The 72,089-nt window shown below is 40.5% G+C and overlaps 1 protein-coding gene across 3 annotated transcripts; it reads right to left on the bottom strand.

Moving 5' to 3' along the window:
• Positions 1-15,031: 15,031 nt before the first annotated feature.
• Positions 15,032-43,256, bottom strand: LOC124281316 (sodium- and chloride-dependent creatine transporter 1-like). Of its 3 annotated transcripts, none has more exons than XM_046717338.1 (13): positions 42,640-43,243; positions 38,467-38,598; positions 37,662-37,920; positions 36,901-37,033; positions 34,547-34,681; positions 33,969-34,072; positions 33,249-33,373; positions 32,864-32,976; positions 29,255-29,395; positions 26,938-27,037; positions 16,441-16,541; positions 15,909-16,076; positions 15,032-15,636 (listed from the first exon to the last, which is right to left on the bottom strand). In XM_046717338.1, the coding sequence occupies exons 1-13, from the start codon at positions 42,938-42,940 to the stop codon at positions 15,490-15,492; spliced, it is 1,959 nt and encodes a 652-aa protein (XP_046573294.1). In that variant the 5' UTR covers positions 42,941-43,243; the 3' UTR covers positions 15,032-15,489. The 3 variants fall into 3 exon arrangements, with proteins under 3 accessions (XP_046573294.1, XP_046573296.1, XP_046573295.1); XM_046717340.1 differs by lacking the exon at positions 42,640-43,243 and adding an exon at positions 38,170-38,326 and having other exon boundaries at positions 38,467-38,540; XM_046717339.1 differs by lacking the exons at positions 15,032-15,636; positions 15,909-16,076; positions 16,441-16,541 and adding an exon at positions 26,193-26,638 and having other exon boundaries at positions 26,914-27,037; positions 42,640-43,256.
• Between the last annotated feature and the right edge of the window lie 28,833 nt (positions 43,257-72,089).

The following is a 72,089-nucleotide window of genomic DNA, read 5'->3' as shown; positions in this document are numbered from 1 at the left end:
TAGTTGGTTGCATTAGGCTTAATAAAGCTGTACCCATGAAAATAATGGTATGTGCTCGGATGAAAAAGACATTAGGTATTAACTATAGTTTTATCAATTCATTATTTTTGAAATAAGACATATTGCATCAACATATATGTACATCAACATATATTTGCCAGATCACATTTACTTGCGAATATTATCAAAAACAATAATTTATATACATGTATCTATCACACATATGAGACCAAGCACCATATTATTTTACATCACCTGTTTGTTAGTGTACAGTTAACAATTATTAGAAAGTCGCTTAAACATCATCATTTTCTCCTTTCACCTTGTTCTTGGCATACAGGTATTCATCTAGAAGGGTGATCGGAAATATGTCATGGAGAAAAAGTTATGGGAAAATTAGTCATGTGAAAAAATAACTATTATAAATCATCCTGTTCTCCAGTTATTTGCTAAAACTAATTCAACAACTGTTACACACACACACACACACACACACACACACACACACACACACACACACACACACACACACACACACACACACACACACACACACACACACACACGCACGCACGCACACACACACACACACACACACACACACACATATTACAGGTAAACAGAGAAGAAGACGTTTATGGGGTTACTGGATATGGATACTACTGACACGCCAAAAAAACCAACACCGAGTATCGTCCCACTTACACTACATGCATACAGATACAAGTAGATCCAAAGCGAGTGTCGTCCCACTTACACTACATGCACACAGATACAAGTAGATCCAAAGCGACTGAGGCTTAAAGTCCTCGACATGCAGATATTCCAAACTAGGTCATCAACAACACTGCAGCTCACCCATAAACGAGCATGGCATGAATAGCACAGTGTGCAGATGGGTACTGCTATGTAATGCGTTCGCAAGGTTAATGTATATGCAACAAAATGTAAACAGTACAACACAACGCAAACAGTCAAGGTGTTGGCTTAATTATTAATGCCACTATAACAATTGAATAAGTGGTGCTTTTCAAAGATTAATGCATATCGATGTTTGCAAAGTTCACTGAGGTCAGACAACAGGATATAAGGTGTTCGTTTGTGTGCTGCTCTAGACGGATAGTGATGTGGTCCATGGAGTTGTTCGCCCTCAGCCGTGTCTTTCTCAGGTGATCGCTTTCAACAAGCCCTGACTCGGCCGGAGTACGATATCTGGTTTACTCGTACTACTATACCTAGTTGGGTTATCCTCTCAAGTATTCAAAAGACGCATGAACGCACGCAAAGACACATATGCACGCAAACACACGCATACATCATTCACACATACACATGCACGCACACACGTACATACAAACGCACGTGCGTGCATACATACATACACACACATACACACCCACACACACACACATACATACATACATTGGGCACAATGTGTTAAGCCCATTTCTGGTGTCCCCCGCCGTGATATTGCTGGAATATTGCTAAAAGCGACGTAAAACTAAACTCAGGCAGGCAGGACATACATACATACACATACATACATACATACATACATACATACATACATACATACATACATACATACATACATACATACATACATACATACATACATACATACATACATACATACATACATACATACATACATACATACATACATTTGTATAGCGCCGATGTCCAGTACAACTGCTCAAAGGCGCTTTGTTTTCCCTCGATCATTGGATGTCCATCACAACGGCATATCGTATTTTCAATCTCAACTCCCTGGGGATCATACAACTTTTGCTGCCTACTAGGCGCACCCAGTTAATGTGGCTTTCCCATCCTTACGAGGTACCCATTCACAGCTGGGTGGACTGGGACACATAGTCACAGTATTTTGTCCAAGTTCACTGCACGTTGCTGTACCCGCAACTAGGTGTTTGCACGTATTCATGTGGCCACCATCTGGTCATCTACCAACGGATTCGTGGGTTCTTTTAAGTGCACAGGGTTGTGTACTGTACATTAGGGGTTGTGACAACACTGAAAGAGTGTGCACACAAAGTTGACTCCAAGTTATAAAAACGTCCTATTCTCCAGTTATTTATAATTGCGTGATCCTGAGTGTTTTCGTTATGAACTGGCCTCGAACATGTAAATAAGCTTATATATATGTTTATCTAATGATTATTCACCACTTAACTCTAAATTTGCCAAATTCTTAAAAACTGGACTTTGTTGTGATGTTTTAATATGTATCAATATGCTGTATGTTCTCTGTCACTATGTGTGATTTATGAGAATAAAATATCGGTTCTATTCTGGTCTGGTCAGTCAAAGGATAAGTAATATGTTACTATACTTTGTTGTGACTCTGGGTCAGCTCATTAATCAAATAGGGGTGGACAGCATGGCTCAGCTAGTTAGTGCACTCATTGAGTCTGTCTTATGGGTGGTCTGTCTTTTGGGAGGTCTGTCTTTTGGGAGTGAACCTATTATTGTTACTTCGACCACAACCTCGCTTCCGAGGAAGAAATCGTTATGTTACAAGTTGTATCATGGAAAATCTTTTTGGTCATCAATCATATACACATTTTACTACAACTAGTAAGTCGTTTTGATTCTTTAACTTCCGTGAAGCGATCTGAACACAAGTAAGATATCGTTTCAGGCTTCCACAACGCTCGCTTCGCACTCACAAACATAACCCATTTAGCACGAACTGCGGGGTCCTGTGGAAATCTGTGATTGGTGACACCATAGCCCGACCCCTAAGAGCAATTGACGACCACGCAACGATTCGGCATGTCTTCGTTGATGTCGAGAAATCATCAAAATGACGAGCTAGCTACACACTTTCTATACAACTAACTGACAATCCTTCCTTATATGACGTCACTGCAGTGCTCTGGCGACAGAGTTACGTAACCTGTCTGTGGTTTCGTTGGCGGGCGAGAGTGAAGCAGGCGACTTTTTGGCAACTTTTAATCGCTCGGTATTAATTAACCACAAGTTTTTTAAGAATGAATTTGGTGTTCCGCATAAGACTAACCACAAATCTTTCATATGTAATAGTTAAAAGAGGACAAAAAACAAAGTTTATTTGTTCTTTAATATTTTTTACTCTGGTGCTAGATATACATTTTTTTAGCTTGTACATACTGGGCCATTCGTAGAGATCTTTAAGTATGTGTATAGACCGCAACTGGAGAAGGGCTTCACACCTAAAAAGGTAGTAGAACTCGTCACCAACCGCCGGGGAATTACACAGATTGCACAAACGTTCCACTCTTGGTAAGTTGTGATTTGTTGTTCTAACTTTTAAGATTGGATAATAGACGTTTTTAGGTAGATAAAGGCATTTTTCGAAACAGGTTTTCTTTAAACATTTTATAGTACACACCTTTCGGGCTTTCAGCAATGGAACTATGCCAGTTCTGCAAGAACTAGTCTTTCAATATTTCTTCAACTTTTGAAGCTAACCACGATGAAGAACACATAAACGGATTGTCAAATATTTCTCCTAGTCCACAGTTATTTTATATTTTTTTAACAAACGTTGTCCAAAGTAGTTTTTCAGCAGTGCCAGTGAAATTACTGGTGATGAATCTGTAAAAAATATTTGTTAGTTTTGGAGTTTCATTATGACTTGCCATTATGTGCCAGAATAGAATAGCACGTATTCTATATTTTGATATAGAGGGGTTCCCTTCCAAGTTCTCCATAAATCATATATTTTGGTGTTGAATTTCGAAGACCTGTTGCCAATTTAAGACATTTTAAATGGAATCTTTCATTATTTTAATGTTTTCAAATGCCCAGATTACAGAACAGTACATTAGGATCGGTGCAATCAAAGTTTCAAATGCCGATATTAAATGGTAGATTAATTCTTCGTGCTTTTTTAAATATTAAGAACATCTCTTTTGTTGCATTTTCTGTTAAGACTTTAATGGCTTCTACAAATCTCCCGTTTCTATGTAACTTTATTCCAAGGTAGGTACAAGTATCAACAATTTCTATAGCTTGATAGCCGAACGTGAATCTATATTTCAGTTTGATTTGATTATGTAACATGACAGTGGAATTTATATTCTGATACATGTTCTTCACCAAGTTAAGAAATCTACCAGATATTCCACAGTTTAGCAGTTTATACCACAGACCAGCTCTCCACACAGTGTCGAAAGCTTTTGTGAAATCAACAAAGACGCAAGAAAGTTTTCGTTTTGCTTGTTTTAAAATTTCCCTAATAGCATGTAGGGCATATACATTGTCGTTTTTGGAGAAACCTCTTCTGAATCCTGCTTGAGCTGGAGTTAAAATATTATTTACTTCGACAAACTTAGTGAGCCTCGCATTAAGTATACTTGTGAATAGTTTACCGAAACAACTGAGAATTGTTATAGGTCTATATGAGTTTGGATCTAGGTGTTCGCCCTTTTTCTTATATATCGGTCTAATTATACCCTTTAGCCAACAGTCTGGTACAAATCCGGAACAAAGTATCAAGTTAAAGAAATGGGTTAGGAGTGGTATTAAATGTGTGGAAGCATCAATAAAATAATCATTTTCAACAAAGTCCAGTCCAGTGGCTTTATTTCTTTTAAAATTTTTGATTGCCGAAAGGATTTCCTCACCCGTTATAACCTTATTTAAGACATCAGTGTCATATTGTTGATCATCTACAACATCATCTGATATATCCTCATTAGATTGGGATTCATTAATGTCTTTATAGAACTCAAAGAATGCTTCAATATCAGGTGTATTATCAGATTCAGTGACACCACCTTTACTCAGTAGCTTCCAGTATTCTTTGGGCGAGTATTTCTTAAGGTCACTGTTCTGGAGAGAAAGTTAGTTTCTTTGGTTTTTTGTTATCTGATAGGTGAAAAAAACATAGCCAAAACACATCTTTACAAGAACCATGAACGTTGCATCAAAATGCAACCGTAACGCCTCGGGCAGTCACTTTCTGCATGTGCAGGGACGGGCACATTGGTTTCTGACGGCAAGGTGAATGGTTGAGAATTGTGATCAGTGACAGTCGTACTGGTCGTGAATTATACAAATAGTTTGCCATATTCGGGCATAATTGAGATACCAAACAATTTAGAATTATAGTTGTGTAACTTATCAGATAACTTGTTTAGTTAATGTAGTTTATAAAAGTATTATATTTAGTTCGGTGGTCTGAGTGGCAAGAAAAGCATCATATTTAGTTTGGTGGTCGGAGTGGCAAGAACTTTATTTAGTTAACATTTAGTTAAGCAAGTTTTTCACGTTCACAAAATTTTGTGTTAGTAATTCCACTGCGTAAACAGTTTACTTGTTTCATTTTGATATTGTCGCATACTTTTTTTGTCCATACATTTTTTATACGCTCTTGACGTTTGATAGTGCGTTCTATTTAAAGGAGTGTTACGTGACTTATATTTTTTCTTAGCTTTATGGAATGATTTTCGCATTTTCCTACACTCATTGTTAAACCACGGTTTATGATTTTGTCTTTCTATTCTGTTTGGGACGATTCGCGCGAACACTTCTGACGCCGAAGGTTTGGCGTACAGCGTCAACCAGCACGTGCACTATGTCAGTTGCAAGGTCGTTGACCAAATCTGCGTCAACACCACGTTCGCATGCGCATTGTGTACGGTCGGTGAGGCGTGCGATTTTTCAATATTTATATTACTGCTGTAGAGGTCGGATTTCCTATAGTAATGTTTTCTTCCACTGGATTTACCGAAGATGGACACTTTCACCGGTGATGTTTCTATTGGATTTTAAAACAAAGTGAACAGGGCAGTGGACATCTGAATATAATGGTGAGTAATCAATTATTTCAAAATTAACAAAAAAGACATAGACACGATGGTGAGGAAATAACATAGTCTACAACAGATTTGCCTTTACATGTGGCTTTGCCGATTGTTTTGTCTGAACCAACTCTACCATTACAGATAAAGATATTTACATTCCTACACAATTCTATCAATTTCAACCCAAAGTTGTTAGCCCTATCTTCATCTTGTGTGCACCTCTGGTGTGGTAGGCTCAGTTTGTCTAATATATACAAAGGGTTAATATCATTTTCAAGTCGTGGTACGTCCATTTCGAAATCATCAACAATGTGCTTATCAAATATAAGGTAATCACACATAGTGTTAGTTCTGGCATTAATATCCCCCATAAGGCTTACATAATCACTGATAGATAGTGTAATAGGGATTGTTCAATCTCATTAAATGCGTTACAATTCACATTCTTAGAACCTTCAGGTGGGAGACATACAGTACCAATATGCATATCCTGATCAATGTCAGGCCTAACAAACGGTGAACAAATCCTCAAACTGAACTCATATACACCAAAACAGACCAAACAGTGGGATACGATACGATGACGTATTAACGTTGAATGTGACGCTATGAATACTTTATTTAAACAGTAGCACGTAATGTTGACAACAAAGTACAAACCCTCTTTGGTCGAACTAGGGACCACGTTGTGCAGAATCGCAAGCCTTACACTGAGAAGTATGAACATAGGTTTGAAGCTTACTACAATAAGGATGCGCTACATCCCGGTATCAAATGTTCAAGAGTAGACTCATAGTGACGAAAAATGTTATCTACCAAAGACTGTTCGTCTCCCCTCGATGCAATTTTTGACGATTTTTATGCCGTTTCGGGATGCTATGATTGCCGTTTTGGGATGCTATCATTGCCGCTTTGTATGCTCAGCGACCGTTCTCGAGCGCTTCTGTTGCTGATACGCGAGTTTTGATTCCATTTTAAACGATTAGTTTTTCAATTACAGATGCGTTTGTTTCGGTTATAGAGGATATTGTTGCAGTTTTGAAAGTTTAGAAGAAGTACTTTCTTCTTCCAGACATGTGACTAAATCTTTTAAAGTATTTCTAACTGCAACACCAATGCCACCTGATTTTCATAAGGAACCAGACCAGTGATGAATATGTAATTCATATCCATCTAATCTTAGATCATCAAAGATGTCAGTTTTTGTTTCTTACACACCAATTATGTCATACATCTCAATAAACTCTGTAAATTCGGCATATTCAAGTCTCTTTCTTAAACCACACTAATTAAGATTTAATAAGCTTACCATTTGTTGATTATAATCGTTTGCAAAAGCATCATCTTTGTTATTAGCAATATCATCATCATCATCAGCATCCTTATCTTTGTCATCATAACCGTGATCATCAGCATCATTATCATCAAGATCACTGTCAACATCAACATTACCGTCCGCGGCAGCTGAAGAAACATGACCATTATTAACATTTCCCTTATCTATGACGTTTACAATTCCAAATGTTGCGTTGGTTGCACAATCAGTTATAATTTCATTATCTATGATATTCAGAAGAGTGTTATTTACAATTTGCATTGTGGAATTTACACAGTCAGATGCAATTTCTTCGTCTGTGATGTTCAAATAGGTGTCATGTGCGGATTCTAATGTGGATTTGTTCACATATTTAGATGCATTTTCTTTATCTGATGTATTCAGACTGTAATTACTTATATACTCTAATGCATGATTGTTTACACAGTTCGATGCAATTTCTTCATCTGTGATATTCAAATAGGTGTCATGTACAGATTCTATAGTGGGATGGTTTACACACATAGATACAGTTTCTTTATCCCTGTAATTCAGAGGCTTACTATTTACAGATTTCGTTGTATAATTCTTTCCGTAGTCAGATGCAATTTCATTATCTATGATCAAAAATTTATTGTTTACATATTCCAAAGAGGAATTTTTCACACAATGTCACTCATGTGCAATATGCAAACAGGGAGTATTTAAATATTCTAATGTGGACTTCAATCACACAATCAAATTCGGGTTTTGTACCTGTGACGTTCAAAGAGTTATTTACGGGTTTTAATGTGCTATTATTTTCACATTTAGAACAAGTTTATTATCAACAATATCTAGAGAGTTCTTGGCATTTTCTACTTTGTTAAAATAATTATCTTCACTGACATTGTGTACAGTTACTGTACAGACAGGTATTTCTCTTGTTCGTCAAATCCCTTCACTCGTGTCTCTGTACCACACAGGCTTGATTACAGCAACAACTCTTTGTTTGGATGCAAAAAACAACATTTTGGACAAGCTTCAGCGAACACAAAGCAGCTAGAGTACAAAGAAATACGGGCATATAAAACATCTGTACTCAAGGAATTACACTGGCTACCTATCAGAACGAGGATTGAATTCAAACTGCTAATGTTTGTCTTCAATGCAATAAATGACCTTACTCCAGATTGCATCAAGGAGCTCATCACCTTCTATCAGCCAAGAAGGACACTTTTATCTGTGTCAACTCTCTTAGTTACTGTCCCAGTCACACGTACTGTCACACACGGTGATAAACATTTTGCAAAGCAGGAGCTGTGTTGTGTTACAGCCTACTTACGTGACAATAACACATCACAACTTTCAGATCTGAACTGAACACCTTCATGCTCAAATGAATATACGACCGAGCTCCTATGAGCAGTTTTATTTATTAAGATTTAAAATATGCCCCATCTATTATTATTTACTTACATCTTTATAAATGTGTCTGGGGCGTATGAAATCGGCTAAACAAGTTGAGTATTTTGAAAGATAAACTATTTATACGTTTAAGAGCCAACATGCTAATGTCCATACCAACTGTATGCTGTGTGATGAATAAGTTAGTATTTGCTTGCCTAGTCAAATGTTAAGTGATCACTACTGAATAATGTTTACTAACCATGCTAATGATGACTAGTAAATCAAGACAAACCAAATCTAATCCATCACAAGCGTTCTGACCCACTTGGCTGAAAAGCAACTTACACGTACGTCACTAAAACGAATTTACATTTGCTTGATGATTTTATACCTGTCTACATACAAGTTTTTTGATTTTCTGGTCCGTTAAAAAGGAAAGCCTTAGGTTTTCGTTTTGTGCTCGGACAGACTTCTTCAGGACTGTCACATTGAAAGAAATAATCCCAACAAATGTTTCATGAAATGTTTTTACATTTATGGAATAGTACTATATCTGCCTAAACGGGGGTGTCCCGCCAGGCCGACATTTGAACCAAATGGACATGCAGATAGGTGCGCCACGCCGACTTGCAGGTGTCCTTCAATGTAATTAACACCAATTATCATTGTTTTGACAATAAAGGAATGATATATTTACCAAACATTTCGCAATCATGGCTCACGCACAGGTACATCTTAAGTTAATTTCGTCCCACCGTGGAGAAAGAATATTAGTTCATGAAGGATTTATGTTAAAGAGCTTTAACCAACAAGAAGAGACATTCCTGGCAGTCCTGGGAATGTATGTTGAAGACCTGTCCTGCAAGACTGTCAACAGTAAATGACATCTTGACCAAGCAATGAGCAGGCCATAACCATCAACATGTACACATTTATATATAGAGACTGGAAATTGTCGTTCCTGAACAGCTCTGTCAAACTGACAGTGGAGAGGACTTCCTCATCATCGACGACGGAGACCAAGATAGAATCCTTGGATTTGCGACGCTGGCAAACCTTCGCCATCCTTGTGAATAAAAGCATAACATTTGAATGAAATAAATGTATGATGGATTAAATGGAATGTCTGAATTTATTTAATAAATGTATGAAACGTGCTTGTGATCCTATATTGAAAGTGCATAAAATAAATGCATTTAATGTATATAAATTGCCCAAAATGTATAGGAAATGTATGAAGGTGCGTGTGAATTATAAACGGTATGAATAAATGAACGAACAAATGTATAAATACCTCTCAACGCTAGGGTGTGTCCCTTCTGTTCGGATAAAATAGAAAATGAAATCCATTTTCTTGCATAGACTGTGATACTGATATAAACGACGTCAATCATTATCTTAAATATTATAAACTACTTGTACTTAAGTTTTAAATGTATTAATATTCTACTCTTTCATTCATTAACACGATGAATGCGACCATGGTGTATGAATGTTAGGCAAACAATACGAATGAAACAATCTAGACGTAAAAACTTTTCCAAAACAATTGTTTGACATTTACCAGGTTTAAATTGTTTCGCTTATCCTTTCTAAATTGACAAAGGTAAAAGTTAAGCCCCGTATTTAACCGATTGTCTTGATCCCCGTATGGCATCTCAAAAGCATTTACAGCAAACACTTTGCTCAAAGTTAAGCCCGTTTTACCTTGATGTTAAGGAAAGATGGGGTCTTCCTACTTATCCATCAACAATCCATCAATACCTATCTGAGACACCTCCTTCATACCAGCCATCACCAGATGCGGCACCATTCGCTCGCGGCTTGTTGCTATGGGTGAACACACAATTGCGTGTTGTTGGGGAAAGACATTGCAGAACATACCCAGGGCTTGTAAAGGGATGACACCTTTCATATGTATTTGAAAGACACAACTTTCAAATAGAAATCGTATATTTACCTGGATTTATAATGGACTTGATGTCAGAGTTGAATTTCATTGTCTCATGTACTGTGTCCATAAATCGATTGGTTACGCATGATGTGACGTCACAATGATGTGCTCGTGCTTCCCGCCCTTGAGTCTGTTCCTACAATAGTTTACTGTTACTTTACCATCGTTAAACTTCATACGGAAAATCAAAACAAAATGATGATAGTTTGTTAAGTAGTAGTTATAAAACTTTTTATTTAGTTATAAAACTTTTTCCCAGAGTTAAACTGACGTTGTCATGACAAGCTGCGTTGAAATGACGGTTTGATCATGAACCGATTTGGAGTTGAGTAACGGAGTATATTTGTCACTCCGCAATACTCCAGCTATATGGCGGCGGTCTGTAAATAATCGTGTCTGGACCTGACAATCCAGTGATCAACACCATGAGCATCGATCTACGATGACATGTGCCCACCAAGTCAGGGAGACTGACCACCCGATCCCGTCAGTCGCCTCTTACAACAAGCATGGGTTGCTGAAGGCCAATTCTAACCCGGATCGTCACGGGGTTTTGTTTCATAAAAGAGGAAGTTGTGGTGCTTGTTAAAACAAGACCATTATCATGGAGCATTTTCTCAAAGCTTCCTAGAATATCAATCGAAATGAGTTCAATGATTCTTAATGTTTTCACTCTTGTTTGCCTTTCGAAAAGTGTATTGTGTCAGGGTGTTACATGACATCAAAACATCGTGACGTTAGGAATCGTGGCGGCATTTTATGTTAATTTACATTTATGCCTAGTATGGAAATGTTTGGAAATGTAGAAATGCATATTTACATCAATGTCCATACCAACATCAGTTAGTATTTAGTAATTGGTTTTTAAAAGATATGGAATCGATTAATACATTTTGATAACCGTATGTATTGTAAATAGTTGTTAAACATTTTTGTTTGGAAGAATGAATGAATAACTTTGATTGTTTTACTCTCCATCTACGACAGGTTTTTATCTTCAAAATGCATTAATCTTCAATGTATTTTCTCTCTCGTCATGATATGGCTGAAATATTCGTGATGTGACGCTAGATTAAAAAACATTGTTCCTAATCCTTTTTCTCTGTGAATATAATATGTTTAAAACGACGCTAGATATTAACTCACTCACACACGCACCACTCATACCAATATCCTGGCAGGTGTTTATGTCACGTCAGGACTTAACGACATCAAACAAAACAAAATACATTTCCATGTGTGCACATACCGTTAGAAATAAGTAGGTCAGCTTGCTCTGTAAAAAAGTGTTTCAAACGTTAGAAATTCAATATTTCCATTACATTATCAGATACATAAATCATTGGAAAACCGATGATCAGATGTGTATGGAATACTTAGCGAACACAAGCAGAATCAATGACTTGTGTGTCATTATATTCCTTTCAGTCTGACAGAGAGTCCATGCTCATTCAAACAATGTGAAATATAGTAGAAATATTAGGGCATTCAGCTAATTTTGTCTGTCTATCGACCCCTTATCCACGCAGAGTTTGTAAACGAAGTCACATCTCGCAAATAATGCTCAGTTCATAAATGTCATGTGGATGTTTGTGTTCTAGTCGCTTCGGGGAAGATAAACACTTTGCTTAATTACTTTCAGCTTTATCCCAGTGGATTATTTTCGAGAGAAACTGAAGGTCAAGCAACAATTGCAAAAGTTTTAAATCAACCAGGTACATACGTACTCGTCACACACACACCTGTCGGTTTACATTATAATTATTTAGCCTTTATCGTCACTGAAACGCATTCCATACGTATCATCTTACTTGATTACAGCTCATTAGCATATGTCACCATATTTTTTACCTGTGTGTTGTTGCTTGTTTCATGGTTTTCCTCGGTAGTAGTCCAGCTATACGTTTCGTACATCCTCACATCCCACTAAACAACCCCTAGCGAGAATCTGGGTTATAATGGAGACTAACAGGATTGGGTGGTCAATGTCGCTGGCTTGGTTGACACATGTCTGAAATTTCATGAACCTGCTGTATGCGACGTCGCAAGGCATTGTGGTGAATATAACAAAAGAAACAAACCAAAACAAATGCTGAATGTGTTTTGAAAACGTCAACGTCATTGTAAAATGGAAAGAAATGCGTACGTAACAATAATAGGAACGAAAAACAAACCCAGTGTAATCATGACTTCATCAATGACAATTAATAGCTTTCGGAATCTTGAAGAAAGGCAAAGACGTATGTCTCCTAAGAAATGTTGGTTCTTTTTTTTGTTTAACAAAGCACTCAGCAATATTCCAACTATATGGCGGCAGTCTGTATATATTCACGCCTGGACGAGACAATCCAGTGATTCCAACTGAATTAAATCATTTGGTTACAATTTTATACATGCCTAGTTTGGGTATGTTTTGAAATGTTATAGAAATACACTCATGTACATTAGTGCCAATCCGTTGATCCTATTTCAGGTTTTGTTTGCCCCTATATTTGATCCTGTCATGTAATAATGTGATTGATTGATGATTAGTAGCAACACCATTTGGAATACCTCACAAAGGTTCCCCTTGAGCATGTCCCGTGTCTGGGGTAAATACTCAGTCTTATAAATTCAGGTCTGATGTGGCAAATGCCTTTGATGCTGTGTAATATGGACGTGGAAGCACAGCAAGAACAATTATCAGTTGAGGTAAAAAAAACAACATCGATGAAGTGATTAACCGATCACATTTTGACTGATCACTTACTTTTATCTGGAACAGCGGATTTGTCAAATGTTTATGTTGGCAGATTTACTTGAACTGGTCTGAACTTTATTTACATTCCGGCTGCATTTTGCGGCTTTAGACGCATACTGAATACAAATGCCTCTCAGAGAAGTGAGAAGAATACAACAAAGTGTCCGTGTAAACACAACACCCTTTCTTCAAAGGATTAACCGCCAATAGGTAGACCGATTGCTCATTGTTATAAATATCTTGATTTTATTTTCATAAAACCATATTCCATACGCATGATGTTGCCTTGTTAGAGCTGATGCAATAAGAACATGTGATGTCATATCTCATTGCTCCATATGTGTGTGTTTAAATTTGCCTATTTATGACAACCTCTTGAAACCTCTGTGGTACAACATCAAATACAACAATACGTAGAAAAACTCTTTTTAACCATGATAAAATGTCCAATATTGTCGCAATGAAGTGAAATATTGCTCTTGCTATGTAAAACTTGAACGTACTTAATGCTAAGGAGTCGGAACGATTAGAAAATAATATACTATCCCAAAAAAGAAACGCATAGGCGTTTTGTATTTTAAAAAATCTATTTATTAACAATTGCGTTCAAAGATTCGTCAAAATATGTAACAAAAGTGTTGATAACATGATTTTATACTATTGCACAAGTGATAAATCGACTTTACCTGAAAATGTTGATTTTGATGAGATTTCTTACAAGAACTGAATAGGCATCGCCACAACGAAACAGAAATCACCTTCCAGTTGACATTGTGCAGCAAAGAGCATGCACTGTCTGCCTATAAAAATCCAGATTACTTTCGGAAATCGGCATTCGTTTTGAAGGAGTTTCAAGTTCAAATCACTAAGCCACGTCCTGACGCTGCGACACGGAACGTCGCCATTGAAAGAATGCACGCTGGAGATTACCAATTTTCTGTGGCTAGGCGTCTGAATATTAGTCTGAGCACGATATCACTGCTTCTAGCTCGTTACAACCAAGCAGGTATAACAAATGACCGTCCCCGTACAGGCAGATCTCTAGTCACCACTGCAGCCCAAGATCGGTACATCCGGGTACTACATTTGCGTGATCGTACCGCCACGGGTGAGGCACAGCAGCCAGGGTGCCTGGACTTTGGAGGATATCCGGTCAAACTGAACGGAACAGGTTGAGGGAGAATGGACTGAGAGCCAGGAGACCCGACGTCGGGACCATGCATCTCCGTTATCTAAAATTATCAATTTGGTTGTATAGACATTACCTTCTTCTAAACTGATGTAAAATTCATGAACTAAAGTCTGTTTGTGGACGAGTTAGACATGTTTGAAAATACATTTTTGCACCAGATTTCTGGGTTATGCGTTTCTTTTTTTGGAACTCCGAACTACAGAAACGTAATGCTAAGGCTTCAGTGGATAATTGAGCCAAAACTACATGCCCCAAAACAGTTAACGGATTTGGTTGAATGGATATAAGAAAGCTGCAGTTCTTCACGAAAATAAAACATGGCAAGTATTTGCTTCATGTTATGTATGCGGTCCTCGTTGTTAGTTCCTTCATTGTTCATTAGACATATAGGCGTTTGCTAAAAAATTAATTCATACACCTAGGAATCCGTAACAATGATATCTTATAGAAAGAGCTTGGTGTAAAATCCCCACTCTAAATAAACAAACAAAACCCACAAATACATCTACACGTTTCAAAGTAAATGTTGATATTTGTCTGATGATGCAAAGTACATACGCATGTTAAACCTGGATGCATTGTATAATTTGAACAGCGTCGATTTCAGTGTGTATGTGTTTTGTTTTTTTTAACAAATAAACATGTTGTGCATTTGTTTTGACACAGCGCTTGACATTTGTCACTCAAATTTTCCCTGAAGAGGAATAATAATGAGAAGTGAAAGCAAGAGTCGTGCCTGTTTTGCTGTGTTAAAGGAGTAGACTCTTAGGGCGACTGTGGGCATGTATCCTTCCAACATTGTCAACACTATATATTGCAGATACAGCGTCAGTGCAGGAGCGTCACTGAGCCATTTGGATAGTGAAATCATTTGCACCACTCTGAACTTTATGAGCTTTTTCAGGAGGGTCTCAGCAAATTGACAGTCATCCCCGCCGAGCCGTTTCAGTCATCAATGTTTGTACGTCTTTCCACGAATAGTCGATTCCAGATCAAATTTCTGGGTCTCCGCGATCTGCTGCTCCAGAAAGGCGTAGACAAATAAAAGTTGTCATTGCGTAAAAATGATGGGTCCGTTTAACAAATACATCACACAGGTTTCTCCCTTGTAAATATAAAACGTGCATTTTCAAGGACGGAAATTTTCTCTCCGATCCAAAGGTCATACTCTTCAGCCCTGATACATTGTGTGGAACGTTCCCATCCCGAATCAGGAGCTAATGACAGTTTCATTCTCTGTAAAAAAGAAACAGATATACCGCTGGTATACAAACTCTTACAACAATATTCTGGCTTTTTAGTTTTTTGCCATGTGCATGAATGAGAAACTGCTAAGAGCGTTATTTTAACAGTTTAAAAAATTTAGGAGTAAGATTGTTGAGGAAAGTAACACATTGCGGAGGTTGTATAAACTCACAAAACGGAACACATTTATTATTCACCGAATATATTTTTGATAAAAAACAACAACATGCATCACAGAACTCACTGAACTCTAACATGTTTACCTGACGGAATGAGCCTTGTCGTTTTGCGACCTGAATCACCATAGTAATTGGGATAGGCACCAATGAAACAACAGCGATGAACCAACCAATCAAGACGCAGAAAGGTGGGTACATGTAGTGCCCGTATGAAGGTGATTTAAAGGTGATCAGTGTTACAATAAGGGCAGTCTGTGGAGAGAGATGCATTAAAAAATAAATGGCACACAAGTGGAGCAACTGTAAAAAAATAGACAACATTTTCTTCGATGCATTATATATTATTAGTGAGTGAGTGAGTGAGTGAGTGCGTGAATTTAGTTTAACGCCGCACTCAGCAATATTCCAGCTTTATGACGGCGATCTGTAAATAATCGAGTCTGGACCAGGCAATCCAGTGATCAACAGCATGAGCATCGACCTACGCAATTGGGATACGATGACATGTGTCAGCCATGTCAGAGAGCCTGACCACCCGATCTCCTCAGTCGCCTTTTACGACAAGCATGGGTTGTTGAAGACCAATTCTAACCCGGACCTTCACGGGTGAACTTACCAGAAGGAGCGCAGGTGTAACGAAGCAGCAAAGTATTTTGTATATGACAGGTGGTTGCCTGCCAAGCATATATTCCACATCAACAGAAAAACGGCGAATTCCTTAAAAGAAGAACAATAAAAGTATTTGGGAATATCTGCACAAACATTGTAGATCAAATAGATAAAAGCATAATCATTATAATGTAAACCGACAGATGTGTGTGAAGAGTACTTTTGTACCTAGTTACATAAAGTGTACCCAATGTACCTTTTGTTGACAAAACTGACGTCAATAAGCCACACCTCTTCCGTCATTCTATGATTTACCATTTAGGTTATTTCAGTGCATTTATTGGGCGAACCACTTAGTGATCCTTGTATTTAAGATGAGTCACTATTTATAACAAAGGGTTTGCTTCTTTACTCCGAAGTCGTGTCTAAACAATATACTAGTAATCATCGATGCATCATGATTTGTGTGACATAACCTTGAGTCTGCCTCATTGTTTGTTGGGGAAAATGTATGTTTCTTTTGAAGATACCTAATCAGATTTGTGAAGCTCCTTTGGTGTCTCTTTTGTCCTGATTACAATGAAAACCAAATGCTTGAATGTGTCTCAGCATGGATGATAACACAGGTCTGAACAGGCTCATACCTCCAGGTGAGGTGGGGATAAGTGGTGTCACAGATATTAGCACAACCAGACTCATACGCACATCCATCTCTGTCTCCATTTCTCCCAATTTGACTGAATGTGTGTGTGAGTTGGTTGTGTGCGTGTTGATGTTTTTTTGTGTGTGTTTTTTTTGGTGTGTGTGTTGTGTGTGTGTGTGTGTGTGTGTGTGTGTTGTGTGTGTGTGTGAGCCGCAAAAAACGACCATCTTTCGATGTGAATCAGATTACTGTGTCTGAGTGGGGTATCCACGATGAACTACAGCATGGTTTAGGATGGTGTACCGGTGGTCTGAGTGTGCATGCATGATAAACTACACCACGGAATGGGATGGTATATCCGTAGTTTGAGTGGGGCATCCATGATAAACTACAGCATGGTATAGGATGGTATATCAGTAGTCTGAGTGGGGCATCCATGATAAACTACAGCATGGTATAGGATGGTATATCAGTGGTTTGAGTGGGGCATCCATGATAAACTACAGCATGGTATAGGATGGTATATCAGTGGTTTGAGTGGGGCATTCATGATAAACTACAGCATGGTATAGGATGGTATATCAGTGGTCTGAGTGGGGCATCCATGATAAACTACAGCATGGTATAGGATGGTATATCAGTGGTCTTAATGGGGCATCCATGATAAACTACAGCATGGTATAGGATGGTATATCAGTAGTCTGAATGGAGCATACATGATAAACTGCAGCATGGTATAGGATGGTATATCGGTAGTCTGAATGGAGCATACATGATAAACTACAGCATGGTATAGGATGGTATATCAGTGGTCTGTGGTGTGGCATTCATGATAAACTACATCATGGTATAGAATGGTATATCAGTGGTCTTAATGGGGCATCCATGATAAACTACAGCATGGTATAGGATGGTATATCAGTGGTCTTAGAAGGGCATCCATGATGAACTACAGCATGGGATAGGATGGTATATCAGTAGTCTGAGTGGGGCATCCATGATAAAAACTACAGCATGGATAAATAGAATAGGATGGTATATCAGTGGTCTGAGTGGGGCATCCATGATAAACTACAGCATGGTATAGGATGGTATATCAGTAGTCTGAGTGGGGCATCCATGATAAACTACAGCATGGTATAGGATGGTATATCAGTAGTCTGATGGGGCATCCATGATAAACTACAGCATGGTATAGGTATATCATGGTATCCATGATATCAGCAGTGGTGGTATATCAGTGGTCTGAGTGGCATCCATGATAAACTACAGCATGGTATAGGATGGTATATCAGTGGTCTGAATGGGGCATCCATGATAAACTACAGCATGGTATAGGATGGTATATCAGTGGTCTGAGTGGGGCATCCATGATAAACTACAGCATGGTATAGGATGGTATATCAGTGGTCTGAGTGGGGCATCCATGATAAACTACAGCATGGTATAGGATGGTATATCAGTGGTCTGAGTGGGGCATCCATGATAAACTACAGCATGGTATAGGATGGTATATCAGTGGTCTGAGTGGGGCATCCATGATAAACTACAGCATGGTATAGGATGGTATATCAGTGGTCTGAGTGGGGTATCCATGATAAACTACAGCATGGTATAGGATGGTATATCAGTGGTCTGAGTGGGGTATCCATGATAAACTACAGCATGGTATAGGATGGTATATCAGTGGTCTGAGTGGGGCATCCATGATAAACTACAGCATGGTATAGGATGGTATATCAGTGGTCTGAGTGGGGCATCCATGATAAACTACAGCATGGTATAGGATGGTATATATCAGTGGTCTGAGTGGGGCATCCATGATAAACTACAGCATGGTATAGGATGGTATATCAGTAGTCTGAGTGGGGCATCCATGATAAACTACAGCATGGTATAGGATGGTATATCAGTGGTCTGAGTGGGGCATCCATGATAAACTACAGCATGGTATAGGATGGTATATCAGTGGTCTGAGTGGGGTATCATCCATGATAAACTACAGCATGGTATAGGATGGTATATCAGTGGTCTGAGTGGGGCATCCATGATAAACTACAGCATGGTATAGGATGGTATATCAGTAGTCTGAGTGGGGTATCCATGATAAACTACAGCATGGTATAGGATGGTATATCAGTAGTCTGAGTGGGGCATCCATGATAAACAGCATGGTATAGGATGGTATATCAGTGGTCTATAGGATGGTATATAGGATGGTATATCAGTAGTGTCTGAGTGGGGCATCCATGATAAACTACAGCATGGTATAGGATGGTATATCAGTAGTCTAAGTGGGGCATCCATGATAAACTACAGCATGGTATAGGATGGTATATCAGTAGTCTGAGTGGGGTATGGGTATCCATGATAAACTACAGCATGGTATAGGATGGTATATAGAGATGGCATCCATGATACAGCATGGTATAGGGTATATCAGTGGTCTGAGTGGGGCATCCATGATAAACTACAGCATGGTATAGGATGGTATATCAGTGGTCTGATGGTGGGGCATCCATGATAAACTACAGCATGGTATAGGATGGTATATCAGTAGTCTGAGTGGGGCATCCATGATAAACTACAGCATGGTATAGGATGGTATATCAGTGGTCTATCAGTGAGTGGGGCATCCATGATAAACTACAGCATGGTATAGGATGGTATATCAGTGGTCTGAATGGGGCATCCATGATAAACTACAGCATGGTATAGGATGGTATATCAGTGGTCTGAGTGGGGCATCCATGATAAACTACAGCATGGTATAGGATGGTATATCAGTGGTCTGAGTGGGGCATCCATGATAAACTACAGCATGGTATAGGATGGTATATCAGTAGTCTGAGTGGGGCATCCATGATAAACTACAGCATGGTATAGGATGGTATATCAGTAGTCTGAGTGGGGCATCCATGATAAACTACAGCATGGTATAGGATGGTATATCAGTAGTCTGAGTGGGGCATCCATGATAAACTACAGCATGGTATAGGATGGTATATCAGTGGTCTGAGTGGGGCATCCATGATAAACTACAGCATGGTATAGGATGGTATATCAGTGGTCTGAGTGGGGCATCCATGATAAACTACAGCATGGTATAGGATGGTATATCAGTGGTCTGAGTGGGGCATCCATGATAAACTACAGCATGGTATAGGATGGTATATCAGTGGTCTGAGTGGGGCATCCATGATAAACTACAGCATGGTATAGGATGGTATATCAGTGGTTTGAGTGGGGCATCCATGATAAACTACAGCATGGTATAGGATGGTATATCAGTAGTCTGAGTGGGGGCATCCATGATAAACTACAGCATGGTATAGGATGGTATATCAGTAGTCTGAGTGGGGCATCCATGATAAACTACAGCATGGTATAGGATGGTATATCAGTGGTCTTAATGGGGCATCCATGATAAACTACAGCATGGTATAGGATGGTATATCAGTGGTCTGAGTGGGGCATCCATGATAAACTACAGCATGGTATAGGATGGTATATCAGTGGTCTGAGTGGGGCATCCATGATAAACTACAGCATGGTATAGGATGGTATATCAGTAGTCTGAGTGGGGCATCCATGATAAACTACAGCATGGTATAGGATGGTATATCAGTAGTCTGAGTGGGGCATCCATGATAAACTACAGCATGGTATAGGATGGTATATCAGTAGTCTGAGTGGGGCATCCATGATAAACTACAGCATGGTATAGGATGGTATATCAGTAGTCTGAGTGGGGCATCCATGATAAACTACAGCATGGTATAGGATGGTATATCAGTGGTCTGAGTGGGGCATCCATGATAACTACAGCACAGCATGGTATAGGATGGTATATCAGTGGTCTGAGTGGGGCATCCATGATAAACTACAGCATGGTATAGGATGGTATATCAGTGGTCTGAGTGGGGCATCCATGATAAACTACAGCATGGTATAGGATGGTATATCAGTGGTCTGAGTGGGGCATCCATGATAAACTACAGCATGGTATAGGATGGTATATCAGTGGTCTGAGTGGGGCATCCATGATAAACTACAGCATGGTATAGGATGGTATATCAGTGGTCTGTGTGGGCATTCATGATAAACTACAGCATGGTATAGGATGGTATATCAGTGGTCTGTGTGGGCATCCATGATAAACTACAGCATGGTATAGGATGGTATATCAGTAGTCTGTGTGGGGCATCCATGATAAACTACAGCATGGTATAGGATGGTATATCAGTGGTCTGAGTGGGGCATCCATGATAAACTACAGCATGGTATAGGATGGTATATCAGTGGTCTGAGTGGGGCATCCATGATAAACTACAGCATGGTATAGGATGGTATATCAGTAGTCTGAGTGGGGCATCCATGATAAACTACAGCATGGTATAGGATGGTATATCAGTGGTCTGTGTGTGGCATCCATGATAAACTACAGCATGGTATAGGATTGGTATATCAGTAGTCTGAGTGGGGCATCCATGATAAACTACAGCATGGTATAGGATGGTATATCAGTAGTCTGAGTGGGGCATCCATGATAAACTACAGCATGGTATAGGATGGTATATCAGTGGTTTGAGTGGGCATCCATGATAAACTACAGCATGGTATAGGATGGTATATCAGTGGTCTGTGTGTGGCATCCATGATAAACTACAGCATGGTATAGGATGGTATATCAGTGGTCTGAGTGGGGTATCCATGATAACTACAGCATGGTATAGGATGGTATATCAGTGGTCTGAGTGGGGCATTCATGATAAACTACAGCATGGTATAGGATGGTATATCAGTGGTTTGAGTGGGGCATCCATGATAACTAAAGGCATGGTATATGATGGTATATCAGTAGTCTGAGTGGGGCATCCATAGTAAACTACAGCATGGTATAGGATGGTATATCAGTGGTCTGTGTGTGGCATTCATGATAAACTACAGCATGGTATAGGATGGTATATCAGTAGTCTAAGTGGGGCATCCATGATAACTAAAGGCATGGTATAGGATGGTATATCAGTAGTCTGAGTGGGGCATCCATGATAAACTACAGCATGGTATAGGATGGTATATCAGTAGTCTGAGTGGGGCATCCATGATAAACTACAGCATGGTATAGGATGGTATATCAGTAGTCTGAGTGGGGCATCCATGATAAACTACAGCATGGTATAGGATGGTATATCAGTGGTTTGAGTGGGGCATCCATGATAAACTACAGCATGGTATAGGATGGTATATCAGTGGTCTGAGTGGGGCATCCATGATAAACTACAGCATGGTATAGGATGGTATATCAGTGGTCTGAGTGGGGCATCCATGATAAACTACAGCATGGTATAGGATGGTATATCAGTGGTCTGAGTGGGGCATCCATGATAAACTACAGCATGGTATAGGATGGTATATCAGTAGTCTGAGTGGGGCATCCATGATAAACTACAGCATGGTATAGGATGGTATATCAGTAGTCTGAGTGGGGCATCCATGATAAACTACAGCATGGTATAGGATGGTATATCAGTAGTCTGAGTGGGGCATCCATGATAAACTACAGATGGTATATGATGGTATATCAGTGGTCTTAATGGGGCATCCATGATAAACTACAGCATGGTATAGGATGGTATACCAGTGGTCTGAGAGTGGGCATACATGATAAACTACAGCATGGAATGGGATGGCATATCAGTGGTCTGAGTGGGGCATCCATGATAAACTACAGCATGATATAGGATGTTATATCAGTATTCTGAATGGGGCATCCATGATAAACATGGTACAGCATTGTATATGAGGGGATGGTGTACCGGATGGTCTGGAGAGGGGGCATCCATGATAAACTACAGCATGGTATAGGATGGTATATCAGTGGTCTGAGTGGGGTATCCATGATAAACTACAGCATGGTATAGGATGGTATATCAGTAGTCTGAGTGGGGCATCCATGATAAACTACAGCATGGTATAGGATGGTATATCAGTGGTCTGAGTGGGGCATCCATGATAAACTACAGCATGGTATAGGATGGTATATCAGTGGTCTGAGTGGGGCATCCATGATAAACTACAGCATGGTATAGGATGGTATATCAGTAGTCTGAGTGGGGCATCCATGATAAACTACAGCATGGTATAGGATGGTATATCAGTAGTCTAAGTAGTCTGATAAACTACAGCATGGTATAGGATGGTATATCAGTGGTCTGAGTGGGGGCATCCATGATAAACTACAGCATGGTATAGGATGGTATATCAGTGGTCTGAGTGGGGCATCCATGATAAACTACAGCATGGTATAGGATGGTATATCAGTAGTCTGAGTGGGGCATCCATGATAAACTACAGCATGGTATAGGATGGTATATCAGTAGTCTGAGTGGGGCATCCATGATAAACTACAGCATGGTATAGGATGGTATATCAGTGGTTTAAGTGGGGCATCCATGATAAACTACAGCATGGTATAGGATGGTATATCAGTAGTCTGAGTGGGGCATCCATGATAAACTACAGCATGGTATAGGATGGTATATCAGTAGTCTGAGTGGGGCATCCATGATAAACTACAGCATGGTATAGGATGGTATATCAGTGGTCTGAGTGGGGCATCCATGATAAACTACAGCATGGTATAGGATGGTATATCAGTGGTCTGAGTGGGGCATCCATGATAAACTACAGCATGGTATAGGATGGTATATCAGTAGTCTGAGTGGGGCATCCATGATAAACTACAGCATGGTATAGGATGGTATATCAGTGGTCTGAGTGGGGCATCCATGATAAAACTACAGCATGGTATAGGATGGTATATCAGTGGTCTTAAGTGGGGCATCCATGATAAACTACAGCATGGTATAGGATGGTATATCAGTAGTCTGAGTGTGGCATCCATGATAAACTACAGCATGGTATAGGATGGTATATCAGTGGTCTGAGTGGGGCATCCATGATAAACTACAGCATGGTATAGGATGGTATATCAGTAGTCTGAGTGGGGCATCCATGATAAACTACAGCATGGTATAGGATGGTATATCAGTAGTCTGAGTGGGGCATCCATGATAAACTACAGCATGGTATAGGATGGTATATCAGTGGTCTGAGTGGGGCATCCATGATAAACTACAGCATGGTATAGGATGGTATATCAGTGGTCTGAGTGGGGCATCCATGATAAACTACAGCATGGTATAGGATGGTATATCAGTAGTCTGAGTGGGGCATCCATGATAAACTACAGCATGGTATAGGATGGTATATCAGTAGTCTGAGTGGGGTATCCATGATAAACTACAGCATGGTATAGGATGGTATATCAGTGGTCTGAGTGGGGCATCCATGATAAACTACAGCATGGTATAGGATGGTATATCAGTAGTCTGAGTGGGGCATCCATGATAAACTACAGCATGGTATAGGATGGTATATCAGTAGTCTGAGTGGGGCATCCATGATAAACTACAGCATGGTATAGGATGGTATATCAGTGGTCTGAGTGGGGCATCCATGATAAACTACAGCATGGTATAGGATGGTATATCAGTGGTCTGAGTGGGGCATCCATGATAAACTACAGCATGGTATAGGATGGTATATCAGTGGTTTGAGTGGGGCATCCATGATAAACTACAGCATGGTATAGGATGGTATATCAGTGGTCTGAGTGGGGCATCCATGATAAACTACAGCATGGTATAGGATGGTATATCAGTAGTCTGAGTGTGGCATCCATGATAAACTACAGCATGGTATAGGATGGTATATCAGTGGTCTGAGTGGGGCATCCATGATAAACTACAGCATGGTATAGGATGGTATATCAGTAGTCTGAGTGGGGCATCCATGATAAACTACAGCATGGTATAGGATGGTATATCAGTGGTCTGAGTGGGGCATCCATGATAAACTACAGCATGGTATAGGATGGTATATCAGTAGTCTGAGTGGGGCATCCATGATAAACTACAGCATGGTATAGGATGGTATATCAGTAGTCTGAGTGGGGTATCCATGATAAACTACAGCATGGTATAGGATGGTATATCAGTGGTTTAAGTGGGGCATCCATGATAAACTACAGCATGGTATAGGATGGTATATCAGTGGTCTGAGGGGCATCCATGATAAACTACAGCATGGAATGGGATGGCATATCAGTGGTCTGAGTGGGGCATCCATGATAAACTACAGCATGATATAGGATGGTATATCAGTAGTCTGAATGGGGCATCCATGATAAACAACAGCATGGTATAGGATGGTATATCAGTGGTCTGAGTGGTGGGGCATCCATGATAAACTACAGCATGGTATAGGATGGTATATCAGTGGTCTGAGTGGGGCATCCATGATAAACTACAGCATGGTATAGGATGGTATATCAGTAGTCTGAGTGGGGCATCCATGATAAACTACAGCATAGGGAATAGGATGGTATATCAGTGGTCTGAGTGGGGCATCCATGATAAACTACAGCATGGTATATAGGATGGTATATCAGTGGTCTTAATGGGGCATCCATGATAAACTACAGCATGGTATAGGATGGTATATCAGTGGTCTGAGTGGGGCATCCATGATAAACTACAGCATGGTATAGGATGGTATATCAGTGGTCTGAGTGGGGCATCCATGATAAACTACAGCATGGTATAGGATGGTATATCAGTAGTCTGAGTGGGGCATCCATGATAAACTACAGCATGGTATAGGATGGTATATCAGTAGTCTGAGTGGGGCATCCATGATAAACTACAGCATGGTATAGGATGGTATATCAGTGGTTTGAGTGGGGCATCCATGATAAACTACAGCATGGTATAGGATGGTATATCAGTGGTCTGAGTGGGGTATCCATGATAAACTACAGCATGGTATAGGATGGTATATCAGTGGTCTGAGTGGGGCATCCATGATAACTACAGCATGGTATAGGATGGTATATCAGTAGTCTGAGTGGGGTATCCATGATAAACTACAGCATGGTATAGGATGGTATATCAGTAGTCTGAGTGGGGTATCCATGATAAACTACAGCATGGTATAGGATGGTATATCAGTAGTCTGAGTGGGGTATCCATGATAAACTACAGCATGGTATAGGATGGTATATCAGTGGTTTGAGTGGGGCATCCATGATGAACTACAGCATGGTATAGGATGGTATATCAGTGGTTTGAGTGGGGTGTCCATGATAAACTACTGCACGGAATGGGAGTGTAAACCAGTCGTCTAGCACTATATTAACGTAACTGATATAACAACATGCATCGTTCGTGTATACAGACACATTAATAGCTTAAACTGACACGCAGTCAGCGGATCATGTCGGAGGCTCCGCTGTTGCGAGAATAATTGCCCGAAGCATCATAAAAGCAAACCACCAAGAAGCTCTCTGAAACAGTGAATGAAGCAGTCATAAAATACTCTCATTTGATACCACAATATCGATCATCTGATCGTACTGATCTCCTGATTGACGTGGAGATCGATTCCTCGAAAATATGCTCTCCGGCTTTCACTAATCCTAGCTACAGTGTATAAGGTGCTTCTCCGTCACTTCTTCCTATAGCTAGTATGGTGATCTACCTTCAGTTGTTGGCGATCTATAGCCCGTTTTTATATTGTGTTGTCTTCGTAAATAAAATAGTTTTACATGTTCATGCTAGTTTTAGACTCCATCTGTGATACTCTAGTTATTTTACATTCCTTCGATGACTGATTATTTAGCAACTTTAATTTATTGTTTATGTAAAACATTTCTCGTCACTATATGGCTGAAATATTGCCGAGGTGACGTTAAATTCTAACTCACTCACTCACTCACTCCGTCACTTCAATACCTACCATAGAGCCAGGCAATGACGACACATTCAAGGAACCCAATGAGGAGTAAGGAGACCGCAGCCAAGTAAGAGTCTAGCAGCTGATATATGTACATCCCTCCCTGAAAGATTTATTCTTTCTGTCAGTCACATATTACCATTCACCAGTACATCTTAGCGCGGCGACTCTCACAACTATAATACAATATGGACTAGAGAAATCATGTAAATCTGTATATTCTCCTCGCATGAACATTCTACTTCCGGAATCAGAACTGTCTGAACTGGTCTTTGGCAAGCCTTGCTTGAGGCAACTTATGGAATCGAGGGGTCAGGTCAGGTTGATGCATGTTCTTGATCTCAATCACTGGATTATCTGGTGCAGATTGGATTATTTACACAAACCCTCCATACAACTGGAGCGTTGAGGGTTGCGTCAACGTACAAACAAATAAACGTCTGGAATCGAGTGACTCCTCGGACTTAAACCAGTTTATGGAAGTTTTGCTGTTCAGAATGCTAGTGAAATTCTGCCACACACTCAACTGCAGGAACAATAGAGTGATGCATAAGAAAGGCATTAAGGTTGTAGCGAGCGAGCGTTGACATGGCACAAGGGGACCTGACGCGGGTGTTTGGGATTTTCTTGGAATGGCTTTCAGTCATTTTGTCAGATTCAACGGCACTCTTTGTCGTTCAGACCGCCTCCGTGGTGTAGTGGTTAGAGCGTCCGCCCGGAGAGCGGAAGGTCGTGGGTTCGATCCCCGACCGCGTCATACCAAAAGACGTTAAAAAATGGTACTTGTTGGTCCCTGCCTGGCGCTCGGCATTAATGGGTACAACAAGTTCGGCTCGAAGTCAGTTTAATGTGTCAGCGTCACTGCGGCATGGTATGTCAGTGGGCTAGCACTATTAAACCAGCTAAGTCTGGGCTAGTACAAGCAGCCGCACATACATACACACACGCATGCACGTCGTCATATGAGCGAAATATTCTCAAGTACGACGTAAAACCCAATTTCACCTCACCTCACCTTTGTCGTTCAACACCTAAACAACAAAGTCGGCGAATCGATTAAGAGCGTTAAAGTGGAAGATTGTGGGTTGCGTGGCAACCGAATGTTTGCCCAGGTAACACTGAACCAGAGCATCATATTTCACAAGACTTGAGCAAAATCCGATGAGTCATTTCAGCAGATATTAGGGTGAATCAATGTCGGAACAGGGTGGAGTGTCGTCAATAGTATATGAGGGCATTGCAGCTCGTTGATTTCTGTCAAGCTGTGTACTTTTCGTCGCCAAACCATGGGCTCTTTCTTCAATGGTCACAAGATCTAAATCCTGATCTGTAAAACATGCGAATATAAAATGCGCTTGCTGGGATGCTTGTCTCTGATCGTGTTTGTGATTTGATATTATCCTAAAAGAAATACAGATTTCACATGTGTTATAGCACGGTATCAAGAATGTGAATAGATGACATGAACTGGGAAGTGGTGATACCTTAGTGAAGAGTTACAGTTTGTGCGTTTTATCTAACCACGAAATGTACAATGAATTTTCTGACTCTCCATCGTATGTTGCAAAATTGCTAAAGCGGTAGCAAGCCCCAACTGAGTGTTTAAGTCGCAGTCAGCAATATTCCAGTTGACCATGAAAACAAATTAATGAAAGTATGATCATCGATCCGGGACATCTGTGAACGGTGGCACAACATCGGGTAATCATTGTATCCGACCCTCTCTATTAACCGAGCACCATGCTCCTTTAGTCTGTTTGTTGGTTTGTTGTTTAACGCCGCAAAAAGCAATATTCCAGCGGTGTGTATAAAATCAAATCTGAACCAGACAATCTAGTGAACAGCAGCTTAAGCACCGATCTACGCAAATGGGATACGATGACATTAGTCAACCAAGTCAGCAAGCCTGACCACCCGATCCCGTTAGTCGCCCATTACGATAAGCATGGGTTACTGAAGATCAATTCTAACCCGGATCTTCACGGGTAGCTCCTTTAGTACCACAAAGATGAGTTATTACGGATCTGGATTGACACGGGAGCAGTAGTATGTTCTGAGATGGTAGCCCTCATGGTAATTCCGGGTGAGGATTGGACGACTATGCTCGTATAAGGTTAGCAAAAGGATACGACTCTATGGTTCGGTGACTGGGTTCATATCGTGTCGTCGGATCCAAATGACGTGCTGGTTTGGCTGGTAAAAACCCATTGTTTACATGCTGTCGTCATATAGCTGGAATATTGCTTCGCGTGGCATGAAAACAAATAAAACGCATACGCAAACGCACACGCTTACACACTCAAACAGACAATTGACCTACTCTGGTGGTGAGTGGTAGACCAAGGGCGAAGACAAGGATGACGTACAACACTGCCATGAGACCATGAAGATATTTGGTTCCGGGTAGAAATCGGGAAAACAATTCCTCCAGCGTCACGACAACTGTCTCCATAGTAACAAACTGTAAACAAATAACAACTACATGAATATTTTAATCGTTACGTGAAATTTCCGACTGCATTTCATTCTTCATATGTTTCCTTTTTGGACCAATGCGTTTCTTTCATGAACTATCGAATCATTTAACCTCACTATTACTTGCCAGTTGGGACATTGCTTCAAAAGGGGCCAGTAAATCCTTTTATACTGTCGTAACTGTTCACACACCGTTACATTACCATTGCGTCAGACCCACTTCTCCTATCTCAGTTGTTCATTCCACATAACATTGGCATTGGTTGTGTGATAGGACTGATTCAATAAATCAATACATCTCATACGTTGATACCCTTATCAACACCACCAGGCGAACATCACCACAATAGGCCGATACATGGCAGTGGAAATATTTGATGATACGTACAAGAATGAACAGGTAGCATCTGCATGCAGTGAGTGGCGGCAACAACATTTGGCGTGTCACCTCCAAGTGGGAAGAACTTGGTCACTTTGGTAAAAATAAAAGCGACAATAGCCTTTCCACATCCACAAGAACTGTCTGCTCACCGTAGGGTCAATTATACATTCCAGGCCATATCATGAGCTTGTTTATGACTCACTATCGCATACAGTCAAACCCGGTTGTGTCGAACTCGTCGGGACCAAGGGAAAAGTTCGACTAATCACAGTGTTCGACACATCCGTTACCAAGTACCAACAAGACCAAAGTACGTGATGCAAAGTGTTTGCGAACAGGTAAGCGCATGCTGCCCCACCTGTGGCACAAGTCATAAACACATGCAAAGGCTAGTCAATTATTCCCCTGAAAAATATCGGGAACACGTGGGGCATTCCAAACAGGGAGAAGCCCCGGATATCATGTTTGTCACTGATGCGTCACATTACGAAATTTCCTCCACATGTCTACCGTGAAAGATTGTGAAAGCTGTACTGGGGCAGTGAATGATATATTATGGATCAAACAAAACATGAAAATGAGTTTGGTGCTGTCAAACCGAAAATACCGAAGGGGCATATGAAAGCCCTTTCATTAAATGAATTCATATCTAGAGCCCAAAACATATATTTACAGGAATGGGACTCCTCGCTGTCTAATGGTTCAAAAACGTATTTATATTCTCAAATTAAATTTATTTTTGGTGTTGAACCATATCCCCATTGCCTTACTATCAAGAAATTTCGTACTGCCTTAGCAAAATTTAGGTGTAATTCACACCAACTGAATATAGAAACTGGTAGATATATAAATAAATAAAAAAGCTTAAGATTGTGTGAAATGTGTTCCTGTAACTATGTAGAAAATGAGTACCACGTTTTATTGACATGCATTGCTTATGATGATCTACGTAAACGTTTTATCTGGAATCTGTTTCAGCAGATAATCTTGATTCATAATATTTGAATGATGTATACGACATGTTGCTTCTTGTACCTGTAAAGAACCCAGTGGAAAGGTAGATGAAGGGATAATGAACACAGATGGTGCAATGCAATAAATATTGATGGATGTGGATATTATTAATTGAATACAAGCATATAGAGAAATATGTGTACAAAACAGCTTGTGGGCTCAGTGGAGAGATAGTACATTTAATATCAATATAAGTAATATGTTTTGGTTAAATAGTCATTATCCTTAACTAACTATCAACTTTTTTAATTGTTTTTTTTTCAAAGAGCAAGTGTAAATATACCTCTTAGCAGATATGATTATGTGATTCACTAATGGGTTCTTACCCATAAAGCCAAACCAGATCAAAGTTTTTGTCAAATTAAGAGCTTGGATAGTTTTCGTTATCCACTGTTCAAGTTTCTTCAGAAAGTTTTGGTTTCATCACATTACCAATATACATGGCATTGGGTCTCATCAGAAGCATTACAAAAAGAACATATTGTATCGTCAACAAGATTCATTATAGAAAGTTCTTTTTTTGGTATAAACAATTCCGTGCAGAAATGTATGTTGAAAACCTAACAGTTTCTCTTAAATCCTTTCTGCAAATATAAAAAATCATATGCCAATCAAAATCAATACAATCAAATAACGTTTCCCATTTTTGGCACATATGACGTTTTTATAAACTGTTTAAGTTCATTTAAGATTGCAATGACAGAAATATTTTGTTGGTGTTTCCCCTTCTTCATACCTTAAAATTCTGTTTCTGAGTTGAATTCCTCTGATCTCTTCTTCGTTAATTTGTTGTAGTTCTGATATTAATTTAGAAAGTTCAGATAGTAAGGCTTCATCCACGTTTTGAAAATCTTTTCTAATAGTATCTTCACAGACTCTTATTTTAATTTCTAATCGTTAGATTTGTACTTTGTTTTCTTTTTTAAGATAAGATGAAAAAGACATTGATTTACCTCTGACCTTCATCAGAAATGTTTCTAAGAATAAGCTGTCATCTATCTAAGTTTGATATCTGAGTCATTCACATTCCCAACATAAGAGTCAATATCTGAGTATTCTTTAGTCGTCTCCCTTAAGATTGATCTTGCTAAATCAGCATATTCGGTATGTAAAAGTAAAGAAGTGTAGTATTTCCAGTACCCCTTCCCTCTTTTTTGATTGATAGTGTTTGAAAAAGTAAAGCTAATAGCTGAATGATCTGTTTTATAGCCAGGTGTGATGTCAGAATCTAGTGAAAGATTAAACATGTCCTGTGAAATTAGAAAGAAGTCCAGTCTTGCTTGTTGTCCAGGGTTTTTTCCATCATGTATATTTTCTAAATCAGGATTTAGTTCCCGTCAGATACCAGTCAGATCTAAGGATTCAATTTTGTCTAAAACTATATCTCTCGCCTTGGGGTTGTTAATATTTTTGTAATTTTCCAAATCATTGGAAGGATCCAGAACCAGATTTCAGTCACCAACAATAGCTACGGATTCATTGTCAAAATTACAGATGTTTTCAAATATTTTAAAATAAAAACTGGGAGCACCAATATTAGGTCCACATAAATTGGTAAGGATAAACCGTTTATCATCTACGGTTACATCTATAATAATAGATAATTATAATATAATTACCGTTTTCATCCGCTAGTGTTCTATGTATAGTAAGATCAATGTCATTATTAAACTGTATAGCTACTCTAGAGTTAGATCTAATAGGTGCAATTATACTTTGCAATTCCCATTTATTTTTCACTCTGTTAATATCTTCTTTGGTCACATGGATGTCTTGTAAACAGATTTTATAATATGCTTTTTTCCTAAATAAATTGAAAAGGAAGGAAATAAATGATTAAAAAGAGTTAAAAAGGAAAAGGGTGGGCTTGTCCACCTCTCATCCAAACCCAGCCGTTATTCGTTGCTATTAACGAAAATACAATGCATATATATTTTCGATCAATCAATAAGGTAGAGAAGCTAAATGTGGAGATTAGTTTCACGGGCTAAGTCTAATGAGTATTGTTCATTACCATGGCCAGTGGCACTGAACTAACGTTTTTTCACTAACTCTTACCATTGAGTCGATTCCCAGTACAAGCAGCATAAGGAAGAACAGAACCGACCATAACTGTGGAACCGGAAGTAAAGACAGGGCTTCTGGGTACACGACGAATCCAATCCCTGGACCTGGAGATTAAATTAGAGATTAACGGCCTAAGAAAATCCCCAGATTAGAGATTAGTGATACAGGGGAGTGAGTGTCATGGAAGTGTGGGCATCGACTCGATTCTGAACGTATACTTTACACAAGGAAAGCACTTGTGATATAGGTACGTCAAAACTTCATGTGTCAAGTACATACAACATAGAACGCCCACTTTAATTGATGAAAGCAATTGTATTATACATACTTCTAACCTCATGTGCCAAGTACTTACAACATAGAACGCCCACTTTACCTGATGAAAGCACTTGTGATATAGGTACTTCAACTTCAAATGCCAAGAAGCCGAGGGCGGCAAACATCACAACGCCTGCAAGCATGCTGGTCCCAACTCCCACCAGGATTATTATGAATGCGTCCCTAAATGTAGAATGGAAGGGAATCTAATATGATAGCCCTGATATAGCACAGCCACTTTTACAACACACATTTGTTTAGCGGAGATACATTTGATAAATGGTGCTTAAAAAAACTTCGATCGTCGTGTAAACATTTTAGCTCACTGTTCGTTTCGTTTCGTTTTAGTGTTAACTCTTCACCAACTGTAAGGCATGTATGGGGGTAGGGGAGGGAGGGCCGAATGTTACATTTTATGACTTAGTTCGCTATTAGTACATACATTAGAAACTAAGATCCAAAGAGTAAACTTCTCGCTGAAACTTTAAGTTTACATGGTTTATATTTCACCGTCGAATATGTAAATGTCAACGGATATGTCACATCATCAAATGTGATTCAGACTATTTGGTCAGAGCGGTAGCACACAGATTCACAAGGACGTAAATGACATCATTTTACTTTTACTTCAAATGCAACCTAACAAAACGAAACAGGTGAAATTAAACTGACGCCTTCCAGACCAAAGGAACTATTAAACATGCCAGCCATGTAATTGTGTATGCTCCTATATCATTTCAGATATGAAAGGTCTTCCTGGATGACCAGCTGCACTTACCATGCAGCGTTACTGTGAGGAGGGTTATGGCTGGCCATGGCGAGAATGGCGCCCCATGCCGGTCCCACTGAGAAGAAGACTTGGACCAGTGCCTCGAGCCACACCTACAACGTGAAACACTCAGCTTGTGGATCTTTGTTTGTTGTTTATTGCACTCATCATCATCTACGCAATTGGAATACGATGATATGAGTCAGCCAAGTCGGCGAGCCTGACCGCCCGATCTCGTAAGTCGCCTTTTACGACAAGCATGGATTGTTGAGGACCAATTCTAACCCGGATCATCACGGGTATGAACGAAAATGTATGGTATCTGAATGTCTTATCATTTGCTATTAGTAAAGTGGTTTTCCCGTCGATGTGTCATATTCTGTAACTGTGTTTGTAAATGGGCCATTTCTGAAGGACGGTATGCCTAATTAATCATGTGTCCTAATTTATAAATACATTTCCCAATGATGTGTAATATCTGCAGGGAAATGTACATATTAATGCGCCATATTAATTGTACGGTGGACGTGTCGTATCTGAAGGAAAGTTAGCTGTGACTCTCATATCCGGAAGGAAGAGAACGTTACCTGTGGATTAGCTAGCTGAGTAAAATCCGGACTGATGTAGTAAAGAATCCCATCCACAGCACCGGGCATCATGCATGACCTCACCAGCATCACCAGCAACAGAAAATACGGCAACAGGGCCGTTAGATACACCACCTACAACCATAAAACACCTCATTTGAACGACCATAGACTATTAAGCAACAGCAAATTATTTTTCATCTATTAGTTGATTTGACTGTGCAAATGTTTGTAATGGGTGCAGCATATGGATCATGATACGCTTACTTTTTCGCGAACACCTTGCATCATCACTATTCGATAGTGAGTGAGTGAGTTTAGTTTTACGCCGCACTCAGCAATACTCCAGCTACAGTGGGGCGGTGGGGTAGCGCAGTGGTTAAAGCGTTGGCTCGTCACGCCGAAGACCCGGGTTCGATTCCCCACATGGGTACAATGTGTGAAGCCCATTTCTGGTGTTCCCCGCCGTGATGTTGCTGGAATATTGCTAAAAGCGGCGTAAAACCAAACTCAGTCAGTCAGTCAGTCCAGCTACAGTACAACCAGAAATTATTGAGAATTTAAAGATTGTAATTTTTTTTTTCACTCATTACTCACGTATTAAATGTGAATATTAGCAGACCATAACTCCAGATTCAAAGACAGGCAAAGACAGGTGAACAGTTAGTATTTTGTCAAGTCACCATGGGCAGCAATGCAGGCTTCAATGCGGCGGGGCATACTACTGATCAAAGAAGTTAGAAAGTCGTGGTCCATGCTGTCCCAATATTGGACCACCTCTTCTTTCATGTCAGCAATATTTGTCAGATTTTTCTTATTGACACTTTCCTTCATAAGTCCCCAAACATTTTCGATTGGATTTAGGTCAGGGCTATAGCTTGGCCAATCTAATAATGTCATATTTTGGGTCCGAAACCAGGCCTGTGAATGCTTTGAACGATGTTTTGGGTCGTTGTCCTGCTGGAAAATCCAAACATTTCCATAGAACACGCGAGCAGATGGAAGTAAATGACCCTCGAGAATATATGTGTACCGCTCACTGTTCATATTCCCTTCAAATACACAGAGGGGCGTTGCCCCTAACACAGATATGCCACCGCACACGTCAAATTTCGGACTGGACCTTGGGCGCTGATACAAAGGTTTTTAAGTTTATTAGGAAACAGCCACACAGAACTTTCATCTGAGAAAATCACATTGTCCCAGTTAAAATTTCTATGCTGTAAGCACCAGTTCAACCTTCGCTCCTTTTGTTCAGGTTTCATGATCGGTGATGGAATTCCTCGACCTTTCTGCCAACCCATTGCATGCAGCTCAGTTCTAATTGTCTCCTTACAGACAGCCACAGTTCCTCTATCAATCATATCCAGCCTTAAGTGTTCTAAACTCCTTTGTTTGTTTTTAGAAACAAGAATACCAAGCCGCCTCCTGTCACCGACAGTCAATTTTTTGGGCCTACCTGCGCCTCCCTGGTGCTCAATGCCATATCCATTTGCAATATTTTTCAAAACACGATAAACAGTGGACAAAGGCATGCCTGTTCTACTTGAAATCACTTTAGCTGATCTGATGTCCTTGTTATAATACTCTAAAATCAACCTCCTCTTCTCTAAATCATCCATACTGAGGATCACTGAAAATGTCGTCTGCTGGCAAGTAAACAGAGAGGGATAACTCTTCACAAACTAATGAAAGAGGATTAACGGAGTTGTCTCTCTTGAGTGAAACCAAGCACTTGATAGCTGGTCAATGTTGTTTATACTAGAAATCCAATTAAACATATTCCTAAAATTCGCAATAATTTCTGGTCATACTGTATATGGCGGCGCACTATTCGATAGGGATTCAAATATACCTGCTCATGATATAGTCGAAATTCGATCGAACGACTGACCCTTCTTTTTACAGCTATTTCTTATGAAAATGGACATTCTGTCTCCTTTTGTTTATAAAAAACATGGGATAGTACGTGCCCTTCGACATGTGCCATTCGATGTTAAAGCTCCGCGTTAATAGGTTGGACGACTATTATGGTCTAATGCTGATATTGATTTAAGATTACACTACACGAAATGATTGCATTCATAACGAGATTGACGATTAAGCAGAAAGAAAGCCTATTGTGAAGAAAGATATTACTTGTTAATTTGACAGTGGTGGAAAGAAACTGAGAAACTGCGAGTGCCAGAAAAGGGATTATGCATGCTCGTTTCAGAAGCACGCCGATGTGCATATTTCAATTAGGACATTGCTATTGTAGTTTCATATGTTTTTACGTCTATATACAATCAGAATCCTGAGTAATGCAATGTCATAGTACATGGGGTTATATACATTTACAATTCATGTCTGACCTTTCCAACAGATCGTATTCCTTTTATTACACACAAGAACATTATCAGACAAGTGGCCAACCAGGCCCCCGCTAGATGAAGTTGCATTGGTCCTATGTCCTGTAGCCCAGATGACAAACGAAGCACGTCTCTCCTGAAAAACACAACGAAATATACGTCTTTATATCTACATATACTACTCACAAGAAGTTAAGGAAACACGATTCTGCTAGTGCTCATTAACTTATCCTGCGTTAACGTCTTAAACTTCTTAAAGGTCCAAGCAGTAGTTACTGAAACACATATACAGAAATGTGAGTCAATAAGTCCAAGATAAGGTTCTTGAGACTGACTGACTGACTGAGTTTGGTTTTACGCCGCTTTTTAGCAATATTCCAGCAACATCACGGCGGGGGACACCAGAAATGGGCTTCACACATTGTACCCATGTGGGGATTCGAACCCGGGTCTTCGGCGTGACGAGCCAACGCTTTAACCATTAGGCTACCCCACCGCCCCAAGGTTCTTGAGAGGCATATAGAAGTTGGTATTCAAGTATAAGACAAAATATTATGGATGTCAACTTCTTTACTGAGCTTTTCCTTGCCCCTTCGTCGAGTGAATGAATGAAAAGCCCAGAAGCGTTGTATATGCAATCAAGAAGAAGTTGACATCCATAATATTTTGTTTTATAACTCCAAGATAAACAATGATTTCAATAATTGCTGTGTGATACATTAATGATTGCATGGAAATGGTTTCTCCAAATCAAATCCTCTTACTTCCAGAATTCTTCAGCTGCAGACTGGAATGTAACATTAACCGTCTCAGTATAGGTGAGATTGGAGTCCAGCAGGGCGGTGTCATTGGCCCCGGCGTCTTTGTGAACAACACACTGTAGTGTGTTCCATGAGTTGCCACAGGTCGTCCATGGCAGGATGGCGGAGAAGGAGCTGTACAGGTAGTAGAGGGACCAGGCAAACACCATGCTATAGTATGGGACGATCATGCCACACACAATCACTTGGGATATCCCAATTCCTGAAATTATCCAATCGCAAATGGTTTTTACATTGCTATACTCCAATCACATAAACGTTACTAACTGACTGGACATATGATATGGGAGATTGGGAGAAGGTGAGATCTTTAGCATTTTAGGGATGGATTAGTGGGGGTGGGTGGGTGTCAGCAAAATATAGTACATTCCTTAGACCAATCTCACCTGCCAATATACTACAGCCCTTTAATGTGATATGAGTGTTTATTGCCTCACAGAAATAAACAAACCATTGTTCTCCCGATGATCCATTGCATATTCTTACATACTATCCCCCAGGTTATAGGAATGATATCAGCAAAATATTCTTCCGCGTGCACATGGGATGATATCACTATTCAAGGCAGGTTAACATGCATGTTTATTCCTAAAACTCGCAAATTTCACCTGAAAAGAAAATATCCATGAGAAAGAACGTCAGTATGTACAGTTATAGGCCGTTATAGAAGTATTTACGCCATATTACGGACGTTAAGAGCAAACACGTAATCTCCCGGGCAATCAAACCAACCAGATGAATGACTTACCTTTCATAAGGGGACATAACCCCCATGCTCCTATGGGACCACGACGAGATAACTGAGCTATGATTACTTCGAGGAAGAATAGAGGCATTGCCACTGTCATCATGAACAGAAGGTATGGGATGAGGAAGGCAGCTGCCAGAAAAACAATTAGCATTACTGATAAATTCCACACAAAACATAATTATGGATAAAAGAAACATTTTCATTTCAAAAGCTGCGTGTGCGGCTTAAACAATAGATGCTATAGTGCTGTTCAACGCTGCGCGTGCCAATGTTTCAGTCATATAACGGCGGCCGTTGAATAATCGAGTCAAACCAGTGATTGATACCATGTTCAATGCCCCACGCCACGGTGACAACAAGCATCTATGATTTCGAGTCTGTCTACCCATTAGTCCCTTATTGTGAAAAGCATGAGCTGCTAGAGACTTAATCAAATGGGAATCTCCAAAGTGAGATATTGCCAGTGCTGTTTTGGTTCATTGTCGATAATTTACAAGGAACAGACTAAACACACCGTCGGTGTTCGATGTCAGACCCGATCAGGCCTACAGATGTTACTCCACTCTATATTTTCCCAACACAATTCCTTTGTAAGATATGTTATATTTGGGATTACACTTTCTTTGTAAAGTACAGATTCTAGTACTTTGTTGGGCCGAGTCCCATGCGGGATTCAAACCCACACCCTCAGAGTCAGGCACCTAATCGCCAGCACACAAAGTCAGCCGCCTAACCCGCTCAGTCACCACGACTGAAAATGGAAGTCGGACAACTAGTAGTCTAGACTGCGGACTTTGTGTACCCCTCTGATAAGTGTAAATTGGCACGGCTCCCACGGCCGAAACCTATCAATACACAATGCAATTTAGAAAGTGGTAAAATGTACAGATTCTAGTACTTGTGTAATCACAATTCCTTTGTTTGTACCAGAAGAAATAGTGATTGACAACATGATCATATGTTAGAAGCGATGACATGTCAACCACGTCAGTCTGACCCTCTAAACCTTTCATGAATAGTTACAGTGTAAGACGACTGACTTTTGGAATTCAGTTGAAAATGTGCAAACAGTGTTATGGCGTGACGCAAGAACATTAGACATAATATGAACTTGCAGGTGAACCGGTGATAGTTTTGGTAACATGTGACTTATAAAACTACAGAAACTGTTAGGAGGGGATTGCAACCATACGCTGTGACAATACTTGATTGATGTGGAAAATGATTCCGTTCACTATATATTATTTGCGCTGCACTTATAATGGGGTTCATGTGTAAGCCGGTTAATTATTTGATCAGCATTCTGGACGTTGGTGGGTCCAAATGAAGCACGCAACATTATGGATGACATCTACTTGTTCACACTTATAGGGCAAGTTTCGATGTAGATTCGTACACCTTTTCGGTTGATGACGGCGTTGGAAACTCATCGAAACGTCGCTGTGTGCAATAAATAAGATGTTGTCATCCATACATCTGTATGCTTCATTTGTTAGCCAGTTGTGCTGCTATTCGGGCTTCACTTGTTTGTAAGTGCGTTGTGCTGTTATATTTACATGTTTGTGCTGTAATGAAAATGGAGTTACACTATTATGTGATAGGGGTATTTAACTGACGACGGGGTTCCACATATGTGAGTGTGTTGTACTGACGATGGTGTTCCACTTATATGTAAGTGCGTTGTACTGACTATGGGGTTCCACTTATATGTAAGTGTGTTGTACTGACGATGGTGTTCCACTTATATGTGTGTTGTACTGACTATGGGGTTCCACTTATATGTAAGTGTGTTGTACTGACGATGGGGTTCCACTTATATGTAAGTGTGTTGTACTGACGATGGGGTTCCACTTACATGTAAGTGTGTTGTACTGACGATGGTGTTCCACTTATATGTAAGTGTGTTGTACTGACGATGGGGTTCCACTTACATGTAAGTGTGTTGTACTGACGATGGTGTTCCACTTATATGTCAGTGTGTTGTACTGACGATGGTGTTATACTTACATGTAAGTGTGTTGTACTGACGATGGTGTTCCACTTATATGTAAGTGTGTTGTACGATGGGGTTCCACTTATATGTAAGTGTGTTGTACTGACGATGGTGTTCCACTTATATGTAAGCGTGTTGTACTCACGATGGGGTTCCACTTATATGAAAGTGTGTTGTACGATGGTGTTCCCCTTATATGTAAATGTGTTGTACTCACGATGGGGTTCCACTTATATGTAAGTGTGTTGTACTCACGATGGGGTTCCACTTATATGTAAGTTTGTTGTACTCACGATGGGGTTCCACTTATATGTAAATGTGTTGTACTCACGATGGGATTCCACTTATATGTAAGTGTGTTGTACTCACGATGGGGTTACACTTATATGTAAGCGTGTTGTACTGACGATGGTGTTACACTTATATATTAAGTTTGTTGTACTGACGATGGTGTTACACTTATATGTAAGTGTGTTGTACTCATGATGGGGTTACACTTATGTCTAAGTGTGTTGTACTGACGATGGTGTTACACTTACATGTAAGTGTGTTGTACTGACGATGGGATTCCACTTATATGTAAGTGTGTTGTACGATGGTGTTACACTTATATGTAATTGTGTTGTACTGACGATGAGGTTCCACTTACATGTAAGTGTGTTGTACTGACGATGGTGTTCCACTTACATGTAAGTGTGTAGTACTGACGGTGGGGTTCCACTTATTTGTAAGTGTGTAGTACTCACGGTGGGGTCCACTTATGTGTAAGTGTGTAGTAGTGGTGATGTTGTTACACTTATATGTAAGTGTGTTCTGTTGACGATGTGGTTCCACGTAGATGTAAGTGTGCTATATTACTTATATTGGGGTCCGCTTATGTGTAAGTATGCTATGTTCATTCATACGTAAGAGTATACGATACGTTCGCTTTATGATAGCCTCGGACGGGTACTAAACCTGATTCAGTATGGGCAGTTAGTTATTCCTGTAAGAAAATATACATGCTTAGTTTTTAGACGAATCGTTGAATGCATATCTTCGTATAGAATTGGTTACTGGCGTGAATTGTATGACAATGTTATAGGTAAACAGTAAGTTTGTTCAAATTTCTGAAATTTTCGTAATAACTATTTGTACCTTATATTCACGCCCTATGTAAAGATATTTCGTACCGTGTGCTAAATATCCCTTAATCTAATATTTCATTCATAAAAATCAAAAACCCATCTGTACTTCTATTGTCATTGTTTGTGCTTATTATCAGTATGTATCAATGACAAACTATCGGAAGGTGTTACAGGGATATTAACATCGCATTGTTTTTTCCAATCAACATCATTAAATTTTACTTGCATAATTTATGTGCTCATGACAGTGAAAGAATGTTCGTGCTTCTTAACTCATGCAAATATCATCTGCTGAAACTGTTTAACGAAAACACAATTCCACCTTAATTCCACATTCATCATATCAATATGAATAACCGAACAAGTGCTTCAGCTGTGTATGGGATGAAACGTGTTCATCCACACGATAGTAGGTCATTAACTCTCGATCCACATAGAGGAAACATTGCAAAGCCGTGCGAAGAAACACCCGCTCTTTCACTTAAGTGCCACCGTCATGCAATGTTTACAATGTTCCCACTTCAGCTTTTCACTAGCGCGTTGTAATGCCCACCAGGACCCGTGTCAACATTACATCCTTCTCTATACCGCGGGTGTATGTGATAAATCAGGACAAACCATTAGCTAAAGAAATTTCAATATTATTATCGAGCGCTGAACTGGCGGCCCCGTCGGTGTTGCATCGCATTGTTTGAGTTATTGATCGCATTGACCGGACATAAACCACGCGTTATATTATGGCCGTACACACCAAGTGTACAGATGATAAAAATAGTGCATGAATGATTCACATGAAAGCAATTTGAGTGACGTATGTGATGAATAGATGACAGACCCTAGTAGGTCAGTCTGTAACATACTGTGTTACATAGTCGTTATTTAGCTTGATTGTAAATATTAGAGATCATGTCAAACATTTTTGCAAGCGTCCTAATGTAAATTACAGGGGGGGGGGGGGGTCGTCTCTGCACTCAGTAACCTGGTCGATGCCCTCAATGAAAGTTTTCATCAATACAACAGATGTGTTATATTCCTCTATACTGTACATACCTCCTCCATTTCTCTGACACACAAACGGGAACCTCCACAAATTCCCCAGCCCAACTGTGTACCCCACGAGGGTCAGTATGTAGTCCAGTCTGCTTGTCCACATGGCTTTCCTCCACCCTGAGTCGGGTGCCCATAGAACTCGTCTCACCCCCGGGCTGTCCACATCCTCTACGTCGGGGTTGTCACTGAGAGGGAGAGGAGACGTCCGCTCCGGCATATTGTCAACACTGTCGTCTGTCGGAGGACAAGACACTGCGAGTAGGGGGTCCCAATCCGTGATTGTTGAAGTGTGACGTTCCATCTAGGCCAGGACATCAATTATTCACGAGTCGTGTAGTGGTTGCATATATTGTGCTCACGCTGGAAAATAGTTTAACAGCAAACTGGTCGACTGATCAAAGAGCCAAGCTCCATGTTTCTTTATACCCTTTCATCTCTGTTGGTGCACACACACAGCAGGCCTCCACCTGTCATTCTAAACCTCATTTTGAATGTTTACAAAATACGAATGCTGACGCATATCACAGGTTAGTTTTTATAAGGTATCCGTTTTATGTTGTCACATATCAAGGTCAAACACTGTGATCAATATGCCCACATTGATCGGAACCTTCTACACAAAGTTACCAACAAACGGCTTATACAAATCGATGCAGTGCTTGAGATGTTTGGATCATCAGCCTTACGCTGGCCCAGATATTGGAAGGGTAGCCTGGTGTAACTGCCCGTAACGAACCTGATTAACCTCGCCAGCGCAGCCTCTTTGTGCGCGAGTAGCGTTGAGGTTTCCAAAGCTTAACAATCTTCCTTTTATAGTCGACAACGAATTTAATGTACATACAAGTTAGACTGCTTATTGGTCACGTGTTATAGCATCTGATACTACTACAGTAAAATGATCTACTACTGCTACTACTACTACTACTACTACTACTACTACTACTTCTACTACTACTACAACTTTCAGGCTCGCTGTCATCGGTTCCCAATTGTGCAGATCGATGCTCATGCTGTTGATCACTGGATTGTCTGGTTGACTTGATTATTTACAGACCGCCGCCATATACTGCAATATTGCTGAATGCGGCGTAAAATGAAACTCACTCACTCACTACTACTACTACTACTACTACTACTACTACTACTACTACTACTACTACTACTACTACTACTACTAGGTCTTCAGCAACAAATGCTTGTCGAAAGAGGCGACTAACGGGGTTGTATTGTCAAGTTCGCTGACTTTGATAATGAAGGTCATGCGAAGTTCGATGCTCATGATGTCAGACACTGGACTGTCTGGTCCAGACTCGTTTACTTACAGTCCGCCATCATATACTTGAAAAAGTGCTGAGTGGGGCGTTGAACAGCAAAAAACAAAACTGATTGTTACACTCTGCCATTTGTCGACAACAAACAGGACAATGCCCAGAAAGCTACACCAATAATACCACGGCAGACGGGTCAGAGTGAAATTGATATTCATTCTCATCTACAATATACAACCCAAGTTACCTGTGAGGAGTTTACAGTACCATTGCATCTCATCCTATCGGGTACCCCTTTACTGCCGGCGGAACAACTGGGAAAGCTAACCCTGGCCCATATCTGCATAACGTCTTCGTGTACACACATCGATCGTAGTTTATCGGGATCTGGTGCTCGCTTAACACGCCATATTATCGACATTTAACACTGAGCGAATAGTTGCATTTATTATTCGTGATACATAGCATTCGGTTACAAATCTGTGATAACGGTATCTCTGTGTTACTCCTATCCCGATGAATCATTTTGATGTTGACTTGTCGCTACACTAAGCTACGTATACGAGCTCTCCCGTAGTGTTTTCTCATCATATCCCCGATCGACATGTGCATCACACTTACACGCCTCATCAATCTTCAAGCATCGTGATCTGACAACAAATCCGGCACCCGTGAAGAGCCACCTCCTCGCGGTGGGTGCTGGGTAACGCTAAGCGCTCTTCAACCCCCCGTTGTGGACCCGGGGGTATATTTGGTACACCAACCCGTTTGCCGTAGGTTGCGCCCCTGTGTCGGTGGAGGAAGGGATTCTGGTGGTTGAGGGCACTGGTTCCAGGAACAGTGTTCCTTTGCCCAACATACCACTTCGGCCCTGACTTCACCTAGACGGGTGGTAGAACTGGCCCGGTTCTATCAATCGGCTGGTCACGCCAAGCCCTATGCATGGACTATATATATATATGTAATTGCACAAATTTGATTTGGAGAATCACTGCCAGATACATCTCAAATACAATTAGAGACATCCCCTGATCCTGAAACTTCTTCTCAGCCGTCAACAAGTTCTCAACATGGTATCACTAAAACCAAGAATAAAAAGCCAGATTCCTTGAAAAAAGCTCAGTGGCAGAGCCCAGAAAGGGTCAAAAAATAAAATTCAATTGTTCAACAGATATGGATCACTTGAAGAGATGGACGTGTCTGAAAACGTCCGTTCTAGGGCACACAGCTTGTCGCCGAACAAACAAGCGCGGGGGGTTATCCAAATACTATCATACAGTGGAATGGCAGAGGACTAAGGACTAATTTCAATGAATTGCAGCTCTTAGTCCTGTTGCAGTGCAACTAACTTTGCACGTTGCGTTTACTTTATGCTCTCTATATATATCTCCGTCGTCAACGTTTCACAAAACTGATCTTCTAGCTCTATATGACTAACTCCCGAAGCCCTGTATTATTATGGGAGATTTAAATGGGCACAACCCACTCTGTGGTAGTGCAAATACAAACGCTAAAGGTACATTACTGGAGGAGTGTTGTTCAGATAATGATTTATGTATTTATAATGATGGTTCAAACACATATCTACACCCTGGTACAGGAACCTATTCTGCTCTCGACTTGTCAGTCACAAATTCAGAACTACTAAAGTAATTTGAATGGTCAGTCCACGATGACCTCTGTGGAAGTGACCATTTTCCTACTATACCTAAACCTGTAACTCCATCTGATGTACCTCCATCATCAAGGCGGAATTTTAAAAAGGCTAACTGGGCTTTATATGAAACACTGTGTGCTACAAACCGTAAACCTGAACTTTTTATTGATGTTCCTGATGCTATCAATTGTTTTTCTGCTGAACTGAATACCATAGCTGATGAGTGTATACCATAGTCCTCTGCAATTCCACATATTCGAAAACCTTGGTTCAACGATGAGTGCAAACAAGCTAGGAAGGCAAGGAAAAAAGCAGAACATTATTTCCGTTGCCACCCTATGGTACATAATTTAAATAAATTTAAAATTTAAAATGCTAAAGCGCGGCGTACCTTTAAACAGAATAAACGCCAGTCTTGTCAAAATTATGTGTCCAAAATAAATTCTCGAACGCCCATGTCCAAAGTATGGAACATGGTACAGGAAATTAAAGGTAAAGGTACTAAATCTAGCGTCCATCATCTTAAACATGGAGATCAATTACTTACTGATAAATCAGATATTGCGAATAAACTGAGTGAAACCCTTGCTAAACATTCTTCCTCTTTAAATTATGTGCCTAAATTCCAACAATATCAAAAGCAAGAAGAAAAGAAACCTATTAATTTCAATTCAGATAATGGGGAAGACTATAATGAACTATTTGCTATTCATGAGCTTGAGCTCCATACTGCTCTTGAACAAGCTCACGATACTGCTACAGGGGCTGATAACATACATTATCAACTCCTGAAGCACTTACCAGAATCCTGTCTAGAGCTCTTTTAAATATTTTTGATGATATTTGGACATCAGGGAACTTTCCTCCCTCATGGCGTGACGCTATAGTAGTACCAATACCTAAACCTGGACGTGATCATACAGATCCGTCAAGTTATAGACCTATTTCACTAACTAGCTGTGTTTGCAAAACCATGGAATGAATGATAAATAATCGACTTGTTTGGTACTTGGAAACAAATACCCTTATAAGAGATATACAATGTGGTTTCCGTAAAAATAGAAGTACTGTCGATCACTTAGTGCGTTTGGAATCATTTGTTAAAAAAGCTCTAATTAATAAACAACACGCTGTGTCTATCTTTTTTGATCTTGAAAAGGCATATGACACTACGTGGAAATATGGCATTTTAAGAGATTTACATGGCTTCGGATAGCGAGGTCGTTTGCCTCAGTAGTATACACAATAGCGGAACGGGATCAGGTCCTTCCAAAGGCTTAATTTTCCAAATTAAGCCTTTGTTAAGTCTCTAATCCCGTTCCGCTATTGTGTATACTACTCGCGGATGTGCATGCAAAACGTTCACGAAATTCGGTGTAACAGTTTGGGAAATATTGCCTTTTGAGCGAGCATGCGGTCTGTCTGGCGAAAGGCTAACTATCCAAAGTATTAACGACCGCCTCCGTGGTGTAGTGGTTAGAGCGTCCGCCTTGAGTGCGGAAGGTCGCGGTTTCGATCCCCGGCCGCGTCATACCAAGAGACGTTAAAATATGGTACTTGTTGGTCCCTGCCTGGCGCTCGGCATTAATGGGTACAACAAGGCCTGGTCGGCTCGGAGTCAGTATAATGTGTCTGAGTAGGGTATTCATGCTTAACTGAGGCATGGTATCTCAGTGGGCTAGCACTATAAAACCAGCTTAAGTCTGGACTAGTACAAGCAGCCGCACATACACATACACACGCATGCACGTCGTCATATGAGCGAAATATTCTCAAGCACGACGTTAAACCCAATTTCACCTCATCTCACCTCCAACGTATTTACATACTTGTTATAAAGTAGCGAGGCGAGAGCTGTCTGGAGCTAAATCATACCGCAGCTCTCGGCAGTCCCCCCGGATCGTCTAGGTTGTACTGAGCGAGCGTTGGCTGGCTGGCTACGTTATGTTGATGTCTGCGAAACAGTTTATTGCGAATCTCCTTCTATGATTTGTTTGGTTTTCGTAATGAAGGTTTGTCGGGTCTGTTGCTTCCCTTGTTCCATGAACTTTTTTTTTCTCGTCTTCGCTGATGGCAGCGTTTTTACAAACTCGGCTCGAATCTCTTGCTTCATCCTGTGATATTTTGCGATTTCTGAGAGTACCAAACGAAACTCTTCCTCAGAGATTTTAGAGTCGGTGAGCGTGGTGGAAATATGATTGTCTATCGTGTTTAACTTCGCTTCGGCTAGAATTCTAATTTTGTCGTGTTTCAATGCTTTACGTTGCAGTCTGCGAGAAACGAACTTAAGGGTCAATCCCATCAACCCTACCACTCCGGATGTTATTTCGATGCCTAGCACCATGGGTGCAGGCACGATGGTGGATAATAACCCGACACCTGCCGCGCCTTATCCGATGCTGACTGAAATCAGAGCGCTGTCAACACCGTCCAATGAATTGACAGCCCTGTGATATTTTTTTCTGTAATGGCGACCGCGTATCGCGTTCACGTTCTAGTTGTTGTTTGATCACGCATATCTGTCGCAGTCGAAACCCATCTACGGTTTCCAGTGTTTTTGCTACTTCATCAACAACCGGGTACAGTCCCATCCTGTATGTGTATGTGTATATTTTTTATAACATAATATTTAATTGGGTTTCCATTAATTTCCGATCGATGTATTTGAGGCTGATAAGGTTTAGATTATCGTACATGTAAATATTCGCGACACGAATCCAATTTTTTTCTATAACACTAACTCCATCGAGGCTTACTAAAGGTGTCAATCCCGGTCTTATGACGATACGGCACCGTTGGTGATTGTGTCTTTTTAACACGCGTATTGTCAACCCAGTCAAAAGAGTTCGTTCTGACCCACGAGCGTCAGCGAGATAGACATCTATTACGAGCGTGGTGTGTGATTTGATAGTCAAATTTGAATCGAAAAAATCCCGTTGGTAATCGGGTACGTCGAACCGTAAATATGAAGTCATGACGTCATTTGAAGCTAACATGTTGCCTGTGTGACATGGTATTCGTAAAACTTGTACATCAAAAACTGGAGTGAAAGACGTGAGAAGGATCCCGTTGTTCGTTATTTTGGAGATGTAACCATTGTGTTTAAAAGATATGTGGAGTGAGGTGAGGGTCATGTCGATCAACCAGTCAGGCTGTTTGAAGTCTGCTAGTGACACCCGCTCGTATATGTTGTTTTTTAAGTGCAGGACGTACAAGGTGTTTTCCTCGCCGGGCAGATCGAATCCCCGCCTGTCCCCGAGATCATCTAAGGTTTCGTTGGGATGATGGTTCATCATTTAATATAAAACTACGAATTGGTTTTCAATTGGTTATCGGACAATTCCTCGGACATGCACTTCAAACCTATGAGATGTATGTTGTCGAGTAGGAATATTTTGGTGAGCAATATCGTGTCTTCCACGGTCACGGTGACTCCCTGCAGACTGGTGTAGGCGTTAACGTTCACCCGCACGTAAATGGAGCAAACTTGGTATTGTTGTTGTTTGGCCCAGCGGAGTTTGATCCCTGTCACGATTTTGACGACGTTACGCGTCGAAGGCGGTTCGCCTAGATAGACTTGGATGTACAGCGTGGATTTCGCCGACAGATTTTCCAGGACGTTTGCGACGCTGTCGAATTCCGACACCATCTGCAATCCCACGTTTTGCGTCCCAGGTTTGCTCGACAGCATGTGGGCTACTCTTTGCCTCAACGTGCTGACGATCACGCTGCGTCTTTGCGTCGGGATGTAAGCCACAAGCAGCGTTCCGTTGTTCGCGACTTCCGTCAGATAGTGATCTTTGTTGTCCGTGAAAACGTGGGGAGAGTCTAGCGTGATGTTGAGATTCCAGTCGATTTGGGATGGCACTAATACCCATTTGTTGTCGTTGTTGACGGGAGTGTAGTGTTCTGGAGACGGCCGTGGTCCCGACGTCGTCATGGTGGAACAGCCTGCCACGGTTGGCTGGGGTTATCATCCATCCGTCCTCGTCGTGGATCAGGTCGTACCGCGTGTTGTTGACTGCTCCTTCGGTATCGACGAAATCACCTAGCTCATTGTTCTTGCCACCACTGGTGGCAGTAGAGTGCGGCAGTTCGACGCGTTTGTAAATGCTGTTTTTCAGTTGCAAGGCGTACAGTTTGCTGTCGACTCTGGGTTCGTCGAATCCGCGTGTGTCCCCGAGGTCGGAGATCGCTATGTTGGCGCATTTTCTAACGCGTGTTCCTGGACCTTGAGACTCCGTCATTGTCGTATGTGCAGCGTCGCACTGAGATATCCTATACTTACGGGATCGAGTTTAATGTCTAAAACCTAAATTTTCAATTCTGTGATGTTGCCTCGGATAAATTTCTTGTACTGCCGCGACGAAAACGATTCGGTTTTGCCGTCGTTATACTTTTCTGTTTTCACCGGCACGGCTCTCAGCAGGGTCGAACGTTGTTGGCCTTGAACGTTGTCAGTCGTGCTCAGCTGATCAAAATGAATGCACAGTTCTCAATACAGAACGAGATTGGGTAATTTCGTGCTGGTCACTGTGGTTTCCGGTGGTATGTCATTGGACGTAATCCCGAGCGTGTCAGCCAATGGCCGACTGAGTCTCAAGTCGTTTTTTTCCGTCAATGGCTAACACGACCGTGCTGTTCGAGTCGTTCATTTTGAGTTCGGCTCCCACGGGTTTGAAGATTTCTTCGTTGAGCGAGCACACTCTGTAGTAGCCGTCTGTTATTTGGTTGCGGGCGTTATTGATGAACAGCCTGTTGTTTCTGCCGTTGATGTTGGTCCATCGAAGGTAGTAGGTGATAAAGCAGAGAGCGACTTCGAGCTGACCGGACATGTTATCGATGGCGTGAAGCATTTGAATGGACTCGCCGCTCGTTTTTCCCGGAAGCGTCACGTACATATTGAAAAGTAGATATGTATACTAAGATTAAATATATAACAATTCAATATGTACAAACCGGGAGTGTTTTATTCTAAAAGTGATAATATAAGTGCTACCGATCTCACGCAACCGAGTATTGTGGTCGATGCAAAGGATGGTTTACATTTCATGGTTCGGTTCATCAACATGTTTAAAAATTACAGGTTTTTGGTCACAAATGTGAAAACGGGTACACACTTGGCTTCACAACCCGATGCAGTTCTGGCAGAATCAATACAATTCGCCATGTGGTGCGCGACTACGGGGTGCGGTGTGATGTTGAACGACACTCGTCGTGATGCGATGAGTCGGTCTGCATTCTCGTTTCACATGTACTACCAGATCAGACGTATCCTGAAAGCCGTAAGCAATCCATATGATCGACGTGCGTATGAACGCGTTTGCGGTGAATTGGAACTAGATCCGAAGATGGTCGATTGGCGTTTGCCGGGTCTGAACCACAGTTTGGGCATTCCCATCGTTCACAACATGTCTCTGGCGGAAACCAGCAAACAGCTGGTGAAAGATTGGGGTTACAAGTCGTGTCATAACGTCACGACAAACGAGTGGAACGACGATTACATGGCTTTCGATGACACCAAGGATTACCGCGTTTGGAGGTTTAAACAGGGACCCGTGGACGATTGGAAAATGTTCATGCTGGACACCTCGAAAGGGGTAACTCGTGCCGGAGTCGTCAGATCTAACGATTCGATTCGTACGTATGGGTTGGCCGTGCTGGGTGCGCAGACGCAAGCGTTCCAGCATTGTGGGTCGTGAAGGGACGGCTTACGACGCGCAGAAACAGTTTGTGGCTAACTTTGAGGATGCCATCGCTAGACCGGTCGATCTACCGAGTGCCATCGAAAGCTATCAAAACCCGCTGGAACACGCGGAACACGGCCGTTCGAAAGTCGACTACGTGTTCAGCTCGGGACTGTACATGGCTCCGAGTGACATGCAACTGAGGGTGAACAGAATTGTGGGCTACATCAACGAAATCGTCATCGCCACTGGCAATCAAACGTTGGGCTTGAAACCGGACGTCAATAACACGAGTCGAGTCGTGCCGCAGTACGAACCGGGCATCGTGGCATCGGCACCGGAAGTAGAACCACCACGACGACGACAGCAGCAGCACCTGCCTCCGCACGTGCAGGCAAACAATCAGCGGCCGTCGATCCCAGGGATTGCGGTTGGACTGTGCCTCATTTGGTTAAACATTCCTTAGCGGCGACATACACCAGGCCCGCCACGCCGACGACGACCGCCCACAGGTTTTGGCCGAGCCACGTGACGTTTTCGACGAGAAGCCTAACAACCAGGAAACGATGCTGCCAAAGATGCCAGGCAGCGCTTTGGTGGCTTTGCCAGCCAGTCTCGCCAGGGCTTCCCCGAGCGATTTCACATGTTTTTTATCCAGTCTCTGACGTCGCTGCTGCCTGATGTTGATGGTGTTGGGCTTGGTGGTGGTGTGTTTCCCGTCAGCACTAAGACCAGGGTCGATATGATGAAGCCGAAAGCCGTCAGAACACTGAAGATGGTGATTCCTTGTTCCCGGAACAACGTTCTAATCCTGTTGGCAAACGTGGTGTCTTCGTGGAGGACTTGGTCGATGGTTTCGCGAACACAGCTGATCTGGGATCGAAGCTCTTCTCGGAAGGAGGACAGCACTTCAAATCAGGTCGATCTTTCCTCTTCCAAGTTCGTAATCTTTCCGCGATCCGACGTCGACTGAACTCGTGCTCCGCTTCGTCGAGTTTCGTTTTTTCATGAGCGATATGCTGATCGAGCGCATCCAGTTTGGCTGTGTTGTCCACGAGCTATCCGCGAATGGTTTTCATGGCCTTGTCCAGCCCTCGCAGTTCCCGAACGTTAAATTTGATACTGGGCAAGGGTTCGTTCCGGTAGGTGGTCAATAATTTTTCGAGGTCGTTCAATACGTCTTGAGCGCGTTGTGGTATGTCTCTCAAATCATCTTGACTGACTGCACCCGCCAAGGCATGGAGCTCGGCGATCGCTTGTCGTAAAGCCTTGTCGAACTTCCTGCTTATTTTTTGTCGATAGCTGGTTATATTTAATTTGTTGCGGATAAAGTCGGCACCGTGGCGAGGATCGCCATGGAAGGATCGCGATAAAGAGGAGCTATATTTTCTTTTTGCTCCAGGGCATCGTAATAATCATTTACGGTCGTTTTTAGCAGATCATCGCCCATGTTTCCTTGCGTGAACGAGGTCTCCTCATCGTTGAGCAAAGGGGTTCTATCGTCCCCAAAATTGTCCATGGGAATATCATCACCACTTTCGGCCATGGTTCTTTTAAAGATATGAAAACATACTTTCAATATAAAAGATGTCGTTGACCTACTGACGAAAACTAGATCTTTTCCGAAGATTGAGAGAGCCGCTCAGTGTCAAAGCCGTGGGTCAGTCGGTGACCATCACCAACAATCCAAGCACAATCGATCAAAACCAAATGCTGCTGGTTCGATTCCCCAACCTGGCACGGCTCGACTGGCTTTTCACATCACTTTGGAGTCCACGAACGACAAACGCACGATCGTGCGCAACCTTGGTCGCGCCTTCGTCAAGAAAACCACTATCAAAATCAGCGGGAATGAGGTGCTGAGCATCGACGACTTTTGATGGATTATTTCTAGATATATGTATACATACATTGTAACCTAAACCTAACCCTAACTTAAATTTTGGACTTTGAGTCATTTTGTGAGTTCTGTAAAAATTCACTAATTGTTGTGTTTAGGTTTGTTAATAATTTTAGTATATTTATAAATATTATTTGGGATGGGGGAACGGGAGGAACTCTTACCCGGAGAAGTGTGTAAAGTATAGGGTAATGACACATGCCTTTATGAGTAACTGTAGTTTACTTATATTGTATTGTAGTGTCCCGGAACTGGCCGGTTATCCTTAGAGTAAGGAGAGTTGAAATATCTCCGCCCGTAAGGAGACAAAGGGTCTCCGCTGCCCAGTAAGGAGACGATTATCTCCGAGTAAAAGTGAGATGTAGATGGCACAGCCATCATCAACTACACAGGCACCTTCTACTCCGTGAGGGAAACCATCGCCTGGGTGTAAGAGGTACCACACCAATACACAGGACCTGACATAAAGTGGAACAAAAGTGCACAGACATTCTCTTGATAAAGTGTTAAATATCTGAAAGACCATAGAGTGGCAATTTTCGTTGTTTATTTCATTTCGTTTGTGTTCAATTTTGTATATAGGCATTGTCTATATTAGTGTGGGTATTAGGATGTTAATGTAGTTAGTCGTAGTGTTGATAGTGTAACCTTAGCAGTATTAGAGGTAGGCAGACATGTATGTGCAGTTTAAGTTTGTATAGTTATTGGGGTTTAATTATATCTTAAGGGAAGGAATAAAGTTCTAAAACCATATTCTTCTGTTGTGGTTACTTAGGTATGTGCATCTGTTACTTGATGTTAGGAGAAAAGTTCTGGAGGCTGCTGATGTCTCAAGAATGTTTACGTATTGCATAAAATCCATGGTCCCTTTAAAATACATATATGACATATTAACCCATAATCCATACGCGATGCTCAATACATTCAGTTCCCAATATTTGTATTTGTATGATGTCACTATTCGTGTGAGTTTTAAGTTGATTGAGAACTTGAGAAACTAACTATTTAGTAGATCATTGATATTGTTTAAAACAACTTGGGTGAAAATCATTTTGAATGTTATATCAGTTTTGAGTATCACAATTATTTTGCAGTAGTAAATTCGTTAGGATTCCAACCTTTCCGTAATTACCGGGGTAATAATGGAGAGTTTTCAGCATTCTGTAGGATGTAGATTAGCACATCTTTCCAGCCCAGGGACGTGAACTCCGGAGCCAAAGTTATTATACAGAGTTTTGTTTTGTTATGAAATTAAATATTGAAGTATGACGTTCACAGATATGACGTAATGTGAGTTTCTGATGCAGCATGTGTCTGACGTTCTTCATTTATGGTTGTGGCAAAACTCACATCATAATATTTGTAAAAGGTTATAAAAGTCAAGAGACCAAAGAATATCGTTAGTACAACTGGTCCGGGACTGAACTTTTTTTTAATTCCATTCCATACATTTATACATATAAGGCAGACATGATATATGGACAATAAACATTCCAATGACCTTTAATTCAGTCATGTTATGCAGGTCATGGATAAGCGTAATGGATACGTAAATGTTTTAACAGATTAATTCATTTATACTAAATTTAATTCACAATACTATAGAAAACATAAAGCGATAGCTGACAACACTGTGATTAATAATTTTATGAGCGCTTCAACGAATAATTCAGGCAATTTCCATTTTTTCTTAAAGTAGCTATATCTGTTATTTTTTCTTGCCATGATTATTCAGTTTTACAAATGTCCTTTATTGTTGAGACAAATCTGTCAAATGATAGGGAAAGCTGTTGAAGACTTGAGACGTAGATACATCTTTTGGCTATGAGTAAGATATGATTAACTATGCGAGTGCTTGAGCCTAACCCAAACATTATACAGTATGTTGTTACTTTCACATTACTTTCGAAATAGTTATTGATGAAATTCTATACTTTCTGCCAGAAGCTGAAAACAGTCTGACATTCATAGAAGACATGTAAAATATTCTCAAGAGTCAGTTTTCCCAAAAGAGCATAGATCATCATCGACTAACCTCATTTTCAGTAACTCTTTTTTTAGTGTATATTACTCTGTGAATGAATCTGTACTGAAAGTCTAATAGCTTGCAATCATTTGTACATTTCCTATAACAAACAAAGGCTTCTTTCCAGTTGATATCATGATCAAAAACAGATTTTCAGTGTTCTAATACCTTGAGAATATTATCATTCTTAATTAATTTATCATAAAATATCCTTTAGCATGTACCTTGTAACACATGACACTGTAATAAACTAATAAATAAATTGAATAAATAAATAAATCATTTCAGATCATTTCGAGATTAATAATGTTAATATTCAGCTGACATAATTGATGTGATTTGTTTCTAATAAGATGCGTCCACGCATCTGGGATATTGTGTAATAAACGTTAATAATCTAGAAAAGTTCCTTTTATTCTGTATTCTGGGACTGAACTTAACCAAGTGACAGTGACAATGTTGTACAGTATTAAGGCAGGTTCATAACGAAAAGAAGCCAATGGTCCACATCAGTTGTATAGGGATACTGACAACTACGTCACGTCTGCTTTACGATTTTATCTTATGCATTTTCAGACAGTAATTGCAGCCTAAACCAAGAAGCAAGCAAATGCAGGCACGGACTGCATTATATTTGCATCATCTCCTAGTATGAGATGCAAACGCCTTCCACACGGAGGTTGTAACGGAATGAACGGTAGTTTTCTTGACGGGCCTTGTCATAACGATGGCGCAGACCTTCAAGTTTGTCATTCAACAAGAAAACAAGATTGATGTCAGAAATTTCATACCAGTGCAGCGAAGAACACTGCTTTTATACACTTGTGATGACACGCCCACTTGCATACACGTGTCACAAGCTGGTTCAATTTGCATAGCCATCAAGGGTTGTGACAAGCAATGATAGCTCATGTCAGCTGACCTGTCAGAACTGATGCAATTAACAATAACTGGGCGTGTTCAGATTACTGCGGAAGTGAATATCATAAGTGCTACTGATTGAGTCTCGTCTTATTTGTTTAAGCCTATTGTGGTGCTGATTGATAGCTAGACACTATCTTCTCAGTGCCTACCAACAGTATGGGAATTGAGACATAGAATCATAGTATTTTTGGTGTTTATACACGAAAGATCTTTCCATGGCCGTGCCATTTCGACGAGAGTTAGTGTATTCATTTAAAGTTCATCGTCATTGTATTCAATTCCGAAACGTTGGTCAAGACACAGGCAAAATACCTAGAAAGCCCAGATTACAAATAACGTCTGGAGACTGGTAGACAATTTAAAGAAGAAGAGTACTCTTAAGGCAATTTGAAAGGTCGAAAAGGTGGAGAATTCTAAAGATAACCCACTTGTGTTCTTGTGACAAAGCTAGGTTTCTATAACAGACAAATAAAAACCCGTAACAGCCAAATAAACACCATCTCCCCAACGTTCTTAAGCAGCAAGGACGAAGCCAGGGGCAAGAAAAACCGACTACCCTCTAACAAAACTAGCCCATTCACATTCATCTTCAAATGGTAGCCTTACACTTAACAAATGTGTATTCATTCATGCAAATTGACACGCCTGCCACGGTGGAATAACTTTCCGCATATTTTCGACTTCACCAACTTCATTTTCAGACAGTAATTGTCCCCTACTCATACAAGCAAGCACATACATTTTAGGAGGGGTAGTCGTCTGTTTACAGCTACGAAAATCACTGCGACTCTTAATCATTGGTAACGGAGTCATGGTCTGCATTATAACTTCATCATATTTATGTTAATTATGTCTATACACTGACATTTCACGTGTAGAGGAAATGACTTAATTGCCTTACTTTAAATTCAATTGAAGGCGGTTGGACTGTGTATCTTTCATCAGATTTGTGTTACTTTGGGGATGAATAAACGGGACTTGTGTATTTGAAAACGTTACAAATAAATATCCTGACATCTGTGTTAATTTGGAAAGAATGCAGATGAGAACTGACCTTCTCAGCTTGCAATCTATTTCTGTGGAAAGGTGATGAGAGGTAGAAAACTTTTAATGTTTAGAAATTGAGCTCTTTCATGTTCATAGCATTCTTTTGTGACATTTGTGAAGCTCTGACAAGAGCTTTTGGTCTTAATGACAAGAGGAAGAAATTTTCTGCTTAAGTGACATCTAGTATTCCATGCTGGCGTCGCTCTGGTAGTCTTCAGAGTCGGCCTCGGTGTTGACGGCCACATAATATCTCAGCTCAGCTATTTTCTCGGCCTTTTCACAAGCATACTCGTAGTATGCATTGCGAACGCCTTCCACACTGGCCATTCGGAGACGGAGGTCGTAACGGAACGAACGGTGGTTTTCTTGACGGGCCTTGTCGTAGCGATGTTGCAGACCTTCAAGCTTGTCATTCAACAAGACAACTTGCTCACAGGCTTTCTTGAAACGACTCTCGCACTCGTACAGTTCAGCGTATAGGTGGAACTTTTCCATAATGTTGATTGTAGGATGATTTCAGAAATCTGATGCCAGTGCAGCGAAGAACACTGCTTTTATACACTTGTGATGACACGCCCACTTGCATACACGTGTCAGAAGCTGATTCAATTTGCATAGCCATCAAGGGTTGTGACAAGCAATGATAGCTCATGTCAACTGACCTGTCAGAACTGATGCAATTAACAATAACTGGGCGTGTTCAGATTACTGCGGAAGTGAATATCATAAGTGCTACTGATTGAGTCTCGTCTTATTTGTTTAAGCCTATTGTGGTGCTGATTGATAGCTAGACACTATCTTCTCAGTGCCTACCAACAGTATGGGAATTGAGACATAGAATCATAATATATTTTGGTGTTTATACACGAAAGACCTTTCCATCGCCGTGCCATTTCGACGAGAGTTAGTGTATTCATTTAAAGTTCATCGTCATTGTATTCAATTCCGAAACGTTGGTCAAGACACAGGCAAAATACCTAGAAAGCCCAGATTACAAATAACGTCTGGAGACTGGTAAACAATTTAAAGAAGAAGAGTACTTTTAAGGCAATTTGAAAGGTCTGAAAGATGGAGAATTCTAAAGATAACACACTTGTGTTCTTGTGACAAAGCTAGGTTTCTATAACAGACAAATAAAACCCCGCAACAACCAAATAAACATCATCTCCCCAACGTTCTTAAGCAGCAAGGACGAAGCCAGGGGCAAGAAAAACCGACTACCCTCTAACAAAACTAGCCCATTCACATTCATCTTCAAATGGTAGCCTTACACTTAACAAATGTGTATTCATTCATGCAAATTGACACGCCTGCCACGGTGGAATAACTTTCCGCATATTTTCGACTTCACCAACTTCATTTTCAGACAGTAATTGTCCCCTACTCATACAAGCAAACACATACATTTTAGGAGGGGTAGTCGTCTGTTTACAGCTACGAAAATCACTGCGACTCTTAATCATTGGTAACGGAGTCATGGTCTGCATTATAACTTCATCATATTTATGTTAATTATGTCTATACACTGACATTTCACGTGTAGAGGAAATGACTTAATTGCCTTACTTTAAATTCAATTGAAGGCGGTTGGACTGTGTATCTTTCATCAGATTTGTGTTACTTTGGGGATGAATAAACGGGACTTGTGTATTTGAAAACGTTACAAATAAATATCCTGACATCTGTGTTAATTTGGAAAGAATGCAGATGAGAACTGACCTTCTCAGTTTGCAATCTATTTCTGTGGAAAGGTGATGAGAGGTAGAAAACTTTTAATGTTTAGAAATTGAGCACTTTCATGCCATAGCATTCTTTTGTGACATTTGTGAAGCTCTAACAGAGCTTTTGGTCTTAATGACAAGAGGAAGAAATTTTCTGCTGAAGTGACATATAGTGTTCCATGCTGGCGTCGCTCTGGTAGTCTTCAGAGTCGGCCTCGGTGTTGACGGCCACATAATATCTCAGCTCAGCTATTTTCTCGGCCTTTTCACAAGCATACTCGTAGTATGCATTGCGAACGCCTTCCACACTGGCCATTCGGAGACGGAGGTTGTAACGGAACGAACGGTGGTTTTCTTGACGGGCCTTGTCGTAGCGATGTTGCAGACCTTCAAGCTTGTCATTCAACAAGACAACTTGCTCACAGGCTTTCTTGAAACGACTCTCGCACTCGTACAGTTCAGCGTATAGGTGGAACTTTTCCATAATGTTGATTGTAGGATGATTTCAGAAATCTGATGCCAGTGCAGCGAAGAACACTGCTTTTATACACTTGTGATGGCACGCCCACTTGCATACACGTGTCACAAGCTGATTCAATTTGCATAGCCATCAAGGGTTGTGACAAGCAATGATAGCTCATGTCAGCTGACCTGTCAGAACTGATGCAATTAACAATAACTGGGCGTGTTCAGATTACTGCGGAAGTGAATATAATAAGTGCTACTGATTGAGTCTCGTCTTATTTGTTTAAGCCTATTGTGGTGCTGATTGATAGCTAGACACTATCTTCTCAGTGCCTACCAACAGTATGGGAATTGAGACATAGAATCATAGTATATTTTGGTGTTTATACAGGAAAGACCTTTCCATGGCCGTGCCATTACGACGAGAGTTAGTGTATTCATTTAAAGTTCATCGTCATTGTATTCAATTCCGAAACGTTGGTCAAGACACAGGCAAAATACCTAGAAAGCCCAGATTACAAATAACGTCTGGAGACTGGTAGACAATTTAAAGAAGAAGAGTACTTTTAAGGCAATTTGAAAGGTCGAAAAGGTGGAGAATTCTAAAGATAACACACTTGTGTTCTTGTGACAAAGCTAGGTTTCTATAACAGACAAATAAAAACCCGTAACAGCCAAATAAACACCATCTCCCCAACGTTCTTAAGCAGCAAGGACGAAGCCAGGGGCAAGAAAAACCGACTACCCTCTAACAAAACTAGCCCATTCACATTCATCTTCAAATGGTAGCCTTACACTTAACAAATGTGTATTCATTCATGCAAATTGACACGCCTGCCACGGTGGAATAACTTTCCGCATATTTTCGACTTCACCAACTTCATTTTCAGACAGTAATTGTCCCCTACTCATACAAGCAAGCACATACATTTTAGGAGGGGTAGTCGTCTGTTTACAGCTACGAAAATCACTGCGACTCTTAATTATTGGTAACGGAGTCATGGTCTGCATTATAACTTCATCATATTTATGTTAATTATGTCTATACACTGACATTTCACGTGTAGAGGAAATGACTTAATTGCCTTACTTTAAATTCAATTGAAGGCGGTTGGACTGTGTATCTTTCATCAGATTTGTGTTACTTTGGGGATGAATAAACGGGACTTGTGTATTTGAAAACGTTACAAATAAATATCCTGACATCTGTGTTAATTTGGAAAGAATGCAGATGAGAACTGACCTTCTCAGTTTGCAATCTATTTCTGTGGAAAGGTGATGAGAGGTAGAAAACTTTTAATGTTTAGAAATTGAGCACTTTCATGTTCATAGCATTCTTTTGTGACATTTGTGAAGCTCTAACAAGAGCTTTTGGTCTTAATGACGAGAGGAAGAAATTTTCTGCTGAAGTGACATCTAGTATTCCATGCTGGCGTCGCTCTGGTAGTCTTCAGAGTCGGCCTCGGTGTTGACGGCCACATAATATCTCAGCTCAGCTATTTTCTCGGCCTTTTCACAAGCATACTCGTAGTATGCATTGCGAACGCCTTCCACACTGGCCATTCGGAGACGGAGGTTGTAACGGAACGAACGGTGGTTTTCTTGACGGGCCTTGTCGTAGCGATGTTGCAGACCTTCAAGCTTGTCATTCAACAAGACAACTTGCTCACAGGCTTTCTTGAAACGACTCTCGCACTCGTACAGTTCAGCGTATAGGTGGAACTTTTCCATAATGTTGATTGTAGGATGATTTCAGAAATCTGATGCCAGTGCAGCGAAGAACACTGCTTTTATACACTTGTGATGACACGCCCACTTGCATACACGTGTCACAAGCTGGTTCAATTTGCATAGCCATCAAGGGTTGTGACAAGCAATGATAGCTCATGTCAACTGACCTGTCAGAACTGATGCAATTAACAATAACTGGGCGTGTTCAGATTACTGCGGAAGTGAATATCATAAGTGCTACTGATTGAGTCTCGTCTTTTTTTGTTTAAGCCTATTGTGGTGCTGATTGATAGCTAGACACTATCTTCTCAGTGCCTACCAACAGTATGGGAATTGAGACATAGAATCATAGTATATTTTGGTGTTTATACACGAAAGACCTTTCCATGGCCGTGCCATTTCGACGAGAGTTAGTGTATTCATTTAAAGTTCATCGTCATTGTATTCAATTCCGAAACGTTGGTCAAGACACAGGCAAAATACCTAGAAAGCCCAGATTACAAATAACGTCTGGAGACTGGTAGACAATTTAAAGAAGAAGAGTACTTTTAAGGCAATTTGAAGGTCGAAAAGGTGGAGAATTCTAAAGATAACACACTTGTGTTCTTGTGACAAAGCTAGGTTTCTATAACAGACAAATAAAAACCCGTAACAGCCAAATAAACACCATCTCCCCAACGTTCTTAAGCAGCAAGGACGAAGCCAGGGGCAAGAAAAACCGACTACCCTCTAACAAAACTAGCCCATTCACATTCATCTTCAAATGGTAGCCTTACACTTAACAAATGTGTATTCATTCATGCAAATTGACACGCCTGCCACGGTGGAATAACTTTCCGCATATTTTCGACTTCACCAACTTCATTTTCAGACAGTAATTGTCCCCTACTCATACAAGCAAGCACATACATTTTAGGAGGGGTAGTCGTCTGTTTACAGCTACGAAAATTGTGAAGGATGTCACTATTCGTGAGTTTCAAGTTGATTGAGGAATTGGAGAAAACTAACTATTTAGTAGATCATTGGATATTGTTTAAAACAACTTGGGCGAAAATCATTTTGAATGTTATATCAGTTTTGAGTATCACAATTATTTCGCAGTAGTAAATTCTGTTAGGATCTCCAACCTTTCCGTAATTACCGGGTAATAATGGAGAGTTTTCAGCATTCTTGGTAGGATGATTAGCACATCTTTCTCCAGCCCAGGGACGTGAACTCCGGAGCCAAAGTTATTATACAGAGTTTTGCTTTGTTATGAAATTAAATATTGAAGCATGACGTTCACAGATTAAGGACGTAATGTGAGTTTCTGATGCAGCATGTATTCGACGTTCTTCATTTATGGTCAGGGCAAAACTCACATCATAATATTTGTAAAAGGTTATAAAAATGAAGAGACCTAAAGAATATCGTTAGCACAACTGGTCCGGGACTGAACTTTTTTAATTCCATTCCATACATTTATACATATAAGGCAGACATGATATATGGACAATAAACATTCCAATGCACCTTTAATTCAGTCATGTTATGCAGGTCATGGATAAGCGTAATGGATACGTGCAATGTACTAACAGATTAATTCATTTATACTAAATTTAATCTACAATACTATATGTAGAAAAATACAAAGCGATAGCTGACAACACCGTGGATTAATAATTTTATGGAGCGCCTTCAACGAATAATTCTGGCAATTTCCATTTTTTCTTAAAGTAGCTTATATCTGTTATTTTTCGCTGCCATGATTATTCAGTTTTACAAATGTCCTTATTGTTGAGACAAATCTGTCAAATGGATAGGGAAAGCTGTTGAAGACTGCTGAGACGTAGATACATCTTTGGCTATGAGTAAGATATGATTAACAATATGAGTGCTTGAGTTTAACCCAAACATTATACATTATGTTGTTACTTTCTACATTACTCTTCTGAAATAGTTATTGATGAAATTCTATACTTTCTGCCAGAAGCTGAAAACAGTCTGACATTCATAGAAGACATGTAAAATACATTCAAGAGTCAGTTTTCCAAAAAGAGCATAGATCATCATCGACTAACCTCATTTTCAGTAACTCTTTTTTAGTGTATATTACTCTGTGAATCGAATCTTGTACTGAAAGTCTAATAGCTTGCAATCATTTGTACATTTCCTATAACAAACAAAGGCTTCTTTTCCAGTTGATATCATGATCAAAACAGATTTTCAGTGTTCTAATACCTTGAGAATATTATCATTCTTAATTAATTTATCATAACATCTCCTTTAGCATGTACCCCTTTGTAAATTCACATGACACCTGTAATAAACTAATAAATAAATTGAATAAATAAATAAATCATTTCAGATCATTTCGAGATTAATAATGTTAATATTCAGCTGACATAATTGATGTGATTTTGTTTCTAATAAGATGCGTCCACGCATCTGGATATTGTGTAATAAACGTTAATAATCTAGAAAAGTTCTTTTATTCGCCCACTTGCATACACGTGTCACAAGCTGGTTCAATTTGCATAGCCATCAAGGGTTGTGATGACAAGCAATGATAGCTCATGTCAGCTGACCTGTCAGAACTGATGCAATTAACAATAACTGGGCGTGTTCAGATTACTGCGGCAGTGAATATCATAAGTGCTACTGATTGAGTCTCGTCTTATTTGTTTAAGCCTATTGTGGTGTTGATTGATAGCTAGACACTATCTTCTCAGTGCCTACCAACAGTATGGGAATTGAGACATAGAATCATAGTATATTTTGGTGTTTATACACGAAAGCCTTTCCATGGCCGTGCCATTTCGACGAGAGTTAGTGTATTCATTTAAAGTTCATCGTCATTGTATTCAATTCCGAAACGTTGGTCAAGACACAGGCAAAATACCTAGAAAGCCCAGATTACAAATAACGTCTGGAGACTGGTAGACAATTTAAAGAAGAAGAGTACTTTTAAGGCAATTTGAAAGGTCGAAAAGGTGGAGAATTCTAAAGATAACACACTTGTGTTCTTGTGACAAAGCTAGGTTTCTATAACAGACAAATAAAAACCCGTAACAGCCAAATAAACACCATTTCCCCAACGTTCTTAAGCAGCAAGGACGAAGCCAGGGCAAGAAAACCGACTACCCTCTAACAAAACTAGCCCATTCACATTCATCTTCAAATGGTAGCCTTACACTTAACAAATGTGTATTCATTCATGCAAATTGACACGCCTGCCACGGTGGAATAACTTTCCGCATATTTTCGACTTCACCAACTTCATTTTCAGACAGTAATTGTCCCCTACTCATACAAGCAAGCACATACATTTTAGGAGGGGTAGTCGTCTGTTTACAGCTACGAAAATCACTGCGACTCTTAATCATTGGTAACTGAGTCATGGTCTGCATTATAACTTCATCATATGTATGTTAATTATGTCTATACACTGACATTTCACGTGTAGAGGAAATGACTTAATTGCCTTACTTTAAATTCAATTGAAGGCGGTTGGACTGTGTATCTTTCATCAGATTTGTGTTACTTTGGGGATGAATAAACGGGACTTGTGTATTTGAAAACGTTACAAATAAATATCCTGACATCTGTGTTAATTTGAAAGAATGCAGATGAGAACTGACCTTCTCAGTTTGCAATCTATTTCTGTGGAAAGGTGATGAGAGGTAGAAAAACTTTAATGTTTAGAAATTGAGCACTTTCATGTTCATAGCATTCTTTTGTGACATTTGTGAAGCTCTAACAAGAGCTTTTGGTCTTAATGACAAGAGGAAGAAGTTTTCTGCTGAAGTGACATCTAGTATTCCATGCTGGCGTCGCTCTGGTAGTCTTCAGAGTCGGCCTCGGTGTTGACGGCCACATAACATCTCAGCTCAGCTATTTTCTCGGCCTTTTCACAAGCATACTCGTAGTATGCATTGCGAACGCCTTCCACACTGGCCATTCGGAGACGGAGGTTGTAACGGAACGAACGGTGGTTTTCTTGACGGGCCTTGTCGTAGCGATGTTGCAGACCTTCAAGCTTGTCATTCAACAAGACAACTTGCTCACAGGCTTTCTTGAAACGACTCTCGCACTCGTACAGTTCAGCGTATAGGTGGAACTTTTCCATAATGTTGATTGTAGGATGATTTCAGAAATCTGATGCCAGTGCAGCGAAGAACACTGCTTTTATACACTTGTGATGACACGCCCACTTGCATACACGTGTCACAAGCTGGTTCAATTTGCATAGCCATCAAGGGTTGTGACAAGCAATGATAGCTCATGTCAGCTGACCTGTCAGAACTGATGCAATTAACAATAACTGGGCGTGTTCAGATTACTGCGGCAGTGAATATCATAAGTGCTACTGATTGAGTCTCGTCTTATTTGTTTAAGCCTATTGTGGTGCTGATTGATAGCTAGACACTATCTTCTCAGTGCCTACCAACAGTATGGGAATTGAGACATAGAATCATAGTATATTTTGGTGTTTATACACGAAAGACCTTTCCATGGCCGTGCCATTTCGACGAGAGTTAGTGTATTCATTTAAAGTTCATCGTCATTGTATTCAATTCCGAAACGTTGGTCAAGACACAGGCAAAATACCTAGAAAGCCCAGATTACAAATAACGTCTGGAGACTGGTAGACAATTTAAAGAAGAAGAGTACTTTTAAGGCAATTTGAAAGGTCGAAAAGGTGGAGAATTCTAAAGATAACCCACTTGTGTTCTTGTGACAAAGCTAGGTTTCTATAACAGACAAATAAAAACCCGTAACAGCCAAATAAACACCATTTCCCCAACGTTCTTAAGCAGCAAGGACGAAGCCAGGGGCAAGAAAAAACCGACTACCCTCTAACAAAACTAGCCCATTCACATTCATCTTCAAATGGTAGCCTTACACTTAACAAATGTGTATTCATTCATGCAAATTGACACGCCTGCCACGGTGGAATAACTTTCCGCATATTTTCGACTTCACCAACTTCATTTTCAGACAGTAATTGTCCCCTACTCATACAAGCAAGCACATACATTTTAGGAGGGGTAGTCGTCTGTTTACAGCTACGAAAATCACTGCGACTCTTAATCATTGGTAACGGAGTCATGGTCTGCATTATAACTTCATCATATTGTATGTTAATTATGTCTATACACTGACATTTCACGTAGAGGAAATGACTTAATTGCCTTACTTTAAATTCAATTGAAGGCGGTTGGACTGTGTATCTTTCATCAGATTTGTGTTACTTTGGGGATGAATAAACGGGACTTGTGTATTTGAAAACGTTACAAATAAATATCCTGACATCTGTGTTAATTTGGAAAGAATGCAGATGAGAACTGACCTTCTCAGCTTGCAATCTACTTCTGTGGAAAGGTGATGAGAGGTAGAAAACTTTTAATGTTTAGAAATTGAGCACTTTCATGTTCATAGCATTCTTTTGTGACATTTGTGAAGCTCTGACAAGAGCTTTTGGTCTTAATGACAAGAGGAAGAAGTTTTCTGCTGAAGTGACATCTAGTGTTCCATGCTGGCGTCGCTCTGGTAGTCTTCAGAGTCGGCCTCGGTGTTGACGGCCACATAATATCTCAGCTCAGCTATTTTCTCGGCCTTTTCACAAGCATACTCGTAGTATGCATTGCGAACGCCTTCCACACTGGCCATTCGGAGACGGAGGTTGTAACGGAACGAACGGTGGTTTTCTTGACGGGCCTTGTCGTAGCGATGTTGCAGACCTTCAAGCTTGTCATTCAACAAGACAACTTGCTCACAGGCTTTCTTGAAACGACTCTCGCACTCGTACAGTTCAGCGTATAGGTGGAACTTTTCCATAATGTTGATTGTAGGATGATTTCAGAAATCTGATGCCAGTGCAGCGAAGAACACTGCTTTTATACACTTGTGATGACACGCCCACTTGCATACACGTGTCACAAGCTGGTTCAATTTGCATAGCCATCAAGGGTTGTGACAAGCAATGATAGCTCATGTCAGCTGACCTGTCAGAACTGATGCAATTAACAATAACTGGGCGTGTTCAGATTACTGCGGCAGTGAATATCATAAGTGCTACTGATTGAGTCTCGTCTTATTTGTTTAAGCCTATTGTGGTGTTGATTGATAGCTAGACACTATCTTCTCAGTGCCTACCAACAGTATGGGAATTGAGACATAGAATCATAGTATATTTTGGTGTTTATACACGAAAGACCTTTCCATGGCCGTGCCATTTCGACGAGAGTTAGTGTATTCATTTAAAGTTCATCGTCATTGTATTCAATTCCGAAACGTTGGTCAAGACACAGGCAAAATACCTAGAAAGCCCAGATTACAAATAACGTCTGGAGACTGGTAGACAATTTAAAGAAGAAGAGTACTTTTAAGGCAATTTGAAAGGTCGAAAAGGTGGAGAATTCTAAAGATAACACACTTGTGTTCTTGTGACAAAGCTAGGTTTCTATAACAGACAAATAAAAACCCGTAACAGCCAAATAAACACCATTTCCCCAACGTTCTTAAGCAGCAAGGACGAAGCCAGGGCAAGAAAACCGACTACCCTCTAACAAAACTAGCCCATTCACATTCATCTTCAAATGGTAGCCTTACACTTAACAAATGTGTATTCATTCATGCAAATTGACACGCCTGCCACGGTGGAATAACTTTCCGCATATTTTCGACTTCACCAACTTCATTTTCAGACAGTAATTGTCCCCTACTCATACAAGCAAGCACATACATTTTAGGAGGGGTAGTCGTCTGTTTACAGCTACGAAAATCACTGCGACTCTTAATCATTGGTAACGGAGTCATGGTCTGCATTATAACTTCATCATATGTATGTTAATTATGTCTATACACTGACATTTCACGTGTAGAGGAAATGACTTAATTGCCTTACTTTAAATTCAATTGAAGGCGGTTGGACTGTGTATCTTTCATCAGATTTGTGTTACTTTGGGGATGAATAAACGGGACTTGTGTATTTGAAAACGTTACAAATAAATATCCTGACATCTGTGTTAATTTGGAAAGAATGCAGATGAGAACTGACCTTCTCAGTTTGCAATCTATTTCTGTGGAAAGGTGATGAGAGGTAGAAACCTTTTAATGTTTAGAAATTGAGCACTTTCATGTTCATAGCATTCTTTTGTGACATTTGTGAAGCTCTGACAAGAGCTTTTGGTCTTAATGACAAGAGGAAGAAGTTTTCTGCTGAAGTGACATCTAGCATTCCATGCTGGCGTCGCTCTGGTAGTCTTCAGAGTCGGCCTCGGTGTTGACGGCCACATAATATCTCAGCTCAGCTATTTTCTCGGCCTTTTCACAAGCATACTCGTAGTATGCATTGCGAACGCCTTCCACACTGGCCATTCGGAGACGGAGGTTGTAACGGAACGAACGGTGGTTTTCTTTGACGGGCCTTGTCGTAGCGATGTTGCAGACCTTCAAGCTTGTCATTCAACAAGACAACTTGCTCACAGGCTTTTTGAAACGACTCTCGCACTCGTACAGTTCAGCGTATAGGTGGAACTTTTCCATAATGTTGATTGTAGGATGATTTCAGAAATCTGATGCCAGTGCAGCGAAGAACACTGCTTTTATACACTTGTGATGACACGCCCACTTGCATACACGTGTCACAAGCTGGTTCAATTTGCATAGCCATCAAGGGTTGTGACAAGCAATGATAGCTCATGTCAGCTGACCTGTCAGAACTGATGCAATTAACAATAACTGGGCGTGTTCAGATTACTGCGGCAGTGAATATCATAAGTGCTACTGATTGAGTCTCGTCTTATTTGTTTAAGCCTATTGTGGTGTTGATTGATAGCTAGACACTATCTTCTCAGTGCCTACCAACAGTATGGGAATTGAGACATAGAATCATAGTATATTTTGGTGTTTATACACGAAAGACCTTTCCATGGCCGTGCCATTTCGACGAGAGTTGGTGTATTCATTTAAAGTTCATCGTCATTGTATTCAATTCCGAAACGTTGGTCAAGACACAGGCAAAATACCTAGAAAGCCCAGATTACAAATAACGTCTGGAGACTGGTAGACAATTTAAAGAAGAAGAGTACTTTTAAGGCAATTTGAAAGGTCGAAAAGGTGGAGAATTCTAAAGATAACCCACTTGTGTTCTTGTGACAAAGCTAGGTTTCTATAACAGACAAATAAAAACCCGTAACAGCCAAATAAACACCATTTCCCCAACGTTCTTAAGCAGCAAGGACGAAGCCAGGGGCAAGAAAAACCGACTACCCTCTAACAAAACTAGCCCATTCACATTCATCTTCAAATGGTAGCCTTACACTTAACAAATGTGTATTCATTCATGCAAATTGACACGCCTGCCACGGTGGAATAACTTTCCGCATATTTTCGACTTCACCAACTTCATTTTCAGACAGTAATTGTCCCCTACTCATACAAGCAAGCACATACATTTTAGGAGGGGTAGTCGTCTGTTTACAGCTACGAAAATCACTGCGACTCTTAATCATTGGTAACTGAGTCATGGTCTGCTTTATAACTTCATCATATTTATGTTAATTATGTCTATACACTGACATTTCACGTGTAGAGGAAATGACTTAATTGCCTTACTTTAAATTCAATTGAAGGCGGTTGGACTGTGTATCTTTCATCAGATTTGTGTTACTTTGGGGATGAATAAACGGGATTTGTGTATTTGAAAACGTTACAAATAAATATCCTGACATCTGTGTTAATTTGGAAAGAATGCAGATGAGAACTGACCTTCTCAGTTTGCAATCTATTTCTGTGGAAAGGTGATGAGAGGTAGAAAACTTTTAATGTTTAGAAATTGAGCACTTTCATGTTCATAGCATTCTTTTGTGACATTTGTGAAGCTCTGACAAGAGCTTTTGGTCTTAATGACAAGAGGAAGAAGTTTTCTGCTGAAGTGACATCTAGTATTCCATGCTGGCGTCGCTCTGGTAGTCTTCAGAGTCGGCCTCGGTGTTGACGGCCACATAATATCTCAGCTCAGCTATTTTCTCGGCCTTTTCACAAGCATACTCGTAGTATGCATTGCGAACGCCTTCCACACTGGCCATTCGGAGACGGAGGTTGTAACGGAACGAACGGTGGTTTTCTTGACGGGCCTTGTCGTAGCGATGTTGCAGACCTTCAAGCTTGTCATTCAACAAGACAACTTGCTCACAGGCTTTCTTGAAACGACTCTCGCACTCGTACAGTTCAGCGTATAGGTGGAACTTTTCCATAATGTTGATTGTAGGATGATTTCAGAAATCTGATGCCAGTGCAGCGAAGAACACTGCTTTTATACACTTGTGATGACACGCCCACTTGCATACACGTGTCACAAGCTGGTTCAATTTGCATAGCCATCAAGGGTTGTGACAAGCAATGATAGCTCATGTCAGCTGACCTGTCAGAACTGATGCAATTAACAATAACTGGGCGTGTTCAGATTACTGCGGCAGTGAATATCATAAGTGCTACTGATTGAGTCTCGTCTTTTTTGTTTAAGCCTATTGTGGTGCTGATTGATAGCTAGACACTATCTTCTCAGTGCCTACCAACAGTATGGGAATTGAGACATAGAATCATAGTATATTTTGGTGTTTATACACGAAAGACCTTTCCATGGCCGTGCCATTTCGACGAGAGTTAGTGTATTCATTTAAAGTTCATCGTCATTGTATTCAATTCCGAAACGTTGGTCAAGACACAGGCAAAATACCTAGAAAGCCCAGATTACAAATAACGTCTGGAGACTGGTAGACAATTTAAAGAAGAAGAGTACTTTTAAGGCAATTTGAAAGGTCGAAAAGGTGGAGAATTCTAAAGATAACACACTTGTGTTCTTGTGACAAAGCTAGGTTTCTATAACAGACAAATAAAAACCCGTAACAGCCAAAAATAAACACCATTTCCCCAACGTTCTTAAGCAGCAAGGACGAAGCCAGGGGCAAGAAAAACCGACTACCCTCTAACAAAACTAGCCCATTCACATTCATCTTCAAATGGTAGCCTTACACTTAACAAATGTGTATTCATTCATGCAAATTGACACGCCTGCCACGGTGGAATAACTTTCCGCATATTTTCGACTTCACCAACTTCATTTTCAGACAGTAATTGTCCCCTACTCATACAAGCAAGCACATACATTTTAGGAGGGGTAGTCGTCTGTTTACAGCTACGAAAATCACTGCGACTCTTAATCATTGGTAACTGAGTCATGGTCTGCATTATAACTTCATCATATGTATGTTAATTATGTCTATACACTGACATTTCACGTGTAGAGGAAATGACTTAATTGCCTTACTTTAAATTCAATTGAAGGCGGTTGGACTGTGTATCTTTCATCAGATTTGTGTTACTTTGGGGATGAATAAACGGGACTTGTGTATTTGAAAACGTTACAAATAAATATCCTGACATCTGTGTTAATTTGGAAAGAATGCAGATGAGAACTGACCTTCTCAGTTTGCAATCTATTTCTGTGGAAAGGTGATGAGAGGTAGAAAACTTTTAATGTTTAGAAATTGAGCACTTTCATGTTCATAGCATTCTTTTGTGACATTTGTGAAGCTCTGACAAGAGCTTTTGGTCTTAATGACAAGAGGAAGAAGTTTTCTGCTGAAGTGACATCTAGTGTTCCATGCTGGCGTCGCTCTGGTAGTCTTCAGAGTCGGCCTCGATGTTGACGGCCACATAATATCTCAGCTCAGCTATTTTCTCGGCCTTTTCACAAGCATACTCGTAGTATGCATTGCGAACGCCTTCCACACTGGCCATTCGGAGACGGAGGTTGTAACGGAACGAACGGTGGTTTTCTTGACGGGCCTTGTCGTAGCGATGTTGCAGACCTTCAAGCTTGTCATTCAACAAGACAACTTGCTCACAGGCTTTCTTGAAACGACTCTCGCACTCGTACAGTTCAGCGTATAGGTGGAACTTTTCCATAATGTTGATTGTAGGATGATTTCAGAAATCTGATGCCAGTGCAGCGAAGAACACTGCTTTTATACACT

Source organism: Haliotis rubra, unplaced genomic scaffold, assembly GCF_003918875.1.
Source record: "Haliotis rubra isolate DU_JTF1 unplaced genomic scaffold, ASM391887v1 Scf282, whole genome shotgun sequence".
NCBI classification, from domain to species: Eukaryota; Metazoa; Mollusca; class Gastropoda; order Lepetellida; family Haliotidae; genus Haliotis; species Haliotis rubra.
The sequence above is the reverse complement of the archived record's forward strand: the minus strand, read 5'-3'. Positions and strand labels throughout refer to the sequence as shown.

Excerpts from the sequence above, each read along its gene's own strand:
- LOC124281316 (XM_046717338.1), bottom strand. The coding sequence starts at position 42,940 with ATGGAACGTCACACTTCAACAATCACGGATTGGGACCCCCTACTCGCA. Across the intron at positions 33,374-33,968 it reads CCTCACAGTAACGCTGCATG|GGACGCATTCATAATAATCC; the intron begins GTAAGTGCAGCT and ends TTCTACATTTAG. Across the intron at positions 27,038-29,254 it reads GTCTACCACTCACCACCAGA|GGAGGGATGTACATATATCA; the intron begins GTAGGTCAATTG and ends TAAATCTTTCAG.